Source organism: Oryx dammah, unplaced genomic scaffold (assembly GCF_014754425.2).
Source record: "Oryx dammah isolate SB20612 unplaced genomic scaffold, SCBI_Odam_1.1 HiC_scaffold_11229, whole genome shotgun sequence".
NCBI classification, from domain to species: domain Eukaryota; kingdom Metazoa; phylum Chordata; class Mammalia; order Artiodactyla; family Bovidae; genus Oryx; species Oryx dammah.
Genome location: NW_024080622.1, coordinates 5,481,540 through 5,552,941, shown reverse-complemented (window position 1 = coordinate 5,552,941; position 71,402 = coordinate 5,481,540). Strand labels below are relative to the sequence as shown.

Sequence of the window (71,402 nt, the reverse complement as noted above, 5' to 3'; positions counted from 1 at the left end):
CTCTCTGATCTTCTTTCTCTTTTTCTAAGGGAAGTAGGGGTGGAGTGGGACTAGAAAGACCAGGCTGCTAGGGCAGAAAATGGCCCGTCCCAAGCACAGAAAAAGTCCCCGTTCGGAACTCAAAACCTCAGACCCCTCGGGCTGGCAGTGGGGCCTCTGGGGACTGGGGTGATTCAGCAGATGCTGTTTTCCCACCCTGGGGAGGGGACTGTGGAGGCAAGTCTGCAAACCAAAGCTCAAAGCCCACTGCCTCCCAGAAGCCAGCTGAGATCAGCCAAGATAGTATCCCCATTTTATGGACAAGTAAGCTGAGACACAAGTGATTAATTTGCCTAAGGCCACACAGCTAGCGGGCACTTGAACTGATCTCTTTTGACGATTCTGGCTGCTATCTTTTCCTTCTGGCAGGAGCCTTCCCTACTTAAAGGTCTTTCTGTGATTCTGCCTCTGTGTTTGGAGTAAAGTCTAAACTCTATACCCTAAAAAATGCAAAGCGCCCCACAGCAAAGAGGTGTGGTATAGCAGGAAAAGGACTTGGCCCGGAATCAGCCCAATCTGGGGTCAAGTGCCAGGTCTGCCACCTACTTCCGGTTGTGTGTCCATGGGCAACTACCAACCTTCCCTAGAGCCACTTTCCTCGTGTGTAAAATGGGGAAGATGAGATGACCCTCCAGGGTAACTGGCAGGTTACCCATCCATGCTGTCATCATGTATTTACTGAACATCTACTATATGCCAGGCTCCATTCAAGGCCCTAAGGGCAGAGCAGGGAACAAGACAGAAAAAGCTCCTACCTTCATGGAGCTGATACTCTATGACAGTAGGAGGGTAGAAAATAAGAGCTCAGTAGCTCAGTCACATCAGACTCTGCTACCCTTTGGACTGTAGCCTACCAGGCTCCTCTATCCATGGGATTTTCCAAGCAAGAATACTGGAGTGGGTTGCCATGCTTTCCTTCAAGCGGTCTTCCAAACCCAGCGTTGAACTCACATCTCCTGTGTCTCCTGCACTGCAGGAGGATTCTTTACTGCTGAGCCACTGGGGAAGCCCCAAGGATAATAAACAAGCAAATAACAAAATAGCATAGGCTGCATTAGGGGTTACAAGGAAACAGAGAGAAAGAACCAGAACAATGAACAGGGGGTAGGGGGTGGGGGGAGCTCCCTGAAGAGTTGACAATGAGCCAGACCAGGAGACGGCCATACCACAAGCCTGAGGAGCAGCAATGGGCACAGAAGGAACAGTCACTCCTGTAGAAGGAACAGCAAGTGCAAAGGCTGGGGAACTCAATGAGACCTGGAGCGTGTGGGAAAATGCCTGGCACATGGCAGAAAGTCGGTAGAGAGCAGATGTCAGTATTACTGCTATGAACCCTTTAAGCTTCTTGAACCTTGCTTTCTTTCTGCTTCTGGAAAATGAGATGCCGTGAGGATTCAAGGGACTCCTAGATCTCTTCCACGTATCTGAACTCATTTAACAGAATCCTTGTTCCATTATTATTTCTCCCATCTTGCAGGTGGGGAAACTGAGGCTCCCGAGATCCTACAGCCCATATAGGGCAACATTAGGACATGGACCTGGGTCTTGTAATCCTCAGCTCTTGCCCCTGCCAATCTTCTGTGGTTCCACTGCACTTAGAGCACTCGGTTCCTCCTCCACCCCATCCGAAGACAGCTCTGATTGTCACAAAGCCTCTTGTGACTAATAGAGGTCTGTACCTGGTTGGACCCACTTCTGTCATTTGGGGCCAGCCAGGACCACTCCCTCCCCTCTTACCCAACTCAGCCTGAAAGGTAAAGAAGGCTGACAGGTTCTAGAAAGAGCAGCTGCCATTCCAGGAAACACCTCCCTGTATGTTTTAACTTCATTCCCCTGCCTCACATCGTCAAGGTGATCTAACGATTCTCACTATGCCCATTACACAGATGAAGAAACTGAGGTCCAGAAAGGCAGAGAAAAGTTGCCAGGCCCACCCACCTAGACAGTGGCAGAGGCAGGATCTGAACTCAGATCTCTGTCACTGGAGAGACATCCTGCTGGTCACTTCCCAGACCCCTCAGATGTCCCTCTTTGTATATCTTTTTCAGGTCTTGCCTGGCTTGTCCTCTGGTGGTGCCAAGAAGGTTAACAGGACAGCTTTCCCCCGATACTTCCAGGGTACCACCAGCCAGGGGTGGCTGAGCTGGCTTAGAAGCCCGGGCCCTGGGGAGGAAGCCAAGGGGCTGCGGTAACCCGGCACAGCTAGGCGTACAAGGCCCACATGATTAAAGTGCACGCCCAGGCCCCTGGAGTGAGCAGGCAGGGAGTACCTGACAGGGAGCCCCAGACAGGGAGTCAGCCTCCATCCTGACTTGACAACCAGGCCCCACCTCCTGCTTCCTTGATGTCAGGTCAGCACCTCTGCTGCTCAAGGAGCACAGACAAGGACAAAATGAAGCAGATCTCTGGTGAGAAGTCACCCTGTCCACCCCAGGCAAGTAAGAAAACCATTTAAAAGTCATTCTTTAAAGGAATTATGATAATGGTGGTAGCTACTACTTTCTGAGAGTCTACTGCATGCCAGGAACCAGGGCATCCCAGAAGTTATCTCAAGTGACAGCAACCCTGAGAGGCAGATGCATCATCTCCATCTTGCAGAAGGGGAAACTGAGGCACAGACTCAAGCAGCTGTAAGCCACAGAGTCAGGATTTAAACTCTGTGCTCTTTTGTGTTGCCTCTTAGTGACATTTAAATGGAATGTGTGCTTCTGGAGAATATCTGGGGACTGAGGGAAGAGAGACAGCTTTGAATGGGGTAGGGAGGCTCTAGAGGAAGGAGTTAGGCCTGAAAAGTTGGACTTCTGGGGAAGCAGGCATCCAGGATCAAACCCCAGTTCCAAGGCATCTGTGCTGTGTGACCTTGGGCGAGTCTCTTCCCCTCTCTGATATCTCAAAGGCAAGCATCAGTGCTGGGCTTCCCAGAGCTCAGCAAACACGAAGGATAGGGACAAAGTCTTCTGTGGACAAGCAGGGAGGACGTGTCCAGATGAGGGATGAGTGAGGCCCTGAAGAGGGAGAGGGCTCAAGGAGCAGAGGCAGGAGCACTGGGCCACGAGGTGGGCAGGAGGCCTGGCAAGAGGCCATGGGAGAAGGGAGGCCAGGGGTGGAGCAGGGGCCGCAGTCTGGTCTGGACAGGACAGGACGAGCAATGGGAGCAGGGAGCACAGCTCAGACCCACCCAGGGTGCCTCACTCCCGCCCCCAAAGAACCCTCCTTCAGCCTGTGCCAGCAACACCAAGACCGGAGCAGCAGCTCCTCCTGCATCGTCCCCTCCTCTGGTCCTCCAGGGAGCACCCACCACCCCCACTCCCTCCCTGCACAAGCCCCCTCCAGAGCACCCGACCCCAGTCCTCCCCTGGGGAACCCCAACTCCTTGCCCAGCCACAGCCCCTCCACATGGGGACCACCGCATCTTAGAGACACCTCCCTCTCCTTAGCAACCACCAACACCAAGCCCAGACAGCCAGCCTCCTCCCTCTGTCTCCTCCTCTCTCCATGGAGACCACAATGCCACAGAGGCAGCTCCCTTGCCACGGCAACCACCATCACTCAGCACCCTGCCTGGACAACAACTCCCTCCACGTGGCCACCACCAGCACAGCCACGGTGACAGTGACAGGCTTGGCCTCTCCTCTCCAGGGCTGCCACCAGCCCCAGCTGGGACAGCTCCTGCCGGCTGCCCTGCCTGTGGCCTCCTAGTGTCAGACTGCTCCCCTGCCTCCTTCCAAGTTCAATGACACTGGATCTGGCCTGGTTTTGATGCCGCCGGCACTTCCCTGCTCCCAGCTCACTCCCAGCCCCTCAGTTTGCCCTTCTCTACATGGAAAGGCCCCCACCCAAGGCAGAAGAGGCCATGATCTTCCAGGCCATCTCCTGGAAGCCAGTCCTTCCACCCTCAGCTGGGGTACAGATGCCCCCGGCCCTGCTGGGGCTCAGGCAGGCCCAGCTCAGGCTCTCAGCTGTCCTACAGGGCAGGAGTGGGATCTCTGAGCCAGCAGGGGCTTCCTCCCCACCCTCCCCAGTGGACTGGCCCAGTCCCTCAAAGACCCACCGTTCTGCCAGCTGCCTCACAGGCCCTGTGGAAGGGAAGCTGGGGAGGAGCAGAGTGGGGGTGCCTGCAGCTGGGGGCAGGGGAGAGGGAACAGGAGGTAGAGGCCGGGCCACATCACGGGTTTTCAAGGCCAGGTCATGTGAGCCGTGATCACACACAGCCACACACTCACACACCGTGAGAAGGACCCTGTTCTTACCAGATCTCTGCAGGTGGAAGGAGCCCCTCTGGCCAGCGAAGCTCTGTCCCTGGCCTGGTCTCAGGCAGGTCCCCACGGTAACAGCAGCGGCGGTGGCAGCAGTGGGGTCTCAGGTGCAGCGGCAGCTCTTCACCAAGTCCTCTCCTTCTGTGAGGAGGAGGAGGAGGAGGCAAGGGGAGAAAGGGGAGGGAGGGAGAGGAGGGAGGGGGGGACAGCAGGAGGGAGGGAGGAGGGAAAAATGCTGAAGTCTTGAAGGGTACACTCACTTCTTTCTTAGGTTTCCCATGGCAACCGAATATACCACAAATGAATATCAGTGTGAGAAGAGGGAGGGAAGGAGTGGAAGGAGATGGAGGCAGAGATGGAGAGAGATGGAGGCAGAGAGATGGGGCGATGAGAGCAGAGAGATGGAGACAGAAAGATGATGGGGCAAGAGACAGGGAGGGGAAGGGGCTCGAGACTCAGACGGAGGAAGGGGACTCCCCACCCTACCCCACAAGGTGCAGGGGTGAGAAGAGCGGAGGGGCGGGGGCCACAAGGCTTCTTCCCATCTCTCCATGGCCCCTGGGCAGGAGGTGCAAACAACAGATGGAGAGATTTTCTGGGAGCTGAAGGGCCCCCACTCCCACCCACCTCATCCCTTCCCATGTCCTTCACTCCTAGCTGGGCCCACAGCCTGGAGGGTCCTCCCAAGTCATAGTCCCAGCCCCACACATCACTCCCCATCACAGACACACATCCAAGTGGGGATGGCCACACACACCCCACACTGACCTGATGCCTGGTACCCACGCACACCCCTCCAACCACACCACCCTCTTCTTAGTCACCCCAACACCGACTGGGCCCACCCCCTTCTACAGCTGGGCCTCTTCCTCTCTGCTGCAGGGAACAAGCACTCCTCCCCTACCCCAGCACATCTCTTGTTCAGAACTTTGAGAGGACCAGCACCCGCCCCTGTGGCCCCCACCTGTGCTCTGCCAGGCGTAGTGTCTCTGCCCCACTGCTCACACACCCTTAGAGCAACGTACCTGCCTGACCTCCACCTGCAGAGACTCACAAACCCCTGACAGACATGCCGAATCTGCCCTCCATCTGTGCACACACGTGCACATGCATACACTCATCCCGTCCCGCGGAGGCCCCTCTCTGCCTGGCCCCACACCTCATCAGCCCAGATGGTACTCCTGGCCCTCCCCCGCAGGCAGGGGCTCACACCTCGGCCCCCTCGACACGGCCATTCACAAACATATTGTAGACCCACCGCGTGCTGACAGCCAGCAGCAGCAATGAAACAGAAACACACACTCGGCCACCCCCCCCTCCCATCCGCCCTCCCAGCGATGCCTCAAATCCACCACCCCCAGCCCAGGCGGATAAGGAAGCAGCCAGCTAGCTCAAGCTCCAGGTCCGGAGGGACACTCTTCCCTCAGCTACCGGGCTCACACGACCCTGCACCCAGTGGCCAGCAGGGATGGGACACACCCTGCAGGGATGGGCTACACACTATAACCTCACACACACACCGGCACCCACGGGGCACACCCAGACAGCAACCAACCCCCCAGAATTTCACTCTCCCTCAGACACATGTGTACACACAGACCCTGAGGTACTGGACCCAGCTGCCCACAGAACCAGACACTGGGGCTTCTGCCCTATTGGCGGCTGGCACATGTTTCAACACACCTGAGACCCTGCACAGACACAGATCAACACACTCACAGAAACACACCGGCCCCTGCTCACTGCGGACCATAGCCCATACACACCCAAACAAACAAGCCCACAGGGGCCCCTGTAGGCACACACAGGCCAACACATACGTGCATCCCAAAGCTGGCTCACGCTGGGGGGCCACTCTGCACACGCATAGCCACACCTGCATCCCCGCCCATCTCTCCCAGGGCAGTTCAGAGGCGCACCCCATCCGGCCCACACCCACCTGACCCACACACCCCATCGAAAACACGGGGCCTCGGCGGGTCCTCGTTTCAGTCGCCCACCTTGGCCCGGTTTCCGTGGGCGCGGGCCGGTTTACGATCGCGCGCACCGCGCGGAGCCCAGAGGCCGTGAAATTGGCTTCGAGCGCCGGGAGATGCGGCTGCAAATTCTAAGCACAGGGAAGTAAGGTGGAAACTCGGCCAACGAGGCCGGGCCGGCGGCGCGGGGCTGGGGCTCGGCTGAGAGGCGGGCGGCCGGGATGGGACCCCGCGGCGGCGGGGCGGCGGAGGCCGTGTGGGTTCTCCTGCCCCCTCCGTCCTCCTCCCCCGCCCCTCCGGCTTTGGCTCCGGCCCCGCCGCCGCGCACGTGCCCAGTAGGGGGCTCGGGTACACCGCGTGGGCCAGCCTGGGACTCGTCCCCTGGGCGGAGACACCCCGCCGCCCGCCGGGCCCCGGACCTGCCTCGGCCAGAGTGCCCACCGGATGAACAGCCTCGGGCCGCCGCTACGCGACTCTGCGTCGCCGCCTCCTCCTGGACGCCTTCCGGGCTCTCCACCCTCCTCCTCCCGGCTGCTCCGCTCCGCACTCCACCCCCGCCTCTGGCCTCTGCTCACAAGCACAGCCGCAGGCTCAGCTCCACCCGCGTCCTCGCACCAAAGGCAGGAGACGGGAAGGCATCGCTCCTTCCAATATGCTGGGGCAGGCCCTCTCCAGCCTCACTTCCTCCCCTCCCCACCCCACCGCACTTCAGTTCTTTACCAGCAGTGAGGCCTTGAACCGTGACCCACACTCTGCCTCCATCTCTCCTCTGTGCAACAGCGAGGATGCGGAGGGTCGTTCTGAGGGTTTGACGAAGGACTCCTTGAGCAGGCTTAGAAGAGCAGTCAGTGAACACGAAGGTTATTAGAACAGCAGTCAGTGAACACGAAGGTTATTAGTCAGTGTTAGTCAGTATCGGCCTGGGTCTTAATGTTGTGTCACCCAAGGGAGGGCGCCTAGCTTCTCTGTGTTCAGGCCCCCTTTGGAAATCGGATATGGCTTTGATGCCTACCAGGTTGCCGTGGGAGGAGTCCGGAAGATCCCCCAGAATAGGCAGCAGCCCCCTCAGCTGCCATCCACCCCACAAACAGGGTGAATTCATCTTCTGGAAATGCATTAAAAAATGCAGGTTCCTGGGCTCCCCATCAACCCTACTGAGCCCAAATCTCTGCCAGCAGGGCCTGAGGATCTGCATCTGATAAGTACCCACAGGCTCTGATCTCCTCTGGCAGAAAGGATAACGCTGGGTTTCTTAGCTCTGATTTTAGGGTTATTGAGATTGTTGTGTGGTTGATCTCCAAACTTCATGTCCAGACTCATTGTCCCAAATTCCACTCTGGGCTTTCCTACCTCCAGACCTCAGCTCACATGGTCTCCACCTGGCATGCCCCACCCTAGAGGCCAGCTGGACCTCTTCCACAATCCTCCAGCCAAAATTAAACAAGATAATAGACAGTGTTTTGCCCTGAGCCTGGCTCGTAGTGGGCGTGCAATCCTGGGGACTCTGCAGTGCCCAAAGCGGAAGCCATCACCACCTCTCCAGCTCTGCTTCCAAGGCCGGCTCAGCACCAGTCCCTGGCCTGCCGGGCACAGACTAACAGGGACAGCCTGTCAAGCAAGCCCTACTGTGTGCAGGGCCTCATGCCAGGCGCCTGGCAGACAAACCGGGTGTCTCGTGTCTCCTCAGGACAGGAACTCATCTCTGGACGTTTCTGTCTGAGTCCCAGGCACAGCAGTTATACCTGGTGAGACATCCTTGTAATAGTGTGTATATGTGTGTGTGTGTGAACTGAATACAAAATACATTAGCCCATTCTCAGTAGCTGGTAGATGAAAGAAAGTTGTTCAACAAGTACCTTTTGAGGGCTTGCTAGTCTCTGCCTGTTTGGAGCTGACACACTATGGGAACAGGAGACCTCCCCCCGCACCCGCTCCAGGTAATGACAAGGGCAGGGAAGGGAGGGTGGCAGGCAGGCTGACCCCACAGCCTGTGTCTCCCCCCAGACCCAAGGAGAACTGTAGGGGAAGAGAGGCGATAGAGAGAGGCCAAGGAGGGAAACTAAGTCAGCCTTGAGGCTGGGCCCTTGGGAATGGCTCCCTGCTTGCCCAAGAGAGGTCCTGACCAGTGTGCGCACACACACACACACACACACAAACATGCCCTGCTCCCCTCCCCTCTATACACTCCACTGAGAGGTAGGCTGCCCCCAGGTTCTTCTCATGCTTCCTCGGGCTACCCCAGCCTGGCTCTAGAAAACAATTTCTATGCATTTCAGGGAATGAAACTACAGGCTGAAAGAGAGAAGGATGGACACACACACACACACACACACACATAGCCCAAGCCCCATTCCAGGGAACCAGGAGTGAATAAAGGAGACAGATGGGAAGGGGGAGGGAGATCATCTAATTGACACCTACTATGTGCCAGACACAATGCTACATGCTTGTCATTCCCTTATGTAACCAACCCGAGTTAAGAATTCAGTACCACTACCCCCACTTTACATTGAGAGACAGAACCTTGTGGAAGTGAATTCTCTTTCCCGGGACACACATCAAGGACACAAAGAGGCAGAATGGGGACCCTGAGTTCCTGCTCTTCCACAAGTCAGACAGGGAGAGGGAGGAGGAGTGGTCCAGGAGGCCCCAGCTGAGGCTTCGACAGCCTCAGGCCTGAGGAAGATGATAATCCTAGAGCAGCATCCCCTCCACTACTCAGGGGAGCCCCTAAGGAGCACCCACTGTGCAGCCAGCACTGTCCTAGGCACTGTGGGAGAATCTGGGGGCAAGGACCTGCCTTCCAGAATGTCACAGATCAATACAGAGGGAGGGGGAGCAGGAGCTGAGACCTAGGGGCCTTATTGTGCCTCTGTCCCTGCAGCCACACCGACTGCTTCCCTACAGCAGGATCACTGCCCCCATTTCCAGACAAGCAAAGTGAGGCCCTGAGAGGTCCCTCAGAGAGAGGGGAACCCCGAGATGCCCCGGGTCCCCTAGCAAAAGGCTTCATCAGTTAATGGTTAACAATGCAAAGAGTACACCCATGGGTCTTCCAGTCCTGGTTCTGCTGCTGTGTGGTCCAGAGCTGGTCAGTAACCTCTCTGTTTCTTGCCCGGGAAATGAGAAATAATAACAATTGTAGTGCAGAAGGCTTAGCGGGATTAAACGAGTATGCCTATAAAGAGCTTCCCACCAGGGCTGGCTCTCAGTACAGGCTCGATGAATATCAGCTAATATCATTATTATTATCACTATAATTATTGCTGTCAGCAGCACCGTGCAGCCAGAGCCCTTCCTCTGGTACCCCGGGTGTAAACTTTCCCAGGTGTCTCCCCAGTCCTCAGGGGCTCTCTAGGGCCTCCCTGGGGGCTGTCTGCAGAGCTGGGGGCGGTGGGGAGGTGGGGATTCTATTATTCCATCCTTCCCAGACACCATCCCCAGTACTAGTGATAGCGCCTCTGCCCCAGGTGCTCATTGAGCCAGGAGAAGGTAAATTTAATAGGGGATTGGGCTGAGACAGCAGGAGGCAGAGGATTGAGTTAACCTGGACTATTAAAGCTTTCCCCAAAGAGGCCTGACTTGTTAAGGAGACTTGGGGTTCAAGGCAATCTGCTTCCTGGCTGTCGGGTCTGCACAGCATGCTGTCACAGCAGTTTTGGAGCGGGGGACATGGTGGGGGGTGGCAGGATGGAGGACCGGCCTGGGGGCACTGGAGCTGAAGTGGTGAGAGTAGCTATGATGGGTACTATCCCGACTGCCCGGGGAGGTGCCATTCTCTCCCGCTCAGCAGTAAGCCTGGGAGGCAAGCAGCCGCCACCTCGGAGACAGACGGGGAGGCTGATCCCTGCGTCACACACGGCGAGGACACAGCAGAGGTGTCACTGGAACGAGGACTGCGTCCACAGCAGGCACCCTGCCAGACCTCAGGGGATAGGGAACCAGCCTGGAGAGCAGGCTCAGAGCCCTCGATGAGCACCCCAGGCCGACCCCGCTACAAGAGGCTTGGTGCTGGATGCAGCTGTTCCTATCGGTCGGGCCACCTCGGAATCTCCTGGGGCGCCAGAACAAGCGGGTGCTGGACTGGAGTCAGGAGGCCTCCACTTCCTCCACTGAGCTCCTAGGCTTGGGCTCCCCACCCTGCCACTTCCTACTCCTCACCCCACTGCAGAGAGCTCTGTCCCTCTGTTAAATGCAGGTGCCCTGCCCATCCAATGGGGGTCTCCCCACACCCACCAGCAGGGGAGTTCTTACTAAGGAGTGAAACAATAGCTTACTCTACTCTCTGGACCTCAGTTTGCTCATCTGGCAAATGGCCACATAATAGCCGGCCTGCCAGCCTCAAAGGACTGCCATAGCATCCAAGGAGAGAAAAGAAAGCTCTTGACAAAGTTCGACTTAAAGCAAAACAGGGGAACAGTTGCTCTAGGTGGGGCGGGGCGGGGGACAGAAGGCCAAGGGATGGGGCTCACTTCTACCATGTGCTGGACATCTGGCCCCCCAGAAGCCCACTGCCTCCTGTAATTCCCCCCTCAAGTCCCTAACCACCTCCCAGGTGACAGATGAGAACTGGAGGCCCAGAGAGATGACAGGAATGTCTATATCACAAAACACAGAGCGGCAACATGGAGTGAGAGCCAAAGGCCTCTGGTTCCCTCACTATGGCTGTTTTCTGTTGTCATCTGCACTGACACACACACACACACACACACACGTTCACCCACCAGAACACACTTACCTGAGGGTCTGTGCGGCCTGACTAGGATGGAGTGGAGAAAAGGGATTGGTGGGGTCCCAGGCAGAGGGGAGAGAGGGGACATGGGTAGGGGGAGGTAGCAGAGATGTGCCATTGGTGGGGGCAGGCCTTATGGAAATGGGTTCCACATCCACTCAGGAAATGGGGCTTCTTGGGAAGGATTGCTCACTCCAAAGCTCCATCCCTCTCCCCTTCTCATCTCTCAAAACACAGGGACGTGACCCCGATGAGCCACACAGCCTCACAGTGACACCGCCCTCACCTGCCCATTGATATCATCCCGGTCCTTGGGGGTGACCTCTCACACCGCTGTCCCAGTGACGTCACTGGCAACCTGGAGCTGACGTCACACCCAGAGATCCTCACTGACGTCATACAAACACACTTCTCCCTGAGACCCCCTTCAGTTACTCTGCTTCCTTCCTGCCCCAGGTTTGATGGCCCAGAGTTCCCGCTGGTATACACAGCTCACTCAGGACAGGCATTTACAGACAGCACCTGTGTGTGCATGTGTGCAGGCACAGAGTTTACTCTCCCCGGACACATGTCTACACGTATATGTGGACCCACATGCCCTGCTGATGGCCTAGACATGACACGTCCCACAGGTGCCCACAGGCTCTGAGAACAGATGTGTGAGCCAGGCACACACACGTAGGCACATGCAAATACTCTCCCGCCAGGCCGCTCCCCAGATGAAAATGTCCCTCCTCCGTAACTAAATCTGGTAGCCTGGGGCCTGCAGCTTCCACCACATCCCTCCAGGTGCTGCCAGCACCCCCTCCTCCCCCCTTCTCTCCTCCGACAGCCTGGCCTGCTGACAGCAACAGCCGCAGCCCAGACACACATACACATACACACGCACACACACACACACTCCAGTCCAACACCTGTGTCTCGGCAAGGGGATCCAAGCGCCCTCCAAAGGCAGGCACTGGGGTGGGAGGGGTCCAGGTGGAAGGGACACAGCAGGGAGCCCAGAGCTGCAGAAAGTGCCTTCAAGTACCACGTACCACGTTCCTCTGGAGCTGAACCCAGCGAGGGTCAGCACCACCATCCCAGTCATCTCCCTTCTTGGGCACGCCTGACACAACGCAATCTGGCCACCTCTGTTCTGGACACAAGCTCCCCCAGTGCACACAGAGAAAAACACACAGCCTTCTCCCCTCCAAATATTCTGCTGGACCACAGACAGAGAGAGAGAGAGAGTGTGTGTGTGTGTGTGTGCGCGTGCGTGTGCGCGTGTGTGTGTGCAGACAGAGAGGAGTCCATCTCTGCACACAGCCTTGTGTGCGCACACAGAACACACATCCTTCCCCACGTGTACACATCATCTTACCAACCAACACACCCACCCCTTGCCCCCCTCTTCTGCCAGTTGTTGGAAGACACACACACACACACACACACACACACACCAGCATTGGCCCTGGCCCTGCCAGAGCTGCAGTCTGCCGATTTCTGCTTGCTCCACACCAGCGCCATCAGAGGAAGGGGCAAAGCCTTCGCAAAGGTCCCCACCCCCTGGAAGCCCCCACTCCCCAATTCTGGTCCTCTTACCAAACCATCGCCCTCCTTCGGGGAAGGGGAGTAAAGCCCCACCCTAGCTCCCACCCCTCCACCTCAGCTGTCATCCCGCACCAATCAACTCCCCCTTACCAGCTAGAAGATGAATTCCTTGACCCCCGCACCACTCCCTGAAAGAGGGGTGTGAGGGCCCCCGAATCTCAAAGATGGGGGCAGAGAGGCGCGCTGTTGTACTGGCTGGCACGACCGTCCACCATCAAACCTCTGCACCACCCCCCGAAACTGCTCACCTCACCGACCGTCCTCCTTGTCCTCCCACCCCGCCTCCGTCCACCACCCCAAGCCCTGCACAGGGTGGTCCTCCCGGAGGAGGGGGGGCGTCTCACGGGGATCCCCCGACCCAGGAGGCGCCGGGGGTGGCTTTCCCCGTCTCAACCTTCCCCGGCTGAGTTCTCCTCCAAGCCCCACCCCCATGGCGGAGCGGGTGTCCTCCGGTCCCAGCGCCCACTCCCACCGTCTGGGCCGGCCGCGGGCTCTCAGATCCGAAGGAATTCACTCACCTCCGGCCCCTGCCGGGCTCCAGGCCGAGCACCGCCTCCGATCGCGGCGGCTGCGGGGCCTGCGCACGAGTGCGAGTGTGAGTGCGAGTGCGGGCGCGGGGCGATGCGCTCGGCGCCCGGCGGGCTCGGTGCGTGGCGTGTGTCTGTGGCGCGGCCGGTATGTCTGCGAGCCGCCGCCGGGTGCGCGCAGACCCCGCCGCCCGCCTCGCGCCTCTGCCCCGCCGGGGCCCGCGCCCGGGAGGGGGCTGGAGCGCAGCGTGCGTCAGGGGCCGCGGCCGCGGGCTGTCCGCCGCCTTCGCCACCCGCGCCCGCGCCCGCGCCCTCCGCAGGCCTCGCCGCAGCGAGACCCCTCCCGCCCCCTCTCCAGGCTCGATGCCGCCGCGGACACACGCACGCTCACAGACACACGCCCGCCGGGCCGGGGCCGCGCCAGGCTCCGCCGCTGCCAGCCGAGGCCCCGCAGACGACTAAGTCCCGAGCACGCCCTGGCCCGCGGCCCCGCTGACCCTGCGGGGACCCGGTCCCACCGCCGCCCCGGGCGCATTCAACAGCTGGAGGCAAACTTACGGAGGGGCGAGCCGCCCTAGGTGCGCGGCGCCCCCCAGCGCCCGCCCGAAGACGCCTGCAGCCCCTGGACTGCCCCCTCCCCAGCAATGGACCTCCCCCTCCCCACACCCCATCCCCAGCAGCCCACTCCCCAATCGCCAGTCCTGTGTTCAACCCCTGGCAACTGGAGGAGTGTGGCCGGTGCGTTCCCATTTTACAGGCAAGACAACTGAGGCTTGAGGAGCGCAGGGAATCCCCCAAGGTCAGAAGCCAGCTTGGTAGCAGAGACAGTACTACTAGACTCCAGGTCTCGCTGTCCTTGGACCAGGACTCTGGGCGGTGCTCACTACCTTTCCCCAGCCCTCGCGAAGTATGGCCAGGGGCGCACTGGGCTCTGCTGCAGCCCAGAGATACTTCCTGAGGCCTTCGAGCCCTAGCCTCTCCCTAGCCAGCGTCCCCCACATAAACACAGAGGGAGGAGATGCAGGAAGAAGCTCTGGCATGCGGGCCCTATAACCCCCCACCCTACACACACACACAGACACAGACACAGACACACACAGACACACACACGCACACACTTGGCAAACAAGCACCCAGTGAGAAGATTTGGCTTATGTCCCTCCCGTGCAGAAAGAAACAGGCCCCTCCTTGGCCCCTGGGCCCGCAAACCTACTGGCTGAAGCCCCGCTCGGGACAGGCCTTAGGCGTCTCAATCACTTTTATGGGGCCGCACGCGCCCATGCCAGTCCTCAAGTCGTGCACAGCAAAATGGGCTGCAGGAACTCCCAGAAGAAGCATCTCATCCGGGCCAGGAATGGAAGAGACTCTCTGGAAACAGCCATTGCCTGAGCTAAATCAACAGATGAGTAGGAGCTGGTCAACTGAAGAAGGTGGAGGAGGGTGTCCCAGACTGCGGGAACGTCATGTGCAGGGCACAGAGGCATGAGACCACCTGGTGTGTGCCAGGAACTCCTCGGAGTTTAGGTGTTACTAGAGCATAAAGAATCTGTTCAGAAATCCCTCTATTCTGTCAACTGAGAACTGAAAAGCAGGTCCAGGATGAGGCAAGGAGGGCAGACAAGCTCTGAAAATTAGGTCACTGAGGTCACGGTTTCTCTGAGTAGGAGCAAAAGTGTTGAGTGTCCAACTTCTGCCCTCCGCAACTGCACTCCAAGCTGTCTGGCACACTCCTATCCACCCTTCAAGGCCCCTTGCTGCAGACCCAAACAAGCCATTATGTTGTCTCTGCCCTCTAAACTGAGCTCTCCTAGAGGTCAGGGACCATATGGACCATATGGCCCTGCACAGGGCCGGGCGAGAAGCAGGGTCCCAGCCCAGAGTCCTTGCTAGAAGGAAGGACTCGCGCACCGCACCGCCCACCTCAGGCGGACGCACAACAGCCTCTGCGCCCTCTGGTGGATCTAGGGAGCAACAGCCGAAAGCTCCCCAATCTACCCCTACGGCTGAGGCTCTGCGGCGCAGAGGCCTGCCAGAGGCGGGCACTGGAGGAGGTCCACCAATTCTGCTCCAGCCCCAAAACCTCAGCAATGATTCCAAGGAATACAAGACAGCAAAACAGTCTGTTCTGGTTCAGTTTGCGTGACTTTCCTATTCCTCTGCCAAAGAACACGTCACACTTGTCTCTCAGCCTCGTGCCCCCAGGTGTGCTAAGTGGCTTTGGTCGTTGTCTGACTGTGAGAGCCTATGGCTGTAGCCCACCAGGCCCCTCTGTCCATGGGATTCTCCAGGCAAGAATACTGAAACGGGCTGCCATGTCTCCCTCCGGAGGATCTTCCCCACCGAGGGATCGCATCCACATCTCTTAGGTCTCCTGCATTGGCAGGCAGGTTCTTTACCACTAGCGCCACCTGGGAAGCCCCCCTGAGCCTCAGTTTGCTCCTTTGTGATATGAGAATAACAGAAGCAGCCCTGTCTCCAGCACAGTGCTGGGAGTCACCACGAGGGCACTCCCTTCCCCTTGGAACCTCCAAGTCTGGTAGATTAGCTCTGAGATTACTTTAAGCTCTGAATCCATTCTAAGATTCTCCCTTCAGAGGCTTTGTCCTTAGCAGGCAGACATAAATTGGCAAGACTTTCAGACTCTTAACTTAGTCACTGCCACCAGGTAGAAGATGGAATTGACCTAGGCTAACTAGGGTCATGGTGGTTCACATGATCTGGACACCCAACTAAGCTTTCTCTAGACCAGCGCCATCCAATAGAACTTTCTGTGGCGGTGGAAAGATTACATATCTGCATCATCCAATACAGTAACCACTAACCACATGTGGCTATTGAGTGCTTGAAGTTGTGGCTAGTGGGACTCAGGAACTGCATTTTTAATTTTTATTTTATTAATTTAGATTTAAATGGCCATATGTGGCTAGTGGCAACCCTGTGGATTAGCGCAGGTCCAGAAGCACAGCACCTTTCTCCCTACAATGGAGCCCAGACAGAGCTAATAAATACACACACACACACACACACACACACACACAGGACCCTGAGCTCCCGGACCGGGCCTGGGGGTAGAGATGAATCCACTGCTGGCAATCTCTAGCTGGACAGGTAAGGCTGAAACAAATGCAGGCAGCAACAAATCCATCGCCATGGTCCTTGTCCTGGGTTAGGACTTACCACCTCTCACTTGAACACCTGCAACAACCTCCCTCATCACCCACGTATTTCAACCCTCCAGTAGCTCATGCAGAGATGAAGTGTGTTCCTTTTTTCATGATGAGGCCGAGTGATTGACAGCAGCTACCTGGGTGCTTTCTTTGCAGTGTCATGATCGATTGGTGATGTCTGCCTGGGGTGCAGACACAGAGATGAATGGTACACCCTCCCTGCTAAGGAACAAAACCCAAACTTCCTGCCTTGCCCAAACAAGACCCTCAGCAGTCAAGCCCTTAATTACCTTTCCAGCGTCATCTCGTATCATCCTACACATGCTCTGGATCCCAGATACCAGTGCCTGCCCTTTCCAGAACATACCATGGATCTCTCACCTCTCCACACTTTTGTGCTTTTGAGCATGTTGTTCCCTCAACTTGGAAGATTTTCCTCCTTTCCTGTTCCTTCCCCACCAGTCTACTTCTAGTCTGTCATCAGGGACTGCTCAAAGTCTGCCTCCTCAGTGAAGTCTTCCCTGACCACCCCTGAGCTGAGCTGACCAAGGTACTCCTTCCTCCACTGGCTCCCAGAACAGTCTGTGCAGGCCTTAATGACAGCACACATCACGTCCTATTATTATTCATTCTCGCGTGTGTCCTCCCCCAAATTATTTCTCACGCCGACACCTCTCTCATAGTAGCTAGCTTGTATGGGGCTCACTCAGAGCCAGGCACTGTGCAAGGCCCATAACATAAATGATTCTCATTAAAAAGTCACAAAGTTTTTTAAAAAAAGGTCATAAGATGAACATTAGGGATTTTTCGTTCTGGGAACCCAGCACCTCTCCCCCTTCCCACGAGACTTTCAAGTTTCTCTCCCCACTGCCATGTACAGTCTTGGTGGAATTTGGGTCCAGGTGCCTCCCCCAGCTCCAGGCTGGGCTAACTGAGTTGTGACTAGAGAGATGTATGGACGGGAAAAGCAGCCACAGCAGAACCATCCCAGAAGCCTCAGTGCCGGATGAGGTGCAGGCGTTTCCAGCTGCCTGGCCCCAGACCCTGGGATCTTCCCATACTGCCTGGGAGTTGCCCCTCTCAGCCCACCTGCAAGAGCCCTAAATTGACCAGATGTGGTCAATGACCACACTGCCCTGGCCATATCACCACAAGAACCTGTTTCTGGAAGATCTTACTTTCTGCAGGCTTAGAGAAAAGAGGAGTGAGAGTATGAAGAGCCCATAAACTGCTAAAAAAGCTTCATGGGCTGTTTAAGGTGAATAACAAGATCTACCCTTTATACTTAGGTGATTTTTTTTTTCATTCAGTCTACATGGCATTTCAAGTTGATGCTAAGACAATTAGGTTAAGTGATTGTTTTAGAGAAACACACACACACTGACCGTGTATGGGGTGTCATATTCTTATTTTGGATCCAGACCAAAAATCAGATTTTATGCTGTGCTTCCAATGCTAGAACCAAGGGCTATGATCACTCAGAACAGGAACCAGGGATGAGACTCAGAATCCAGAGGACAAATCATGAAAATTCCCCTACTAAAACCCCCGCCTCTTGTCCACCATGGAACTGTCCCAGACTGAATATAAAGAGATAGATGTGGGCTGTCTTCTTGGGAAAGTGGGGCCACTTAGCTGAGGGCATTTTGTTTTGCTGGGCACTGTGACAGGTAAGGGTGTGCCAGGTTAAAAGTAGAGGTTAGGGAGCAAATACTGCTGGGCATAAAAAGGATGAGAGGATTTGGAGCTGGGAATTGAGGGAAGGTTGGCAATATAAGGACTTCTCGGTGGGGTTCAGCGGTTAAGAATCCACCTGCCAATACAGGAGACATGGGTTCAATCCCTGGGTCAGGAAGATCCCCTGGAGGAGTCAACCCATTCCAGTATTCTTGCCTGGGAAAACCCATGCATGACAGAGGAGCCTGGCAGGCTACAGTCCATAAGGTTGCAAAGAGTCAGCCATGACTAAGGGACTGAGCACACAAACTTCAGCAATATAAGCTCCGCCCCCATCTTCATCCCCCCCCCCCACCTCTCCCCACCACTTCCTCAGGAACGTCTACATGCTCATCATATAAGTCATCTATTGCTGTGGGACAGATGACCTCGAAGCTCAGTGGCTTCAACTAGCAAAAGAATAGTTATTATTCCACAATTCCTCTGGTCAGGAATTTGGGAGCGAATGATTTCAGCTTCAGCTTCCTGGTGGCTCGGTGGTAAAGAACCCGCCTGCAATGCAGGAGCCACAGGAGTTCAATCCCTGGCCTGGGAAGATCCCCTGGGGAAGGGCATGGCAACCCACTGCAGTATTCTTGCCTAGAGAATCCCATGGACAGAGGAGCCTGGTGGTCTACAGTCCATACGGTCGCAGAGAGTTGGACACGACTGAAGCAACTTAGCATGCATGTATTATTCTGGCCTGAGATCTCTCATGAGATTGCAGTCAAGGTGCCTGGCCGGGGCTGCACTCATCCGAAGACTGCCCTGGAGGGCCTGTTTCCCAGATGGTTCATTCATTTGGCTGGCAAGTTTGTGCCAACTGTTGGCCAGAGGCCTCAGTTCCTAGTCACATGGCCGTCTCAATAGGACGCTCGAGTGTCCTCACAGCATGGCAGCTGCTTCCCGCAGAGTGAGAACAGGGAGGAAGCCGTCATTCTCACATGACCTATCCCCAGAAGGTATACACTGTCATTTAGACCATTTCCTATTGGGTACACAGGTCTGCCCTGTTCACTGTGGGAGGGGACGACCCAGGTGTGAATTTTAGGAGGAAGGTAGCATCAGGAGCCATCTTGGCAGGACAGTGGGCTTGAGGTAGATCAGTTGTATTTAGGAAAATTGAGGAGGTTCCATGTTCTGCATTCAGACTAGCAAGAGTGAAAACAGAACTGGGGGTGTGGATAAAGGAGCTGGAGAATCTAATTTCATAAGATTAGGTCTGGGTCTATCATCCTCCAAGAATCAAGGGCAACTCAAGGTCAATGGAGCTTGAAGAATGTTCATAAAATTCCTGATGAAGCCAGGCAAGAATGAAGGGTGGCTTGGTGTGTGGCCCCCATGAGAGGGTGTCTGTGAGGGCCAGAGGCCAAGACCGGACCCTGGGGGATATTTTGTAATGTCCAGGTGGATACCTTTTGATCCAGAAATCCAGTTATGGGAGGGGCCCCCGGGAACCTCATTAGGGCTGCTGATAGCATGCATGGCTTGGAGCTGGGGGGTGAGGTTGGCCAGCCTGCCTCCCTGCCAGTCTTGGTAGAGCAGGCCTGGAGCATACCCTGGGGCAGGGAAGGAATGTGAGTGCCCCTGTTTAGACACCAGATGCCTCCACCAGAATGTGAACAACTCCCAGACCCCGCAATATCTGACTTGTTCTGTGCCCTGGGTGCCCAGGCCCTCGCAAGATACAACATGTGCTGGGGAGGGTCCTTATAAGTGGCCCCATCCACTGGTGAAGGGTCAGACTCAGAAGACTGCTCCAACACAGGCATAGGCCACAGGCACTGCAGCCCTGTGACAGACCACCTCCTCCAGTCTTCTGAGCCAGAGGTCTCCTCTGAGACCTACCAGGGAGAGTTGGAAAGGGTGGTGGGAATGCTTGGGGCTCTGTATACCTTTCTGCTATCTGCTGCCCACTAGCCAAAGGCCTCTGAGCCCTGCACCGTGGGAGTGTCTGCCATTTGGGGCTAAGCATCCTTATGTGGGGCTTCCCTGGTGGCTCAGAGGTTAAAGCATCTTCCTGGAATGCTGGAGACCTGGGTTCGATCCCTGGGTCAAGAAGACCCCTTGGAGAAGGAAATGGCAACCCACTCCAGTACTCTTGCCTGGAGAATCCCATGGAGGGAGGAACCTGGTAGGCTACAGTCCATGGGGTCACAAAGAGTCGGACACGACTGAGCGACTTCACTCACTCATCCTTATGTGGGGGCTTCCTGGGTGGCTCAGTGGTAAAGAATCACCTGCAATGCAGGAACCACAGGAGATACAGGTTCGATCCCTGTGTTAGGAAGATTCCCCTGGAGGTGGGCATGGCAGCGCACTCCAATATTCTTGCCTGGAGAATCCCAAAGACAGAGGAACCTGGCAGGCTACAGTCCACAGGGTCACAAATAGTCAGACATGACTGAAACAACTTAGCACACATGCATCCTTATGAGGTGGGATGCAGGCATGAATCTCAGCTGGCTCAGCGGCCACGAGGTCAGCCAGGCAGCTGCATTATTAAACCATCTATCTGGCTCTGCCCAGAGGGATGCTGGGGGTTGGGGTCAAACTGGCTTCTACTGCCTGGGTCCAGAACTGGGGCAGCTGGAGGGCTCTGGGAGCTGGAGGTCACTGGCCTTGTGGCTGGGCTGTCACTGCTGGCTCGAGGCCGACTCCAAGGCTTTGGATGCTGCAGGGACTGGAGAGGCACTGACTGGGTGCTTTCCTTGTGTTCTTCCTCTGCTCAAAAATGTCCAGGCTCTGACTCCACGGGGTAAAGTGCTGGCATCTGGAGTTTTCTGCAACCTGGCCACACTCTACCTAGAATCATAAGAATAGCTTGAAACAGAGGCATTTACTATCTCTTTCAGGTCAGATGCCAAGTGTTCCCCATGAATTAAAGTCTCAGTGAAAAATGACAGCAATCTTACAAGGTATTTATGTTGTTATTCCTGTTTTACTGATGTGGCTCAGAGATGCTGAGTGATTTGACCAAGATCACACAGCAAGCAAGAGGCAACACTGCAGCTCATCCAGTTTTTCCTGCTGATGGAACAGTGCTGTGACTAAGGGTTTCTTAGGATAGTCTAGGCTAGTAGCTCCACTCTTAGCCCCCATGTAGCTCATCCTTCCTAGCACCTTGCCTTTATACCCAGAGTTCTATCAGTCTAGAACCCAGGTATGAGGGTGGGTCAGGATTAGGGTAACTGTGTGTTCCCCAAGCTCTGTGCAGAATGGCTGATGTATGTTACTCAGGCCCCAAACCCAGATGCCACCTTGATACCTTCTGAGCTCCCTGCAGAACTGATACATCGACAACTCCTATCAGCTCTGCCTCCAAAATATACCTAAATCCAGCCCCTTCTCTCCCCGTCGCTACCACAGACGTAAGGGCAGGGTCCTCGCTATTCACCTCGGTTTGCTCAGAATCTGGCATGCAGCCGGCACTCCAAAAGTATTTATTCAATAAAATGATCAAGCTTATGCCTGAGTGAACAGATGAAGGAAGGAAGAGTAAGCATATAGGGAAAGAAAATGCATGGGAACAGAAAGGCAAGTGAAGTCAGTACTGCCCTGGACACAGGGCAGGAGGTGGTGGGGAGGTGGGCAAAAAGAAAACTTCACAAAAGAAAAGATGCTCTGACCTTAAAAACACAACAAACTAGTGACTATAACAAAAGAAGCAGACTCACAGATATAGACTACAACCTAGTGGTTACCAGTGGAGGGTGGGGGTAGTGATAGAGACGTGTGAGAATGGGAAGTACAACCACTGTGAATAAGAGAGGCTCGAGGATGTGTTGTTCAACATAGGGAATAAAGCCAATATTTTGTAATAACTGTTAATTGAAAGTAACCATTTAAACTGCATAAAAAATTTTTTAATTACTGCAAAACACAAAAAGAGAGAGAGAGAGAGAGATGCTCTAGCTGTCAGCCCTGACAGGTGGGGAGGTACATGCAGGCAGAGCCCCTGGAAGGAACAAGCCAGAGAGGCATGAAATGGCCAGAACAGGACTTGGTGGCAACTGAGGCTCAGGACGGCAAGCCAGGACCTGCCTCCTCCCTCCTCGGGCTGAGCAAGGTCCTTCCCAGCCCAGCTCCAGGGCAAGGTGGCTGCATGCCCTCAGTCACTCTGCCCTGGATTTCCCTGGTGGTGTCTCTGCCTTCCTGGCCCACAGCCCAGACCTGAGATAAAAGAGCGACTTCTGCCCTTTCTCACTCAAATCCTTCTGATTGCTCTGCCTGCGGTTTCTCTGAAACCTCCCCTCACATCTCCTGCTCCCCCGCCCACCTGTCACTTGGGGCCCGTGGAACTCCAGTCTCCACAGTTCCTCCAGTTCATTCTCAGAACAAGTACTAGACAAACTGTGGCTTTCAAACACCCCGCTTCACCTTGCTTTCACTCAGTCTGGCCAGGCCAGTGTTAGGATTTCCCCTCGTCCAGTTCTGAGGAGGAAATTTGCTACCAGAGGTTAAGTTCCATTTCCTTCTTCCTGATACCCTTCGCAGAGCAGAGCCTAAACTCAGCTTCAAACTCAGCTCCCAGGAACTTCTCTGATGATCCAGTGGTTGAGAATCCGCTTGCCAGTGCAGGGGATATGGGTTCAATTCCTGGTTGGGGAACTAAGATCTCATAGGTAGCGGGGCAACTAAACTTGCATGCCACAACCAGAGAGGCCACACGTTGCGATGAAGACCCAGCACAGCCAAAAGTTAAAAAAAGGAAAGAAAAGAAAAAAACAGCTCATAGCACCAAGAGGTGGAGGCTAGGAGCAGGGCCAGAGGTGAGAAGTCGTGTGGTATTAGCTGGGCTGGTATTAAGCAGTACGCCCAAGGCGGGAGGGGAGCAAGGCAAGTGTCAGGGCCGTAACCAAACAGGCTGAAGTTCACAGCAGGCCCCAGACTCCCTGGAGGAGAAAAAATATCCCTCACCATTTACAGGATGACTGCCATGAGCCAGATTATATACAAATCCCATCAAATCTCCACAATGACTGGATGGGATGTTATATTAGGACTTGCTGGATGCAAGTGACAAACCCAACCCGAGCCCAGTTTGAACTGACATACTCAGAGGAGGATATATTGGCTCTCATAAGAGGATAGGGCAGGAAAGGCCTCCCTGAGGGACAGTGAGGAAGAGGGGCCATCTTGAATGCCATCTACATTCTCTGCCTCTCTCTCTCTCGGCAACTAATTCTTCTGAGCCACAGTCTCCATTCAGTGCAACCAGGAGACCCCGGACTAACAGCCTGACAGATTCATGGCAAGAATGGAAGGTCCTTCAATTCCAAGCAGCACAGTTCTAGGGGAGGACTCTCATTGGTCCACTGTAGGTCACATGTTTACTTCTTGAACCAACCATGGTGGCCGGGGTGATGAGGGCAGATTAATGGCCCAGGCTGGGTCAGGTGCCCCCACCCCTGTAGCCAGAGGAGGACCTGTCAGCAGGAGAAATGGGGAGGGACTCAGAGCAGACAAAGGAAGAGCAGCAGTACAGGTTCCTTGAGGTTGTTTGTTTGTTTGTTTTTCTTCTTATGTATATAAACATCTTATTTTGGAACAATTTTAGATTTCTAAAAAAGCTCCAAATATAGCACAGAGAATAGCTGTATACCGCTCACACAAATTCCCCTGATGGTAACATTTCGCATCACCACAATACGTTTGTCGAAATTAGCACAGATATATTGCTGTTGTTGTTTAGTCGCTCAGTTGTGTTCAACTCTTTGCGACCCCGTGGAATGCAGCACACCAGGCTTCCTTCCCTGTGCTTCACCATCTCCCAGAGCTTGCTCAAACTCACGTCCATTGAGTCGGTGATTCCATCCAACCATCTTGTCCTCTGTCGTCCCCTTCTCCTCCCGCCTTCAATCTTTCCCAGCACTAAACTCCAGATTCGGTTTCCCCCATTTCCTACTGATGTTCCAGGATCCTATCCAGGATCCCACATTGCATTCATTCATGTTTCTCCTTAGTCCCCTCTAGCCTATGACAGCATCTCATTCTTTCCTTCCTTTTCTAAACCTTGAAAGTTTTAATTAAAGGATATTTCCCAGGTATTTGGGGTTCAAATGGTAAAGAATTTGCATGCAATGTGGGAGACTCAGGTTCAATCCCTGGATCAAGGAAATCCCCTGGAGAAGGGAAATGGCAAACTAATCCAATATTCTTGCCTGGTGAATCCCATGGACAGAGGAACCTGGTGGGTACAGTCCTTGGTGTCACAAAGAGTCAGACACAGCTGAGCGACTGACACTTTCACCTTCACTCAAGTATTTTGGAGGATGTCCCTCAATTCAGGTGTGCCTGAAGTTTTCTCATGATTGATCTGGGCCATGAGCAGGGAAGAAGAGCACAGAGATTTGATGTTCTTGATATGGCTGTGTGTGAGGAGGTACATGACCAGTGGTTAATGTGAGGTCTACACCCACTTAACAAACTGGTAAACTGAGGCTGGAAGAAACTAAGCTGCTTGTGCCAGAGTCAGTGGTGGGAGGAATGTGAACCAGACTGACTCGCATTATCAGTTCTTTGGAGTTTTAGCCCAGCTCTAGGAATGGGAAAGTAAGAAAGGTTGCACCATGAAATCTACATGAAGTCTGCAGCAAGAGCACTGGGCCCAGGGCTTCTTGGAAGACAAAGCCCTGTTGGGATTGGCACAGACTCAGCCAGGTAAGAAGGATGAAGGAAAGGGGGAATCCCAAGGATGGTGGGCCAGACAATCCAGGAAGGCTCCCTGGAAGAGAAGACTACCACTGTAGGAACAGTCAGGAGGGTAGCTCAGGTGCCCAAGGAAGCAGAAGAGCGAAGTGTTTATGACCGTGAGCCTTGGACTCTGACGAGACCAGGTCCACTTCCTTGTCTGCCTCTTCCTGACTATGGTCATGAGCAAGTGACTGCTTCCCAAGCTGATTCTGGGCTTTTTAGCCCCCAGGCTTTTCCTGTCCCACTCTCCCTGCTGAAATGCTCATTCCTGAGCCAGCTCTCAGACCTCCACAGCCTCTATAATGTGTGAGACCTGGTAAAAAATGAAAAGGCAGAACCCCCTTTTCAAAAAGTATTAAGAATTTCAAGACAGCAATGCAGAGCATTCAGTGAAATATGGGGTCCTTTATGGCACAGGGCGCAGGGTGACTGCACAAGTTACCTGCCCATGAAGCTGACCCAGTCCCCAGACCTCAGTGACCATCCTAACCCCCTGATCTGACCCTGCCATATTTCCTCTGCGGTTCCTTGAACATTAATCATAAGTCTCCTATGGATGCTACTCAGGCCATTGTACTGAGCTTTGCTCTCCCGTGGTTTTTCCTTGCTTTGCTCTGGGTGGAAGATTGAATGAGATGAACTCCAAGGTGCTTCCAACAGTTCAATTTGATTTCCTTTAATTTTATGGCTCTAATATTTTTTTTTGCCAGGAAGCTCCAGCACTCCCGTGCCTGATACTAAGAATCGAGGGGTCTGGACCTCCCTTGTGTGGTCTCAAAACCCTGACCTCCCTGGGCAGTTGTGAGTTTTCGGATGAAAGAGGAAAAGTTGGAGGAATGTCATTCCCTTCCATTTTGCAATTCTGAAGTGGAATATTGTGACTTTTTGCAGGTGCTGTAGCCTGCCTGGCACACTTTAACGTTTTGTGTATTCCTGCTTATTGGTTAATTTTGCTTCCTTTCCTCTCTTATTGTCAAGAGGCAGAATGTTAGAATCAGGCTGCCTGCACTCATCTCTTATCTTTGCCATGAAAACAGATGCAAGTTGCTTAATCTCTCTGGGGCTCAATTGCTTTATCTGAAAAATCAAGATGAAATGAATTCTATGTCTTCTGGTTACTATTGCTGCTGAAAATCTCTAGCGGTGAAAAAAAAAAAACACACACACACCCAACCATTTTATTCTGTTCACACTTTTGTGGGTCAGGAATTCTGGAAGGGCTCAGCTGGGCAGTTCTCACTGGGGGTTCTCGCGCAGGTGCAGTCAGATGCTAGCTGCGGCTGCCATCATCTGATGCATCATCTGGGCTGCCTTGGACGTCCAAGATCGCTCACTCACATGGCTGGCATCTGGTGCCCACTGGAGTCTGGCAGCTCTGCTGGAGCTGGTGCCCACATCTAGCATGGCAGAATCAGGGGAATTGGTGCCTGGATTCCTCTAGAACTAGTGTCCCAGGAGAACCAGGCAAAATCGCATGGCATTTTTGCACCTGAATTTGGAAATCAGAAAGCATTACTTTCACTGCCTAGTACTGGTGATAAACGAATCAGTAAGTCCAGCTCATATTAAAAGGAAGGGGATGTAAATTCCAGCTCTTCACAGGAGGAGTGTCAAAAAAAAAAAAAAAAAAGGAAGCATGTATTAAAACTGCCACAATCTATATAAAGCACTCAGTATAGTGGCTGGCATGTAATAAGCTCTCAAACATGTTTGTGTCATATTACAGCTTCAAAGAACAAAATGGATTGATCATGGAAAATGGTTTGTTGAAACATGAAACTAGGGATGAAAATATTTTTAAAATTCTATAATTTACAATAAGGCCTAACCATAATCAGTGACTAGGATTTTTTATTTGAATGCTCTGGTTTGAAGAGGTATGATTTTTGCACCAGCAAAGACAAAGAGTAAAAATAGAAAGTACAGTCCCATGTACCTGCCAGTGGGTCTGTGTCATAGCTACAACCAGTGCGGGGTCTCTTCTGTCACGCTGTCTAGTGGTCGGTAGGAGCCTTTGAAGTTTTCACATGTTTCCCTAGAAAACAATCATAGCATCACTCTGGGAAACCACTGGAGTGTTTCTAGAACAAGCACGAAATAAAGCTTTCCAGTACAAAATTGATGGCTCCCATCACTAACGGCAGAGTAGAGACCAGAAGCACAGAGGCATTATTCAAAGTGGCTGGCCCCACAGAAAAGCCAGGTACAAACCACTCTATCACCAGGACCCTTATAAAGGCAGCCACACAGTGAGTGACAAGTCAGAGCAAACAGATTAAGCTATTGGCAAGATTATTTTATCTTTTGTCAAATAACACTATTGGAGTTGGGAGCCGTGGTCCATGGAATTAATGGCCAGTGATGTAGAAGACTTGTAATGATCACACAGGCACAGTGGCTGCCTGTGCATTCTTTAGAGAGGCACAACCCCCTGGGGGGCAGGGCACAGCAGACCTTGGCACAGGCATGGAAGGGCATGGCAGGCAAGCCCCCTTCCTTCTCTTAGCTAAACTCTGGCTGCATTCGATGAGGCAGTGTGACCTCCTGTCAACTGGTCTTGAGAATCCTGGTCCTGATTTCCCAGCCTCCCTTGCAGCTAGGGGTGGCCATGTGATTCAGTTCTGACCAATAAGATCTAAGCAGAAAGCAGCAGGTGAGTTTCTAGGAAAGATGTCTCTTTTCTTTCACTTTTCTTCCCCTTTCCTCCCGCCTGGAATGCTGGCATGATGCTGGAGACAACAGTGGCAGCCATCTCGTCCCTCCTGGAGGCTTCTTGTCACATGTTGACTTTGTTTCCTTTTTTTCACTGAGGATTCAGGAGTAATCAGAAGAGACTCCACCAACACCCATGTCCCTCTTTCTAAGACCAGAGTTCCAATGTGCCCTCATCCCAATCCCTCTCATCTCCTCCAGGATCTTCCTCCAGCATTTCCCACATCTTTCTCTTTCATCTTCATTTTTCATTTTCCCCTGAGATCATTCCCACTACTACACACATACTGTATTTCTCCATCTTTAAAAAACCTGTCTTGACTTCACACTCCCACTTCTTTTTTTTTTTTTTTTTTTTTTTAAAAAAAAAAAAAATACTCAAAGAACTGTCTGTTTTTACTCACCCCAATTCAGTTCCTCTCCAGGAGGCCCCTTCAGTCAGTCTCTGCCCCTCCTCTCCACTCCTTGTCTAGGTCACTAGGCCCTGACCTCACCTCTGATTTGTCCCATCAGCCACCTTAGGCACAGTTGACCACGCCCTCCTTGAGACCCTCTCTTGTTCTTCTCACACATTAGTGTGAGCTCCAGAAGAAATAGAATATTTTCTGTTTTGTTCACTGTCCCATCTTCACCCCCATGGGCAGTCAATGCTGAATTAATGAAGAGACTGCCTGGACTTCCCTGGTGGTCTGGCTGTAAATCTCCATGCTTCCACTATGGAGGGTGTGGGTTTGATCCCTGGTTGGGGAACTAACATCTTGTATGCTGTGCAGTACAACCAAAAAAATAAAGTAAGTAGACTAAAGTGTATAGCTAAGATGCTTGCTCCTTGGAAGAAAAGCTATGACCAACCCAGATGGCATATTAAAAAGCAAAGACATTACTTTACCAACAAAGATCTGTCTAGTCAAAGGTATGGTTTTTCCAGTAATCATGTATGGATGTGAGAGCTGGACTATAAAGAAAGCTGAGCACCAAAGAATTGATGCTTTTGAACTGTGGTGTTGGAGAAGACTCTGAACTTAACTGAAACTGGGAAATGTAGTCTTTATCTGTGCAGCTATGTACATCATATTCAGCAAAACTTCTATTAGTACTATAGAAGAGGAGAGGGGATAGTGAGGGACAACTAGTGGTCTCTTCATTTTTTAAATAAACCACTTCAGTTCATTTACTCAGTCATGTCTGACTCCTTGAGACCTCATGGACTGCAACACACCAGGCTTCCCTGTCCATCACCAACTCCAGGAGCCTACTCAAACTCATGTCCATCGTGTCAGTGATGCCATCCAACCATCTCATCCTCTGCCATCCCCTTCTCCTCCTGCCTTCAATCTTACCCAGCATCAGGGTCTTTTCCAATGAGTCAGTTCTTCCCATCGGTGGCCAAAGTATTGCAGTTTCAGTTTCAGTATCAGTCCTTCTGATAAATATTCAGGACTGATTTCCTTTAGGATGGACTGGTTGGATCTCTTTGCTGTCCAAGGGACTCTCAAGAGTCTTTTCCAACACCACAGTTCAAAAGCATCAATTCTTCAGCGCTCAGCTTTCTTTATGGTCCAACTCTCACATCCATACATGACTACTGGAAAAACCATAGCTTTGACTAGATGGACCTTTGTTGGCAAAGTAATGTCTTTGCTTTTTAATATGCCGTCATAACTTTTAATAATAATAGGTTCGTCATAACTTTTCTTCCATGAAGCAAGTGTCTTAATTTCATGGCTGCAGTCACCATCTGCAGTGATTTTGGAGACCCCCCCCAAAATAAAATCTGTCACTGTTTTCACTGTCTCCCTATCTATTTGCCATGAAGTTTTGGGACCAGATGCCCTGATCTTAGTTTTCTGAATGTTGAGTTTTAAGCCAACTTTTTCACTCTCCTCTTTCACTTTCCCAAGAGGCTCTTTAGTTCTTTTTCACTTTCTGCCATGAGGGTGGTGTCATTGCATATCTGAGGTTATTGATACTTCTCCTGACAATCTTGATTCCAGCTTGTGTTTCATCCAGTCCAGCGTTTCTCATGATGTACTCTGCATACAAGTTAAATAAGCAGGGTGACAATGGCCCTGTGACTAGATTCTGGCCAATGAAATGAGAACAGAGAGGAACTGTGCAATTTCCCACTCATGCCCTCAAAAGGAAAGATGTATACCTCTCTTGTTTTTCTATACTTCTCGTAGGCTGGAATGCAGATGCAGTAGCAGGAGCTGGAGCAGCCATCTTAAACCAGATAGTGAAGCTACCTGTGGGATGAGGAAGGCAGGTAATAAAATAAAAAGCTGTGGTTTTTCCCTATATTTCCAGGAATGCACCTTATTTATTAAAGTACTTACAGTTGGATTTTCTTCTATCACCTGAAGTCTGATTATTGTACATATATGAGGGAAATGTGCTCTGTGATTTATTTGGGTCCTGTTCATTACTCAGCATTGATCCTGCAAGAGAGAACTTTGGGGGTTAAGTTGATGGTAACTTTGTGAGTCACGATGTGGACTGGAAAGGGACACAGGGATCAGAACTGACATTCAGCTACCCTATGGGCGGCAGGGAAGGGCACAGCTCCATGGATGGAGGCACTAGCTCAGGAATGCTAGCCCTTACACTTGTTCGCCAAGCAGCTGGCAGGCAACAATGTACCCCCTGATCTTCATTCAGCGTTGAGAGAAATGGAGAAAATAGCAAGCACAATCAAACCAAGGCCACTGAGCAGATGTCTTTTCAGCAGCAGTTAAAAGGGATGGGCTGAGAAAAACTCTGCTTTTGCAACCTGAGCAACACTCACTGTTGAATAAAGGTGCTCATCAAGTTTTTTAAAATGAGAGGCAAGATTGAACGTCTTTCTCTACAACATGATGATGCCAGTAAAAACTACTCCTTTGATTTTAGAAACATGACCTGGCTAAACAGTCAGCATTGAATAATCTGACTCTGTCACCTGGGGGCTATGTGATAATGTTCATATTTGATGAAAGATACCAGGGTTTTGTAAGACCTGATGTGGGGCACATTTCTTGATCCCCAAGAGCCTGACTCTGCCCCAGCTCTTGACGATTTTCTCCACTTGCTCATGGGGAGAAATCGATGACACAGCAACAAACATATTAAAAGCCACATCCAGGAGCTCATGCTGAACAAGAAGGAATCCTCTCCAGTGTGAAATGCAACCAAAGCCTAGGCCAAGCTGTTTGATCCCATGGTTGCCGGCTCTCGAGGGTGGTGCCTTCTCTTCTGATGGGTGCTAAAAGAGGCCGCCATGAGAACTCGCTTCTTGGTCACCTCGGGGCCGTGTCTAACCCTCAAAGCCCAGAACCACCTAATCACTACCAGGCACTGGTCCGCAGCCCAAACAACCTGTGGCTGGTTCATGCGCTGTCAGGTTTGGTGAAACAGAGAAAAGAGAACCAGCTGCCTGGCCAAGTAGCGGGTCAAGCAGGCTCCTTGTGGGGACAGATGGGAGGCCCGCTCCATCCATCCAGCAAAAGATGAGTAGGGTCCTGTTATGTGCTGGGGACAAGGAGAGGAGCCTGGAGGATCAATGGTGGCCATTAAAAAATAAAAATAAAAAAGAAGGATTACAAACAAAATCATCTCCCTCAGTTGCAAAGAAACCTTTTATTGTGGTAAAATATACAATAAAAAGTTGACCATTTAAAAAAGTATGCTTGATCGTATTAAGTACATTCATCACCGCTATCCACTCCCTGAATATTTTTATCTTCCCAAACTGAAACTCTATACCCATTAAACACTAACTTCTCATTTCTCCCTCTGCCAGCCCCTGACAACCTCTTCTCCTGTCTCTACAAATTTGACTCTTCTATGTACCTCATATAAGTAGAATCATACATGTCCATGAGTGTATAATATGGAAAATTGAATTTGACTGGAATCAAATTTGCAAGTTTGATTGAAAAAAGAATGTAAATCAAATCTGTCATTTTGCATCTGGTTTTCTTCACTTAGCATAATGTCTTCAAGGTTCATCCATGTGGTGGCATGTATCAGAATTTTATTCTTTTGTTAACGCTAACTAATATTCCATTCTATGTACTTGTATTTTTCATACCTTTATGTATGTTTTGTGGGCTTCCCCAGTGACCTAGTGGTAAGGAATAGGAGGAGACACAGAAGCTGAATGTTCAATTCTTGGGTCCAGAAGACCCTCTGGAGGAGGGCATGGCAACCCACTCCAGTATTCTTGCTGGGAAAATCCCATGGACAGATGAACCTGGCAGGCTACAGTCCATTGGGTTACAAAGAGTTAGACATGACTGAAGCAACTAAGCGCAAAGGTTTTGTACTTTATTTATCCATTCATCTGCAGATAAGCATTTGGGTTGTTTCTATCTTTTGACTATTGTGAATAATGTTACCATGAACACTGGGGTACAAGCTGTTTGAGCTTTTGCTTTTTCAGAGGATGTACTTTAAAATTCCTCTGGGTGTATACCTAGGAGTGGAATTGCTAGATCATATGGTAATTCTGTTTAACTTTTTGAAGACCCGCCAAACTGTGTTCCACAGTGGCTGCACCATCTTACATTCTGTTGTTAATTTTAAACATACTTTATTTCAATTTTTAAAATTATGACCAATCTTGGAGGTGGTTTGGGGAGGGGCAGACCTTACTGCTGAGGATCAGAGCTGGGCTGTGTGAATGGAGCCGAAGAGGCAGAGATGGGACAGATGGAGGAGGAGAGTGCAAGTCCTGGGGACCTGCCTGAGAGAAGCCATGAACCGAGATACCCTGCCTAAGTTGGCTGAGGGCTGGCTGGGGCTGGCATTGTGTTTGGGAAGAGCTGAGAGAAGAATCACTCATTCATTCAACCAACATCCTCCAAGCACCAGCCCCAGTGGGAGCTGGCCTGCAAAAATGGGAAAACCCAACCCCTCTGTGTCTGGACTTTCACCATATCTGACCAGCCTCCTACTCATCTCCCCCAAGGACCCACACAATTATAGCCACCAGTTATTAGGGGTTCAGCAGGTATCAATTGCATTCCAAGCACTTTAGAGAAGTTAATTATTTGTTACTTATTTTATTTATCTATTTGGCTACGCCAGGTCTTTTAGTTGAGGCATGCAAGATCTTTAGTTGCGACGTGTGAACTCTTAGCTAAGGCATGTGGGATCTAGTTCCCCAACCAAGAATCGCACCAGGGCTGCCTGCATTGAGACCACAGAGTCTTAGCAACTGGATCACCAGGTAAGTCTCCAGAAGTTAATACTTAATCCTTACAACAAACCCCATGTCACAGGTGAGAAGGTAGCTGAAGCTCAGAAAAGCTGAGTAGCTTCCTCAGGATTACACAGCTGGGAAATAGAATAATCCACACTCCTCCCCACAGACTGTCTCTCTTGATGCCAGAGTCTTCTCTGAAGACACCGAAGGTGACACCAGCAAAGGGACCGATGTCACACACTCCACAGGATCCTGTATATTCCAAATCCCTCTTGGCGCCTAGGACATCAGCAAGGATTCCTCCCTCTAGCCCTCCTCGGGTATCCCTGGGTCCTCCTTCCTTCTGACAGATTCCTGCGGTGCCCAGCCCCCACCCCACCCCAGCCCTCTGCCATGATGCTCTTCTCCTGGAAAGCAGGGCCTGACCCGCCCCATCCACTATGGCATCCTCCACAGAAAGCCAGGCCCTCCAGAGAGCAGCCCCACCTCCCCGAGCGCAGGCAGAGCTGCTGAGAGCAAATATCGTTTCCCCATTGTCACATAGAGTAATAGACTCTTGAAAAATCACAACTCCGAGGATCAGAGCTGAATCTTATAATCTGAGGCTTTCCATCGAAGAACCTTAGAACCATCCACTAATAGCATCTCGGAGTCAGTGACTGGAGAATCCAGAACACTACGAGCTCTCCATCACTGACCGAGCGGCGGCTGACGTCATGGAGGGGCCCAGGCCAGCATACTGACACAGAGCAGGCCAGGAGGGTGAGGGAGTCTGGAAGGAGAGGGAGCCAGGAGGATGCAGAGGACAGGGGCGGGGGGAGGAGAGAGGCTTGGCCTGTCATGCTAGAGGAAACAGTTGGCGGGTGAGGCCCCACTCTGTTACTGATGGTTTTTAATTATGTAAATCAGCCCAGGGCCTGCGTCTGGCACAGGCTTGGCATCTATCAGCTGGCAGCAGAATTAATCAATAAATAACCAGCTGGATGGGGCCCATGAATAAGCACCCAGCCACAACCCCACCACCTCTCCAGAGCAGTCCTCCCAAGCTGGTGGGGGTAGAGAGATTACATGAGAGCTGGAGTTCACAGGTGTCGGTGCAGCTGCACACACGTACACATGCATGTCTGCACACGCACATGCATCCTCGCGCATGCTCCATACACTCGGCTGTGGCTTTGGACACATTATGTTTATGTACAGGTGGACGCACCTGCACAGACAGAACCTCAGCTGCAGCAGCCCTGTGTGCCTGGCACACACCTCCACATGAAGAACCCAGGACCACAGCAGTAGGAGGCAAGGTCCTCACTCCCACCTCACATTTGTCATCTCTTGGGTGGGACAGGGCTTTACAACTCATGGCCATCGCCTTTTTCCTCCACAACCTCCCTGTGAGGCTGACCAGCTAGGCTGAGGCTCTGGTTTTACAAATGGGGAAACTGAAGCTCAGAGAAGGGACTTGCCTGGGGCTGTATTCTTTGTTCCTCCCCATCCCACCCCCAACTCAAATGTTCAAAGAGGCTACAGACCCAGGAGAACTGGGGAAGAGAAGTGAGAGGGTACTGGGAGCCCCAAAGATAAGTTCTGTCCTCCTGAGAGCAGAGCAGGCCAGGGAGCCCAGTGGGGGCTAGACCTGTGAAGGCCCTCCGCTCTCCCCAGGAGCTGTGATGAATTGCTTTCTCCTGCAGCTGGTGCCCTCACTCTCGCTCCCCAGCGCTGGCCCCATAAATCAGCCTCCTCATCTCGGCCTTGACTGTTCCTTGATCACTTTCCAGCTTCTGGGGTTGGGCTTTTTCAGCATCCCTAGTGACAGGAGGGGACTAGCAGGGAGAATCGTAAAATTAACGGACAGGTTTCCTCTTCCCTCTTCCTTCTCTCTGCCCTGGCTTTCTGCTGGCCTCTACTTTGCTCTGATCACTAAACACTGAAATGAGGGAATGAACTGAGACATAAATGAATTTCTGAGACGTGGAGCGGTGGGTCTCTGTCTGTGGTTCTGGATTACTGTGTAGCTGAGGTCAGCTCTCAGCATCTGCTTCCCTCAGCCTTGGCCAAGGGGGCTCCCATCCGCCCCAGGAGGCAGGGAAAGAAGCAGGAAAACGTGTGGTCAGCAAGCCCTGAGGAAGCTGGGAAAGGACCTTGCAAGCCAGGGGCCCCTGAAGCAGTCAGCCTCTTGGAGTCACCACTCCCTGGAGCCACTGACAAAAGCTGTGGGCTTCTGAGAAGGCGAGGATGCACAGCACTGGGAATTCAAAACGGTTTCGAGCAGTGGTTAGTGATTCAGCCTCTGGAGCCAGCCCCCTGGAGTCCAAGTCTGGGCTCAGTCATCTAGTAGCTGTGTGACCCTGAGCAAACGCTTCACCTCTCTGCATCTCAGTTCCTCATGTGTAAAGTAAGGTGAGTAATAGTGCCATAAGTGAGTGGGTGCATACTCTTTAGAAGAGTCACTGGTGAGCACAGTTAAATGCTTTAAAAATTAGCAGTTGTTACCATAATTAAAGGCACTGGTGCTCAGATATTCGTATCAGAATCCCCTGGAAGGCTTTTAAAACATAGATTGCTCTCCCCACTCCATCCCCCAAGTTTCTGCCTCAGTAGGTCTGGGAAGTGGCCTGAAGGTTGTATTTCTAATACGGGGACCCCTGGTCTGGGGGTCATACTTTGAGGACCCACTAAAGCCTATGTTGGTGCTCAGTATCCAGCTCAGCCCCCCATGCCCTTTATACCTTGGGATCAGAGGTTCAGAGAGATGAGCTGGTGGCCCAGGCTTCAGCCTTCCAGGAGGCAGAGTTCTCAGCAGGAAGGGGAGGGCCCGGGTAGTGGAGATGGCTCCATCAGTACCACCCTGCCGCCTGCACCCCAGTAACACTCTCACCCCTCCCCCTCATGGCTCTAGGAGCAAAGAGGCAGAATTTGCCTTCCCTGTCAGAGGTAATCTTTTAATCTCTTTGGCTTTAATCTTGCAGCCCAGCATAAACCCAAATCCGCACAGGGAAGGAAGGGGGTGGGGGACACAGATCTCGTATTCTAGGGAGGTTTTAACCCTGCTCTTCCCCACAGACCTGCCATACCATCTCTGCCTTCCTCACCTCTTGTTCCTGGGAGGCACTTCTAATAGAGGATGGGGAGGCAGAGAGAGCAGCCAGGAGGGGTGAGGCCAGATGGAGTCATGTGTTAAAAGACTCCTTGGGGAGGAAAAGCTGAATAGCCAAAGCATTCTAGAGAAAGGAGAATGGAGCTGGAGGAATCAACCCTCCTGACTTCAGATTATACTACAAAGCTATAGTCATCAAGACAGTATGGTTCTGGCACAAAAACAGAAATATAGACCAATGGAACAAGATAGAAAGTCCAGAAATAAACCCTTGCACCTATGAGTACCTTATTTTTGACAAAGGAGGCAAGAATATACAATGGGGCAAAGATGCTTCTTCCATAATGGTGTGGAAAAACTGGACAGCTACATGTAAAAGAATGAAATTAGAACACTTCCTAACACCATACACAAAGATAAACTCAAAATGGATTAAAGACCTAAATGTAAGACCAGAAACTATAAAACTTAGAAGTAAACATAGGCAGAACACTCGATGACGTAAATCAAAGCAAGATCCTCCATGACCCACCTCCTAGAGCAATGGAAATAAAAATAAAAGTAAAAAAGTGGGACCTGATTAAACTCAAAAGCTTTTGCACAGCAAAGGAAACTATAAGCAAGGTGAAAAAACAACCCTCAGAATGGGAGAAAATAATAGCAAATAAAACTACTGACAAAGGATTAATTTCCAAAATATACAAGCAGCTCATACAACTCAATGCCAGGAAAACAAACAACCCAATCAAAGAATGGGAAAAAGACCTAAACAGACATTTCTCCAAAGAAGACATACAGATGGCTAACAAACACATGAAAAAAATGCTCAACATCACTCATTATTAGAGAAACGCAAATCAAAACTACAATGAGCTATCACCTCACACCATTCAGAATGGCCATCATCAAAAAGTCTATAAACAATAAATGCTGGAGAGGGTGTGGAGAAAAGGGAACACTCTTGCACTGTTGGTGAGATTGTAAATTGATACAGCCACTATGGAAGACAGTATGGAGATTCCTTAAAAAAGTAGGAATAAAACCACCATATGACCCAGCAAGCCTACTCCTAGGCATATACCCTGAGGAAACCAAAGTTGAAAAAGACACATGTATCCCACTGTTTATTGCAGCACTATTTACAATAGCTAGAACATGGAAGCAACCTAGATATTCATCAACAGACTAATGGATAAAGAAGTTGTGGTACATATACACAATGGAATATTACTCAACCATAAAAAAGAACACATTCTGATGAGGCGGTTGAGCCTAGAACCTATTACACAGAGTGAAATGTGTCAGAAAGAGAAAGAGAAATATCGTATTCTAACACATATATATGGAATCTAGAAGAATGATACTGAAGAACTTATTTACAGGGCATCACTGGAGAAGCAGACATAGAGAATAGACTTATGGACATGGGGAGAGGGGAGGAGAGGGTGAGATGTATGGAAAGAGTAATATGGAAAGTTACATTACCATATGTAAAAGAGATAACCAATGAGAATTTGCTGTATGGCTCAGGAAACTCAAACAGGGGCTCTGTATCAACCTAGAGGGGTGGGATGGGGAGGGAGATGGGAGGGAGGTTCCAAAGGGAGGGGATATATGTATACCTATGGCTGATTCATGTTTAGGTTCGACAGAAAACAATAAAAATTTTTAAAGCAATTATCCTTCAATTAAAAAAAATAAATTAAGAAGAAAGACTCCTTGGGGAGGAAAAGTGTTTTTAAACATAACACAAAAACATTAACCATAAAGGAAAAATTTGTAAATTGGGCTTTGTAATAATTAAGAACTTATATTCAGCCAAAGACACCATTAAGAGAAAGAAAAGCCAATACACAGATGCAGAGAAGATAATTCAATGCCTATATCTGACAAAGGACTAGTATCCAGCACATATAAAGAACTTCTACAAATCAATAAGAAAAAAAATCACAATTTTTTAGTAGGCAAAGATGTGAAGAGGCAGTTCACAAAAAGACCAACATGCACAAAAAGATACTCTACATTAGCAGCTATCAGAGATATATGCAAAAGGAAACCACAGTAAACTTCCACTCACACCCAAAGGAATGGCCAAAATGTGAAAGACTGATAGTATCAAGTATTGCACAGAAGGATGAGGATCAACTCTCTCACATAGCCATTGGGACTGTCAGTGGTTCACCCTGTTTGAAAAACTGTTCGGCAACTTCTCACAAGGCTACACTCATTCTGCCATTCCATTCCAAAGGATTTACCCAAGAGAAGTGAAAGCACATATCCACACAGAAACTTGACATAAATTCTCATTGCAGCTTTATTCATTATACTATGAACAGAAAACAGCACAAATGTCCATCAACAAGTGAAAGAATAGGCAAATGGTGGTGTGTTTCCCCACCATAGAACATTACTTAGCAATAAAAAAGAATCGGCTGCTGATATATGTGCCACAACTTGGATGAATCTCACAGGCATTACACTAAGTCCAAGAGGCCAAAAGCAAGAAAACATGCTCTATGACCTTGTTCAAATGAAGGGTAAAAACAGGCAAAACCAGTCTCTAGTGACAGAAGGGTAGTGATTGCCTTGGGGGAGAAAGGGTTGGTGACTGGGAGAGAACACACGAGGGAGCCTTCTGGGATGCTGGGCATGTTTGATACACATATCCGTCAAACTATACATTTAGAATCCATGCATTTAATTTCCTTTCCTGTATGTAAATCATACCTCAATTTTCTCTTAAGTTAAAAGAAATGAGGAAATTAGTACTTGGTGCTTTCAAGACACAGTTGAGCCTCCCTTCCCACAATCCTGGATGCCTATCTCCTGATATCCTTTATATAAGAGAGAGATAAGCCTCAATCTGGTATAAGCCACCGTCATTTCCAGTCTCTGTGATTGGCAATACGAAGCAATCCCTAACTAAAACACAAAAGCCTTATGAGGTAGACTTTACGGTGCAACCTCCACCTCTTGCACCCCCATTTTGCAGGGGCACCCCCAGCCTCCTGTCAGATTTTCTAAGACACCAGCACTCAGACCCCAGCTCCCAGACACTGTGAATCAGCCTTGGCTTGAACTGGAGGGGCCTCACCAACCAGTGTCAGTGGCGCTCCATGCTGATCACGGCGGCTGGAGCTGTTGACCCAGGCACAGGTGAGACAGCAAGGTGCTGGGCTGAGCATCATCCCTGTTGCAGAAGTAAAGGAAAAGCTTTGGTATTTGGTATGCAAATATGCAAAAGAATATTTGCATACCACAAAGAGCAAATACACGAAACGAATACTAGCCACATGGGGTAAGTCTCTTTCAGACTTGTCTTCCCCTGTCTTTGCCATGTGAAAACTGAGGTTTGTGGGTCTCCCACAAGAGGAAAGAAAGTGTTAGTAGCTCAGTCTTGTCTGACTCCTTGCGACCCCATGGACTGTAGCCCATCGGGTTCTTCTGTCCACAGAATTCTCCAGGCAAGAATATTGGAGTGGGTTGCCATTTCCTACTCCAGTGGATCTTCCTGACCCAGGGATCAAACCCGGGTCTCCCGCATTGCGTTCAGATTCTTTACCATCTGAGCCACCATGCAAGAAGGAACAGCATTAAACCCACACTGAGCCCACCCTATAGGGCTGTCCTACAACTCATGACCTAGTGGCTGGGTAGTAGGCAAGGGTACCAGCCAGCCTGGGTTCAAATTCCCACTCCATGAACTGTGTGATCTCAAGGCAAATTTTTTACCCTCTTTGTACCTTAGTTTCTTCATCTCTAAAGTGGACACCCTGGAAGTCCAGTGGTTAAGACTCCATGCTTCCAATGCAGGGAGTGAGGGTTCAATCCCTAGTCGGGGAACTAAGATTCCACATGCCATGCAGCACAACCAAAAAATAAAATAAAATGGGCATCATACGGTGGCTTTGAGGGTTTCAAGAGCTGACCTGGGAAGAGCTTGGTGCCTGATATATAGGAGGAGATATTAAGTATTAGCCACTGCTGACATGTTTCTGCTGAGAACTCTCTTTCTTTATCACGTGTTTGTTATAGGAAACTGAATTTACTCACCAGTTTTGGAACATTTCATCTGTGGACTTCACACTTGCTGCTTCTGATTGTAATTAATCTTGTGTAGAGTCTCTTGGCACCAGGAGGAGCAACCCAAAGCTTTTCCTCTTGCTTAGGCTTACACAGGTAAAACTAACTGGTGATTATACGCAATTCATTTGTCAAACACAAGGTCAAGAATCTCAATTTGTCCCATGTCACCAAGGCAGCACCAGGAAGCGCCCTACATCCCAAGCCATCTCCCCTCTGACACTGACTGAAATGCCACCATTAGCACCAGAGAACCCCTAGGAGGAGAAGCAATTTAGGAGCAGAGCATTTTGTCTTTGTGTAAATGCACATATCCAGGTCAGCCAGGGGGAGCGAATCCTGGCAAGGGAAGGGAGGGAAGGAAACAACATGGGCAAATTTTTGGACCTTTTTGGTGGGTAGTTGAGGATTCTGCAACCCCTAAAGGCTGTGAGCTCAGTCTCACCCACCTATACAAGTACACACAAACACACAGATAATCGCTTTACCCCAGCAGGAGGGGCTTAAGCGGCTATCTGGGCTAGCACCATCCTGCCCCCAGCTGCACCAGCACCTCTGCCCAAGGTGGGGTTCCCAGAGGCTCAGCAAGAAAGCCCTGCGACTGGAAGCCAAGTCCCACAGAGCCAGCTGCTAGCGGGGGTAACATGCAACCCGCTCTCCCTGTCACACACACTCACATGCAGACACACAGTCGGAGACAAAACACCAGACACAGATGCATACTGAGCTGTCCTCCCAAAGGCAAGACAAATCAGGTGAGACCACACGGAGTCGTCCTGTCTCAGAGAAAGCCACAGCTGCACACTCCCAGAAACAAGGGGGACTCGCACACGGAGAAAACACTCACCCACAGACTGCTCCCTGGGGTCTCTCTGCCCTGTGCCCAGCGGGTGTTCCGCCCTCAGTCTTCCTCTCCTTGGGAGACAGACTTAATCGGGGTTCCCTGTCCTCCCGCCTCCCCTTTCCCAGGTACGCGGGCTCCCCAGGAATTGTCACCCTCGCACACACCTCTGCTGCCAGGGGCTGCAGACAGGAGGTGCTCGGCTTCACGCCTCCTCCTCCCCCTTGTCTGGGGTTCACGCCTCAGCTCCCCTCCTCCGTGGAGCTGGCGGCTCTTCTTTTTCCAGTGAGTGCGTGAAAAAACAGATTAAAGCAATTAGAGAAAACTCATTGCAGGGCAAGGAAGAAGCCACCACCGCACCTGATTGCCAGCTCCAGCAAGGCGTGGTGAAGCACTGACTTACTCACACAGATTACAAATCGGAGCAAATTCCAAAGCATGAAGGAGCAGAGAGGAGGGGCTCCAAGTTCCATTTTTGATCTTCCTGTTTCTCTTCAAATCTATTATTTGCTGTTTGCAGCAGTTTTCACAGCCACACTCCCAAGAGAGGCAGGTAGGGCAGAAATTATTTCAGCTCCATTTGATAGAAGGGAAAACTGAGGCCCAGGGGAAGAACAGTTGTAGAAGGCCCCATCCACTTGGACTGGTCTTCCTGGCTGTAGGTGGGGATCAGGGTGGCCCCAGTCCCCAGGAGCGGCCCCCTTGGCCCCCATCAGCCCTCTCCTCGCCCTGGAAAGAATCACAGAGGGTTGAGGTAGAGCACAGGTTCCCGATCAGCTGTAGGTACACGGTCTGGTGCTTATGGTGGCTCAGTATCTGCGCACGGGGTGGCCTTGGCTTTCACCAAATGACAGGATGGTTTCATCGAGGGCTGCTGTCGCCAGCTGCTCCAGTAAATAGATGTACTGTGTGCTCTTTTCCCCTGTCAGGGAAGAGGGAAAGTTTCCTAGAATCTGAGTGCCGGGGCCCCATTTCCATGCCTCCTTATCCCATGCTGCTGCTGCTGCTAAGTCACTTCAGTCGTGTCCGACTCTGTGCGACCCCATAGACAGCAGGCCACCAGGCTCCCTCGTCCCTGGGATTCTCTAGGCAAGAACACTGGAGTGGGTTGCCATTTCCTTCTCCAATGCATGAAAGTGAAAGGTGAAAGTGAAGTCGCTCAGCCCCCTGAGGCTCTTCAAAAGCCTAGCCTGGTGCCCCTCAGCAGCATGCCAGCCATCCTCCCCTTCCAGCTAGGCCCACGTTGCCCTGGCCCTGGCCTGGGTGAGAAGCCAGCAGTGAGGCAGGAGTGCCCCCTGGTGGTGACAGCCTACACTAAGGTCAGCAGTCAGGGCCTGACTGATTTGGGTGAGGACGGCTCCATTCTGGTTCCAGCAGCAGGGAGCGTGGGAGGCTCCTGGGTGACTGATGGACACTAGGCATAGTCAAGCAAGAAGGCAGAGGAGGATGCCCAGTATCAAGCATGGCCCATCAGAGGAGCTCAGGAAATATGGGATGGATGGATGAAAGAATGAGTGAACAGATACAGAAGTGAATTGTTTCCTAAAAGGTGGTATGAATATCACAAGTAATATACAACGGACCTTTTAGTCTGTAGTTTACTTCTTAGATAGTAGTGTACCTTTTAGGTAATTCTTATTTATTTTAAGAATTATGTGCCTATGTTGAAGTATGATAGATTTACTAGATCTGGCCGGTCAAATCCATTATATAAACATTCTGTTTAAAACAAATGTCTTGGGACTTCCCTGGCAGGCCAGTGGTCTGGGATTTCCCCTTCCAATGCAGGGGTGAGGGTTCAATCCCTGGTCTGCGAGCTGAGATCTCACATCCCTTGTGACCAAAAAACCAAAACATAAAACGGAAGCAATATTGTAACACATTCAAGAAAGACTTTTAAAATGGTCCACATTAAAAAATTTTTTTTTAATTCACCCCAAAAGGTGCAAAAAAAATTAGGCAAGTAACATATGGGTATCCTCAGGACCTAGCATACAAGGTTCAATAAAAGTTCAAAAAAGATTCAATAAAAATTCGTGTGACAAATGAATGAGGAGATGACCAGCAGGTGACGATGGTCTTTGTAAAGTAGAAACAGATGATCCCAAACTTTGCTGTAAACTGAAATTTCCTGGGAAGGTTTTTTTTTTTTTTTTTTTAAATCTCTGGGCAGTTATGTGTCTGAATCTCAGGTGGCTGAGGAAGAAGCCAGTGTGTTCTAGACAGCTCCCAGAGGAGGGAAAGGCCCAAAGCACCCAATTTAGGTGACTTCTAAGATGCATCATGGCTTTGCTGCCATTTGAGATAATGCAACTGTCATCATTGGAGGAATCAGCAGTGCTTGGGTGATCCGGGGTTCCTTTGTTGGGTAAGAGGTTGGACTGGATGAACTTGAAGGCATCATGCAAGGAAAGAGAAGTGAGTTATTGTTTATGTAACCTAGTTTCTACATTAACACACAGTACAAAGTGAATTGTGTATTTACTATGGTTTTAACATACTATTTCTCATTTACTCACCCTGCACATCAAGTCTTATTTGACATATATCTTTATTATCAGTTAATATAAATATTACACTAGTTGCCATGAAGAGCATATAGAATTTGTGTCCTGAGTTGATTTATTAATACATGTTAGTTCTTCATTTACAGGCGTTTTCACCTCTGAAAAAAGTCCCCTTCTTCTTGAAAACTGTGTCTAGTTAATTACGAATATATATTAATATATTATTAATATATTAATATATATAATTAATATATGTTAATGTGGCCACAGTCTGTTTATCTGTTTTAATTGGATCCTGGCTTGATCACAACAACTTTCAGTTACTTTCTTAATTAGAAGCCAGAGGAGTGAGGGGTTTGGCATTGGCTATGGAAAGTGTGCTGTTTGCTTCTAAATCCACATGTCACCTAAAAAGTGCAGGTTGAGTTAATATTTGATGTGCGAGTTGTTCCATGATCTTGTTAGATACCACTGATAACAGAAAAGAGTTTCCAGGAATGAATTTTCATGGCTGTACCTCTGGGGGGAAAATGGATAAAAATAAATTGTATCCTATTTGGAAAGATTGGCATACATATTGAGATTGAGTCTGATTTTTTAAATATTATTTTAATAGTATTAAGAAGCAGTTTTTTAACTTTGAATAGATTTTAAAAACATAAAACATGAATAGATTTGTCATAGCACAGGGTCAAAAATCACTGTTGATGGCAAGTTATTTGATATTAATTCCATTTTATGAACAAATGCAATTAAGTTGCAAATCCCTTAACAGAGGGCAGTGTTAGGCAAACATTTTAATCGGTATTAGGAAATGTCAGATTAGCATCCCCAAGGAAGAAGAAATCTTTGGCATAATGCTGAAAACTTAGTGTTAGTTTTAAAGCGGCACCTTGCTCTCTTACATAGCTACAGGGAGTATAAACTGGTGCATACTCTCTCAAGAGCAATTGGACAGCATCCACCAAACTGACACATGCAACTTTTCTTTAATTCACCAATCCTACTGCAAGGATTTCTCTTCCAATATACTCACACCTGAGCATGATAACATGTGTAGGAGAAAATTCTGTATTGCATTGCTTGAACAACATATGATTGGAAACAACCTGAATAGCCATCAATAGAGGACTGGTTAGTAAAAGAACTGTATAACTCTTCTTTGAAATACTACATGACTGCAAAAAAGAATGAGATCTCATCAACAAGAACAACAACAAAAAACAACCCAATTAAAAAGTGGGCAAAGGACTTGAAAAGACATTTCCCCAAAGAAGATATACAAATGGCAATAGGCATATTAAAAGATGCTTAAAATCACTAGCCATTCAGTTCAGTTCAGTTCATTTCAGTCGCTCAGTTGTGTCCGACTCTTTGCAACCCCATGAATCGCAGCACGCCACGCCTCCCTGTCCATCACCATCTCCCGGAGTTCACTCAGACTCACGTCCATTGAGTCCGTGATGCCATCCAGTCATCTCATCCTCGGTCATCCCCTTCTTCTCCTGCCCACAATCCCTCCCAGCATCAGAGTCTTTTCCAATGAGTCAACTCTTCGCATGAGGTGGCCAAAGTACTGGAGCTTCAGCTTTAGCATCATTCCTTCCAAAGAAATCCCAGGGTTGATCTCCTGCAGAATGGACTGGTTGGATCTCCTTGCAGTCCAAGGGACTCTCAAGAGTCTTCTCCAACACCACAGTTCAAAAGCATCAATTCTTCGGCGCTCAGCCTTCTTCACAGTCCAACTCTCACAACCATACATGACCACAGGAAAAACCATAGCCTTGACTAGACAGACCTTAACCACAGGGAGATGGTTCATACCCATTGACGAGACTTCATACTCATTAGGGTGACTGTTACTTAAACACACATACACACACACACACACACACACACAGAGAAAACATGCTGGTGAGGATATGGAGAAATTTGAACCCTGTACTTTGCTGGTGGGAATGTAAAATGGGGTGGCTGCTGTGGAAAACAGTATGTCAGTTCTTCAGAAAAAAAGGTACACAGAATGACCATATGATTCAGGAATTGCCCTCCTGGCTACATTCCCAAAAGAATTCAAAGCAGACATGCAAACAGATATTTGTACACCATCATTCACAGCTGCATTGTTCACAATAGTCAAAAGATGGAAGCAACCCAAGTGTCCATGGATGGATGAAGGGATAAACAAAATGTGACATATATAGGCAATGGAATATTATGCAGCTGTGAAAAGGAATGGAGTTCTGGTACATGCTACAACATGGACGACCGTTACAAAAAAGCTTTGGTGATGTTTGTACAACATTGTAAATGTAATTAATATCACTGAAGTACACTTACATGGTTACAATGGAAATTTCATGTTATATATTTTACACATTTTTTAAAATTAATAATGTAATTTCTTAAAGGCAAGGGTAGGGTCAGCCCTCTCGTTGAATATGAGCTGGCCATGGTTGATGTTGCTAGACTTCCTAAGCCAGATCATAAGAGGCAACCCAGCTTACTCTCTTGGCTGGAAGCCCTGAGCCAGCATGTAAGAAGTCCAGCTACCCTGCAACATCATAACAGAGAGACCTCATAGAGAAAATAACAATAGCAGTTGGAGTCTTTCCCACCCAGGCATCAGATGTCAGAGCCTTCAGATGATCCAGCCCCAGCCGGAGCCATCCCAGTGGACACCAAGCAGAGCAGAGATGAACTTTCCTACCAAACCCGCCCAAATCACAGATGCATGAGCAAAATAAGTGGTGTCACTGATTTAAGCCACTACATTTTGGGGTAGTTTGTTATGCAGCAATTGGTAAATAGCACAGTAAACCTACTAATGCATTAGAATTTATTTTGATTTAATTTAAAAATAATCAGATATAAATAAAACAGATTTGAACTACATAAATATCTCTTGCAAACCAACTGGTAAATTGGATGTTTTCAGTCTCACGGTCTGTATCCTGCTTCTATAAAATCATTAAAGATGCAGATCTACTCACACTCAAATACTGAACAAAGCTGAGGTGGGGGAGGGTCAATGGGCTGGAGAGAGGGGAACACAGATCCATCTGGAGACTTTTCCAAGAAGACCAGGATATGGGTGGGAGAGAGAAAGGTCACTGGAGCTATGTAGCATGAAGGGACAGGTTTCTGACCCAGCAGGGCCAAATTAAAGATAAAAATTAAAGACAAACAAACAGCAGGTCCTTGAAATAAAATCCAGAAGGCAGAGTTAAGAGTGACATAGATTACGCAAGATGGGGTTTCAGAAGGCTTGAGAAGGAGGTTATCCAGACAAAGCTAGAGAATTTTAGACCAGGACCATTGAGAGGCTAAAAGTTTACTTGTTAAGCTTAGAAGAATTTAAAAATAAATCCATAATGTGTCCTCCAAAGATGCCCCACTGACTCCTTCCTGCATGTGGCCCTCATCACTCCATCAGTTTCTAGAACTCCTGTTTATTCATTTACCTGCTTGCTGTATCTCCCTGTATTAGTATTAGTCAGGGTAGGCTGGGGCTTCCTGGATGGCTTCACCTGTAATGCAGGAGATGTGAGAGACGTGGTTTCGATCCCTGGGTCGGGAAGATCCTCTGGAGGAGGATCCAGTATTCTTGCCTGAAAAAAATCCCATGGACAAAGGAGCCTGGCAGGCCACAAAGAGTCAGACATTACCGAGCACAGACAGAGAGTACAGACAGGCTAAGTGTGGTGACAAACACCCCAAGACCCCAACTCAACACCAGTTTGTTTCTGGTTCTTCTAACAATTCAGTGCAGCTGTTTGGTGGACGGACTTCCACAAAGAGATTCTGGGACCTGGGCTCCTCCCATCTCCAGGCTCCTATAACCCAAAGTCCTCTCCATCCAGCCAGCGATGAGGACAGAGAGAGATCATCTCGTAGGGGAGAATTTTATGGGCCAGGCCTGCAAGTGGGACACATCCATCAGCCAGAACTCAGTCATATGGCCAGCCTCTCACTATAAGGGAGGCTGGAAATGTCATCTCACTGGAGGCCAGGAGTATTACCCTCCACCTCAGTTTACACCCCTTGCATGCCATCTCTCAAGCACCTTGACTCTCAATAACCTTCACAGTGATTGTCAGCTCACCTGGCATAAATGTAATGTGAATGAATGGTGCTGGGGCTGTGCCCCTGGAACCGGGCTGATAGAAGGATATAATCACTCCCACTTCTCAGATTAGGAAACTAAGGCTCTGAAAGCTAAACAGCAGGCACAAGGCCACACATCTAGTTAGTGCTAGAACAAGGTCCCAAATCTCAAAAGCCTTTTCTGCCACATGTCTATTCTCTCCACTCCCCAGGCTGCCTCTCCAGTAAGCACACTCGCTGACTCTGGGTCTGGTTATCTTCAAGGCTGCTATCCTTTCTAACAGTCAATGAACCATATTTGACAAGCTGTGGGTTCCTTGGGGAGGCAGCTGTATCTTGCTCATCCTTAGGTGCCCCCTGGCTACCAGCACAGCCCTTGAACACAGTAGGTGCTCAAACCACCTTTGGGGGATTAATTTGTTCACACTGGCTCAGGCTTCATGCTTTGCTGCTTGCACAGTATGAGGGTCGCTTATAACTTGTAAGAGAAATAGAGGGGATATTCATTATCCTGTCTCTCCCTGTGCAGTCAGAGCTGTCTCCCACAGCAGGACCAGTGCCCACCCCGAAACTCGCTCCTGAAGCACAGAAGAGGGCCGTGTCACATGAGGGCCAAGGCCACAGATGTCTCATGGCCCCCATCAGGGTTACATCATTAACTCCTGTCACATAACATAGAATGTCCTTGCCCCAGCTGGTCCCAGGAAAGAGAGGAGATAGGGGCAGCTGTGTGAGGTTCTGTCCATGGTGCTGAACTCACCTCAACTCCCACCTTGTTTGCTAAGCCAGGAACTACTTGGGAACCAGGTAAAAACACAGATTCCTTGGCCCCTTCTTTGGAGATGTGAGTTCTGAGGATCTAAGATGTGTCCTTGGAATCTGTTTTTACCAAGAACCTGTGATTCTAATTCAACCAGTTTGTTACTAGCCTGAGGTTGACTCACTCAACTAGTCTTTGGTCTGCGTGAAGTGCCTGCTATGTGCCCAGCACTGTGCCAGATAATATGAGGCACAGAGATGCATTGTGCCAGGTCTCTGCCCTGGGAGAATTTACACAGTCACTCAGGAGGAGATATAGGGAGGGAACGAGGGTGAGAACTCCCTGTGTTTCATGTGGACACAGTGCTAGGTACATACATACTTCATTCACCTTTACCCTGCAAGGTGAGATAAGTAGGCACATGAAGACAGTAGTACTCACAACCACAACTAACATTTCCACTTTCCTTCGGGTCTCCCTAGACTTAAATGCAAGGCAGGATGTGACACATTTCATTCAGTCTGACGTCTTCCTGGCTCCAGACGGAGACCTTCCTGATTCCTGCTGCCCCTAGAATTGAGTCCTTCTTCTGCCCTATGGTCACATTTCATCATCAATTACATGATAAGCCATGTTTTTAATACTGCTCCAACTGGGATTTGAGCTCCCTTTTGAGAGTAGGGCTTACACCTGACTCTCCTGTGTAATCTCTAACACAGGCATCCTAGACACCCCCACCAGAGGAGCTGAGCAGTAAACTCTTATTGGATGGATGACTAGGGGGAGTGGTAAGTGATAGCTGTGACTGTCACTGTGACTGCCCAAGGAAAGTGCTGCTGGGTTATGAAGCAGCTGGGACCAGTGCTCAGAACCAAAAGAAATCAGGATGGGCCTCAGAGAAACCAGGAAACATGCAAAATGCAAATCAGGAAGGGACCAGCTTCCAGTCAAGGTCTGCCTCTCCTTTCTCTGGTGTTTGGGGAGAACAGGAAGTAGAGTCAGGACAGCAGTGTCTGATGAGAACAGATGTTCTCTGGGCCTGAATGTGGGGCATGGAAGAAGGGGGAGGGGAGGGAGAAAGTTAAAAAAGGGAACGGGGAGGGCCATAGCCAGCAAAATAGAATATCCACGGCACTCTTATTTATTTAATTTTACTTTTTATGATGGAAAATTTCAAACATACACCCAAGTAAAGGAAATAGCAAGAGTGAACCCCCACGTGCCCACCATCCTACTTCAACAACTATCCCCACTTTAACATCCTTATTTCATTCCTTGCCCCCAAGCATCTCTTTAAAAAAAATTATGGACAATATATCATTTCACCCAAATATATTTCAGAATACATCTCTCACATATTAGAATATGTCTGAAAAAGTGACCTCATTATCACAGCTAATAAAACTAACAATTTCTTAAGACAATCTAATACGAAGTCCATTTTCAAATTTCCTTATTTTTCTCAAAAAATGTCTTTTTAGGATCCATTTATTTGAACCAGGATCTTAACAAGATCCAGGCACTGTATTTTGCTGCTATGACTCCTAAATCTCTTTTAATGTCTAACATTCCTTCCTCCTTCCTTTTTTATGGTATTTTAGTTGTTGAAGAAACCAGGTCTTTGTCTGTAGAATTGTCCCCATTGTTGATTTGCTTGGTTGAACCCTCATGGTGTCATTTAACATGTTCTACTGTGGCCTCCAGCCATTTCCTGGAGACTGATATTTAGATTGAGAGGGTTGATATGCGGGGTCAGTTACTTTGGCAAGCACACTTCCTGGGTGAACTGTGTCCTTCCTAGTGCACCATATCAGGAGCACTTAAGGTCAAATTTTTTCCTTTGTGCATGATACTAAAAAAAATGGTCAATGTTACCAATTTGATCTTTCCATTATAAAGCTTCCCCATCATCTTGTCCCCAAGGGATTTTAGCACCTTTCATAGAATCTTAAAACTGACAAGCTGGAAGAGCTCTGAGAAGCTCACTCACCCATTTTTCAACTCATCCCACAAATATTCGTTGAGTGTGTGCCAGGTAGCAAGTAGCAGTGAGCAAAACCAACACGATCCCTGGGATCGCAGAGATAACAGTCAGACAGGGGTGAGCAACAAATACACGAGCAAGCAGATGCACCAACAAGAGACGTGCCTGCAAGGTTCAGAGCCACCTGGGGAGCTACCCCAGGGCGAAATGATGGCAGTCAGGCAGCCACTTTGTGGTGGGTGATCAAGGAAAGCCTCCTTAGGAGAGGATGTTGGGGCTTGGCAAGAGCTATCCAGCAATGCAGAGTTGGGGGACCATTCCAGGGAGAGCTGGGGCAGACAGAGAAACTGTGGACCCACGAGGAGTAATGAGGAGCAAGGCGGAGGGGGGCTCTCAGGTGAGGCCAGCGAGGAGGCTGCTCTGGTAACACTCTTCTCACTCCCTTTTACAGCTGAGAACACTGAGTTGGGGAGAGCTGGGAGACAGTGGTTACTGAGGAACCACCTGCCCTAGGAGCTTTTTGTGCAGCATCTCAAAACCACACCTGCAGGCTACGTAGTCACTCTATTTCACAGGTGAGGCCAGTGAATGGCGAAGTCAGGTGCCCAAGGGCTAAGGCAGAAGAAGAAAGGAGGGTCGAGCCCAGCCTGAGGCTCTCCCACCCTCCACAGTTGTCCCGCACTGATGACCACTGTGGAGTCTCAAACCTTGGCCCTGGCTCCTAAAAGCCCCATGATCTGGACCAAGGGCCTTCTCCCTCTCAGTGCCTCAGTTTCCTAACCTGTAAAATGGGAGTAATACTTGCCTGAGGGGTACAGCAAGGCTAAGACAAGGTGGTTCAACCTTGCCTCCCCACCGTACTCCCAGCCCCTGCCTGTGGGGCCCGTGCAGGTCACCCTAGCACAGCCTACAGGCAGCTTCCCCCTTCCCACACAGACTCACAAGGGGTTAATCCCAGGCTCCCTCCTTCCTCCATCCCAGTTCTGATCCTTGCTGACTCTGCTCCCCGCCCTACGTAGCTATTCTGAGACAATGGGGGCAGCAGATGGCCCGAGTCCTGTTCCCTCCACCCGACCCTCAGGATCTGGGAACAACCCGCAAATCTGCTGTTGCTTCTAAAAGCGGGCCAGCCGGCAGCCCTCCATGCACGGGGTGGAGAGGATGGCGGCTGTAGAGTACACCATCCCATCCCTACAGGCTGTGAGCCCAGAGGCCGCCCCACTCGGCTCGCAGCCCACACACCCAGCATTAGGTCAACTCAGAAAGAAAGGAAGCCCCACACCTGACAAGCACAGGGCGGCTCCTCTTGGGGTCAGACTCCTCCTTGGAAAAGAAGGGGTCAAGGCTTCAGTGTTCAGCGGTTCCGTCTGCCCAGAGTTGCGGCAGGGACAAGGTCGTTTGAGGGCTGGAGGACATGCCTCAAAGAAGCCCCCAGCCCTGGCTGCCTGGATCAAAGCCCCTCTGTCCCTCTGGACCTCTGCTCCCTCCTCCCCTCTGCCCTGAGCTCCTCTGTGACCCCCAACCCCCAGCATCTCTGAGCATGATGTGGGCTGCAAGCAGACACATCCTCTTCCTAGCCCTCCCCACAGACACCACCAGGCCTGAAATTTCACCATGATCACTTTCATTCAGTCATGCAAATTCTTTGGGATGTAAAATTTTAAGGGCACTTACCTTTACCTAGCTCCTACCTGGGCTGTCAAAGTGCCCCTTTATCTGATAGCAGAGGCTGAATCCCTCAGCTCCATTCTGCCTTCCCTGATTCTCTAGCCACCTCAACCCAGGCCCTGAAGGCAGACAAAAGGAAGTATTGTCCTCAGTAAACCAGCACCTCATGACACACACATATTCACCCACATGCGTATCACTCACACAGAGGCGTGACAGAGGTACACACACATCTATACATCCCACACACATCGTTAGGCACAGACAAGCATAGAAAGGTACACGGGCACATCCTTACACATCCTAGCGCGCCATGACACAGCACACACTACTAGCCATCACTGCTCACAGGCAGTTCCTTTCTCCATACCAGACTCTGTGCTATGCCCTACAAACCCTGCATCATTTCACCTACAACCCGTGAAGTACTGCTTTTCTCATCTATAAAATGAGCAAACAAGCCAGAGAGGCCAAGCAGATTCCCCCAGGTCACACAGCCAGCAAGAGCAGGGCAGGGCTGTCTAGGTCGGGGACCCAAAATCAACATCTCTGAGACAGACAGATGAAAGATCCTCTCATCCTGCTCAGGAATGACTTTGACTGCATGTAACAGAAAACTGAACCAAGCAAGGCTTAAACAAATAAAGGTTTAATCTTCTTACAGAATCAGATGTTGGAAGAAGCAGCTGTGGAAATGATTGTCTTGGCATTCCCTTCATGGCAGCAAGGTGGCTGCCCTAGACCCAGACATCACACCCACATTTGCAGTAGGAAGATGGGGTATAGGGCTACAAAACTTTACCCAGAAGCCTCTCTATTGGCTTTGCTTAAGTTGCACTAACAGAGATCTGGCTCTGGCCATAGCTGGGCCATGTAGTAGCTCCTAATAGCAAGGGAAGCTGGGAAAGTGAGCAACAGGAACATCATGATGGGCTGGGACCCATTCTGATTCATCATCTGGGTCTGGACATGCTGATGCTCCAAACAACATCAGGTGGGGAGCAGGGGCTGGAGACTGGTCAGCAACAACATTATCTGTCACAGACTCTGTGGATTCTGCCCTTCTTCCACTTGGGTCCCTTCAGTGCTTGAGGATCCAGCTAAGGAAGCCAGGAGTAAGTGGCCCAGTGCTTGATCCCAGGAGAGGAATTGAGAGACCAGAGCTGCTGGCTCTGTACACCCAGGGGCCCAGGTAATTCTCTTGAGGGTTAGGATTCCTGAGCCCAAGTAGCTTAAGGACCTTCCATCCTCATTCAGTTCAGCCACCCAGGGCCCATGGAGGCCCAGCCATTGAGGCCTCTCTGGCCCTTACTTGGTGCCCCCAGTCCTGGGCTGTGCAACACACCTCCCCCCGGGGGCTTGAGATGCATTCAGCACCAGTCATCATCCAATCCTGGTCTTGCTCATCTCTCAGAGGCCCTGCCAGGGACTGCCCCCTTACACACACACAAGACCTGCCACAGGCCCTTAGGCTGCCTGGGAGGCAAAGGACAACCAGAGAGCCTCAGCCCAGTCTTTGCCCAGAGGTTCAGGGTTCATCAGGCCACCAGCTGCGGGCACCAGGGAGTATCCGGGTAGAGGAGACAATGGAGGGAGTGAAACCTGTGGAGAGACCAGAAATGGACAAGACAGTCACCCCCACAGGCTCCTGGGGGAGCATGTCACAGAGATGGTTTAGAGCAAGGTTTTTCCACCTTGGCACGTGATGAATATTAGGAGCCAGATATAATTCTGTTGTGGGGACTGTCCTGGGCCTTCTGGGTGCTTAGCAGTAGCCCTGTACTTTGCTCGCCAGATGCCAGCAGCATCCTCTGAGCTTTTTTTTTTTTTTAATTTATTTATCTAATTTATTTATTTGGCTGTGCTGGGTCTCAGCTGTGGCACTCAGGACCTTCTATCTTCATTGCAACATGCAGGATCTTTAGTAGCAGCATGTGAGATCTAGATCCCTGACCAGGGATCAAACCCGGGCCCCCTGCACTGGGAGCGCAGAGTCTTAGCCACTGGATCCACAGGGAAGTCCCCGCTGAGTCTTAACAATCAAAAATGTCCCCACACACTACCAAGTGTCCCTTGGCAGGGGTGCAAAATGGTCCCTGGTTGAGAATCACTGATGGGTAAAGACTTCAAAAGCCAGAGAAACCATGAACAGCTGAGGCCATAGCCTCTTGAGTGACCTGAATCCCCATCAAGCAGGAACCTGTGGATTCTAGAATCTTTAGGCTTTGAGAGAATTTAACACCAATTTTAAATCTCTTGACATACAGCCATAGCTTGCACACCTCTACTGATGAAAAGCTCACTCCATTAGAAAGCAGCTCTTTTCGTTTTGAAACTTGAATTCCCGCCACACCCCCACCCCTGTATTGAGCCAGATTCTGTCTCCTTGTAACATCCAACTTGTTCAACACAGTCCTGGGCCTGGCAGCCTTGGGATAGTGGTGAGACCTCTGCCTCCAAACAGATGGCTCTGCAGGATTTCAGGGGCAGGAGTGTGTGCTCCCTTATGGGTTATGCACTTCAGGCAGGTCCAGAGTCTGGACAGAGCCTAGAAGGCCCAGGGGATGGGATGCCATCTCCCCAAATGAATCTGATGCCACTTTCCTCTTTTCTCCCATATTCCAGTCACACTGGCTTCTTCTACTGCCTTGAGTAGGTCTTATTCCCCTGCCACAATATGTCACAGGCCAGGCTCTAAACGTCTCCACAGCAATCGGGGCTAGGAGTGGGATGGAGGGGGCCGAGGTGAGCAGCCCTAATTTCCCTGTAGTGTGCTTGGGGGGAAAACTGGAGGTGCCTAGGTGGCTTTTTAGCCCTCATTCCAACCCTTTGTCCATGGAAAAGTATCATCCAAGAAATGAAGAGTCTAAGAAAAAAATTTTTTAATTTCCTTGGGTGTGGAGTTTCTCCAATGGGTGCCTGGAGTTTCTCCATGAGAGCATCTCCTTTGCTCAGTGAACACAGTTAAGTCTTCTAGAGGTTCCTGAAGAATCCCAGAGGATCAGGCCTGGGAGATCCCCTTCAGATCCTTGAGGCCCAGCCTCCTTGTGCTACAAATGGGGCAACTAAGGTACAGAGAGGCAAGGCAGGCACCTGCCTAAGGTCACACAGTAAGCCAATGGCAGAGCAGGGACTGGAATCCACTCCCAGCTCTGCTATCAGCTACTAGCCTCTCTCACTTCCCTCACTCCTGGTTCCCTTCTTTCTATCCCTGGCCTCAGGCCCCAGTCCTCCCATCCTACAGTATCAGCCCACAGACCCACCTGGAGGGGTCCTCCTCAGGCGAGAAGGGGCCATGGAGCTTAATGACGTTGAGTTTCCCCTCAAAGACGCCATAGCTAAGGGTGACCTGCGCAGAGAGAAGCAGAGAAGGCAATGAAGCAGGGTGGGGCAGCGGGGAGGAGTGTCTCACCAGGGACCCCACAAGGGGGCAGCATTTTAGTAGAAACAGAGAAGGTGTCTAAGACATTTTGAGTGGCACAGAAAGCCTGTCTCTGCACCTGAAATTCCACCAATGGGTGTTTCACTGGGGTGCCCATCCCCTCCCATTCTCCCATAATCCCATTGGTGCCCCCAACAGTCTCATTTACTAAAGAAGCTGGAATGATCCCCTCATCTACAGATTGGGAAACTGAGGCTCAAGAGGGGAAGGTGCCTTTCCAGGAAGTTGTGCACCTGGATGGAGGTTTCCTCAGACCTACTCTAGGGCCTTAGCAATTCCTCAGGTCATTCCACAAGCAATGAGGCTGCGGATAATGACTCCAGTCAAAACACAGTCAAGCACAGTGATTAAAGACTGTGGATTTGGGGGCCACCCACCAGGGTTCAAGTCCCTCTCTGTCCTGAACTGGCCACAGTTAGTTCCACTCTCTGGGACTCAGTTTCTCCATCTGTAGAATGGAAATAATGTTAAGATCCATCCCCTATGAATGTTATGAGGAACCAGAGAGTTAAAAAAGATAAGGCCCCCAGTGTGGTATCTGGCACAGCAGGGGCTCAAACCCCAAACTTTAGGGAACACCCTGGTTTTGGCAGTCCAAAATCTGCCCCTCTTTCCTGGCTGTGGTTCTAACGGGACCAACCTGCACCCCAGTTGTAGGTCTGGTCAATCAACACTAGCTCTAGGCTCTGGTAGGAAACAGGTCATGTGACCCAAATGAGCCATGTGACCAGTGAGCACGAGCGGTCTGACAGAAGGAGGAGCTCTCTTCTCACTGGTGGGGTGGGGCTGCCATCTTGCCAGCGCAAGTAGCGAGCTTGTCTAAGAAAGAGGCCAGCATAGGGGAGGACACACGAGAGAGGGGATGGGATCTGAGCACCCAGATCTCACCAGATCTAGCAAGTCATCCACACCCACACCTTCTCAGGTACACGGACCCATAAATGTCCTTTTCTGTTTAATTAGTCTATTGCCTTTCTGTCTCTTGCAGCTAAAAGGGCTCTGACTCACACCATGAGACAGAACCTCCCTGGGAGTCTTCCCAGCCAGGACCCCCTATGGGACTGGACACCCATGAGTTGGAGGGCAGTATCTGGAAGGCAGAGCCAGCTGGACCTCAGCAGAGTCACTACCTGCCAGGTGATGGGAGGGGCACCTACCCCTCCCCCAGCCTGACATTACACATGGGTCATCCCTACTGAAGACCTGGTCTTTCCCAGTAACATCTGTGTGGGAAGGAAAAGCAGTAAGCAGTGGCCAGGTAGGCTCTGATGAAGGAGGAGGCCATTGAAAAGTGCAGGACTGGCCCCTTCAGAGGGTGTGGTAAGGATGGGAGGTTGAAGAGAGGTGAGAAGGAAGAATGCAGCGTTCAGGGACCTGAGTGGTCTGAATCTCAAGATGAGCTTCCTCTCATCTGTGCAGGTCCCTCCAGCTGGCATTTGGGAACCAGATCAAAGAACATTAGCACCACAAATGCCAACCCGTAAGGGTCAGAGGTGGAGAGCACTGAGTCACTGCGTGCCGTTAAGGGGGTCCTTTGCCATGCTGGGACTCAGTTTTCCCATTAAAGGAGAGAGCCCCCCTCGCCCCCCACACACCTCCCCCGTTGCCACCTGCCCCATGGCTGGCTCACCTGCTCTGGGAGCTGGGCAGCCTCCAGCAGCTGCAGGGTCTCCAGGTGGGAGTGGAAGAGGGGGCAGGACTGCAGGTGGCCGCCCAGCTTGCACTCAATGATGTAGCCCACAGTGCAGTCATCAGGCAGCCGGATGAGGGCAGATGTGTCCATGAAGTGGGAGCCACTGAGGAACAGAGCCATGCTGCAGCCGGTGGCCTAAGGCCCTTGATACCTAGAGCCCTTCCTGTCTCCCAGAAGACCCTCCCTCCACCACAGCCAGCTGGAAGAGAAGAGTGCAGCTCTAGCATCTGTCCTCTGCATACTGTGTAGCCTCATGCAAGTTATGAACCTCGGAGAGCCTCAGTTTTCTCTTCTGTAAAATGGGCATGATAATAGCCAGAGCTGTTGTGAGGATTAAGTGGTGAAATGGTGAAATGAAGCCTTTTATAAATGTATCCTTTCCTTTTTTCTCTTTCTATTCATTCATTCATCCACTCATTCATTCATTTTTCAGTTTGAGCATCTACCTGGTGCCAGCCACTGATGACACAGAAGCTGAGGACACAGAGATGGGAAAGAAATGCTTCCTGCCCTCAACAGCAGCCTCTGTGCTAGAGGGAGACAGACAGATGAGCAGGTCATTTCAGAGGACTGGTGCTAAGTCAGAGGAAAGCACGAGGCCTGGGGACACAGGGAGGGCAAAGCAGATTCCCAGAGGAGGTGGGAGCCTTTTGTTTTGCTCTTTATTTAATCATGGCAGTAGCAGATTCTAAACAGAGCCTTACAGGATGATCTGCAGTCAGCCAGGTGCCAAGCAGAGGAGGAGCAGTGTTCCTGGCAAGGGCATCACCTGACTGTGCACCCCACGAACGCCCTAGAGACCAGGCTGGGCAGCTTGCCCCGCTGCACAAGATGCCTGAGAGAGAGATGGGTACAGAATCCCATCCTTTGTCACCTTCCCCAGGCTGTGCCTGGGGGCTGCACTGCCCAGAGGGGGTACTTTTTTCTAATTCACACAAATGTACCATAGAGAGGGACAGAAGCCTAGATGGGGTATCCGGGTCACAAGGAGACCCCTGGTCATGTGTATACACCTGCTATCAACAGACCTTGGGACAGCATTCCTGCTTCCTCCTGAGGGCACCCCCATCCAGGGCAGGGCAGGGCAGGTTGCTGCAGAGGCAAATCACGCAGGCCCTAGAGCCAAACCCAGCAGCTGGGAGACCTTGGGCCTGGGTGACCTTGAACCAATCACTTACTTAACCTCTCAGCAACTTAGTTTTCTCAGCCAAGTAGAAATAAGGCCAACGCCCCTTCCTCCCTGGGGGCTGTGATAATCTTAGCAAAGTACAGGCCTGGCTCAGTCAACCCTCAGCCCAAGGTGGTGACACTGATGTAGCTGTTAACAACAGTAACACCTGCCCAGCAGACCTCAAGAGGCCTTTGTCATGCCCTCTCTAGAACACCAGTACTCCTACCCAGTACTGAGGGCTCCCACTACCCTCACAATCCCCCTCAGTCTGGCACAACTCTTCTAGGACCATTCCAGCTCAAATGCCACCTCTTCCAGGAAGCCTTCCCTCCTCTCCCCAGGTAGAAGGCCCTACTCCCTCCTCTGAGTGTTCCTCCACTTGGCCTTCACCTCCCTTATGACAGTGATTGGTCAGAAGAGGGCTGAAAACAGAACCTAATATTGACTGGGCTCCTACCAGGTGCCAGCCCAGGCACTTTCTCATTTAACCCTTACAGTGACCACTGGCCACTGTATTATCAGGTCCATTTTACAGACGGGGCCCTGAGGCTCCTAGAGGTTACACAGCTTGCCTGTGTGTAGCAGGGTGCACTAGGCAGTGTACCCCCAAGGGCAAGGTAACAGGTGACTTGCTCACCACTAGCTGTGTGACTCTGATGCAGTGGGATTGAGAGGTAGTGTCTCCTGAGCTCACGCTCAAGCCCCTTCAGCTACAAATTCCCCACCCACACACCAGCCGATTCCTCCTCTCTGCACACCTCTACCTCCCCCATCTGCCTGTAGGTCTCTGCTTACCTGGCCCAGGGGGCCATCTTCAAAGCCAGTTTGCGGTTGATGCAGAAGCCAGCACCCCCGGTGGCAAACCAGAACTGTACCAGCCTCTGTGGGGGAAGATGGGGAAAGCCAAAGTGTAGGGTGAGCCTAGGGGTGGGGGCAACAGCCAGGCCTCCCCTTACTCACAACCAACATGGCTCAAAAGCTTTATATTTCACATCTCTAGTAGTCTTGCTATGAGGCTTCTCAGATTGCGCTCGTGGTAAAGAATCCGCCTGCCAATGCAGGACACGTAAGAGACGAAGATTTGATTCCTGGGATGGGAAAATCCCCGAGGAGAACATGGCAAACCACTCCAGTATTCTTGCCTGGAGAACCCCATGAACCAAGGAGACTGGCGGGCTAAAGTCCATAGGGTCACAAAGAGTCGGACATGACTGAAGCGATTTAGTACGCATGCAGAGTCTTGTTATAACCTTAAATTATGCCCATGAAGGAAAAAGAGAAGGGAAGGCAAACATTCAAGGGCTTGGAATGGGATCCGGCACATGGTAAACACTAGTGGGTTTATCAATCAGCTTGTAAAGCCCTTGACATCCGAACCAATACCACCCTTTTAGGGTGTAAACCGTTTTCTGCCCTTGCCTAGTACCACCATGGCCCAAGATCTTTTCTACCTCCTCTATGAGGACCTGTGAATTCACCCAGGAATTTCTTCAAGGCTTTTGAGAAACACTGTACCTTTTCAACTGTACCATCTCTTAGTCAAAGTGCCCTAAGGTTACCTTCTCCCAAGTCCACAGTTGGTGCTTCACTGATGTATGTTGCCTTGGGCTGGGCTATCTCCCATGATTCAGCAGTGAGACGAGCACTGGACAGGAAGTTGGAAAGTCTGACACTGGGCTCCCCGCTCCACTGTACAGCTGTGTAACCTTGAAAGAGTCCCTGCCCCTCTCTGGACCTCAGATACGTCACCTGTGAGCACAACATTGGCTCCAGTTCTGAAATCCAATGGTTCCCCAGGCCCAGAGGTGTCCCCCTCCTCCGAGATCTCTATGAGATTACTTCTGGAAACTCTGCCCTCTGAGAGAGAAGTCAGGCCTCAACTAGGCAGAATGAATGGGTTCTTTGGGACCTAACAGGAAGCACCCAATAAATGCTTGCTTAATGAATTAATGAGAGCGGGGCTTCCACTCCAGAGTAACCGCAGTAACATCAGCAGTGACTATGCGAGCGCCTCGCCCCAAGCACTGATCAGGTGACTGAGGTACACAGAACTAAGGTCACCTGCCGAGGTCCCAGAGCTGGGACTGACCCCAAGCCAAACCTCCTGCCCCCTTTGCCATCCTACTCTGGGGGGACACCCACATTCTGAACTGGCCAGGACACTCTGGAGCAGTCCTGAGATCCTGCTGGTGGGGTGTCTGACAAGGAGGGCATTGGTGCACATTGTGGGCTTGAGGAGTGGGTGTGCCAGCAGGGTCCTGTGCCTAGCACAGGAAAAACACTGCTCAGAGGTGAGGCTGGGCTGAGTCAGGTGCTCGTGCTCAGGCGCCAAGTCATGTCTGACTCTTCAGAATCCCATGGCGCTGAATCGGGTACTGGTGGAAAACACTCACTAGTATCTACCATGTGCCAGATCCCATTCCAAGTCCTTGAATGTTTGTGTGTGTGCTTAGTTGCTCAGTCATGTCTGACTCTTTGCAACCCCATGGACTGTAGCCCACCAAGCTCCTCTGTCCATGGGACTCTCCAGGCAAGAATACTGGAGTGGGCTGCCATTTCCTTCTTCAGGAGATCCTGGCCCTTGAATAGGTGGCCTCATTTAATTCTTTTGCTCACATCCGCTCTATGAGGTAGTGACTGTTTTCACTGATTCTACAGATGAGGAAACTGAGGCACAGAGAGGCGAGGTGACTTCAGTCAGTGTCACAAAGCCAGGAGGGAGCGGGGCTAGGGAATGAGCTCTGGGAGTCAGGTTTCAGAGCAAAGCTCTCAAATCTTTAGGTGAGGGAGAGGTGGTATGGGAACCTAGGGGACCCCTCGGCTCACCTGACATCAGCTTGCTCATGCACACCACCCCTCAGGGCCCAGAAGGATTTAATTAGGGCTCAGAGGCTGATGAGCTGCAGATAATTAAGGTTTTGTGTTTCCTGCTCTTGGTTTCTCTCGAGAAGCAGATGGTGACCCTGAGAGGGAGAAAGCCCCATAGTGGGCCCAGCTCCCACTACAGACCTCTAGAGAGGGGGACCCATGGCTTTCCTGTTCATGGAGGCGAAGGGTGCCCTAGGGGCCTGGGTCACCCTGAAACTGGAATCCAGGTGGGTTCTGGGGACCGGGGGAAAAACATGCGATATACGTATACTAAAAAATTCTTATTTCTCCAAAAGTCAAATTTAATGAATATCCTGGGCTTTTATTTGCTTCCTAAATCTGGCAGCCTAAATCTGTCCATTCAGGTCTGGAGCTGAAGCGGGTGCTGGGGACCCTCTTGTGCCAGGTGCCAATACCTTTGTGGGTGATTAGTGAAATCTGAAGAGAGGAACGCTGTCTAGGGGAAGGGAGGGTTCAGGGGCTCCCGGCAGCTGCAATTTGCCACCTGGCCCAACAGATTCAGCATTTTAACAATCCATCCAACTACATGGTGATACGAGGTGGCTTAGAAGCCTGATTGTGGAGCCTGGAGACCTCAGCTCACCCCACTATGCTCACGGTATGACCAGGAGAAGCCACTGCTCCTCAGTAACTGAGGCCATACTCAGTGCCAGTCTTTGCTTTCCTTGCATTATGTCAATCTCCTCTCTCTCCTCTCTCAGTCTCATAAAGGAGGAGACAGGATTCAGAGGAGAAGCCACCAGCCCAGATACACAGTGATGCAGTCAATTCTGAAACCCAGAAAATCCACCCGCCCCCTGCAAAACCCCGCCCCTTCAGGGCTCCGCCCCCTGACCCCGCCCCGCGAAGGGCCCTGCCCCGCCACCCAGCGGCCAGTTCACAAAGGAGGCAGCGAGGGACCCACTGTGCGGTTGTGAGGTTGCGGCTCCGAAGCATGAATTGGCCTATTCAGGCTAGGGCGGCCTACATAGACGTCGCGGGTCTGGGGGAAGGTTTTCAGCAACTTCAGCAGCGCCCTCGGGTTCAGATAGTTGTCGTCATCCACATGGCAGAACCATCTGTGGGGATGGAATGGGGGACCTTGAACTTGGAAGGGGTTCCCATGAGCTGCCTGTCAGCCAGACTCCCCCTGCACCCTCACAGTCAGTCAACAAACAGATATGGGCTGGAGTGGGCTTAACACTTAAGGCCTAGTTCTGTGCCAGGCAGCATCTCCTGTAAGCTCATGAGGAAGTTGTGCCCATTTCTCAGGTGGGAACCAAGACTCAGGAAGGTTAAGACACTTGCCCTAGGTCACACAGCCAGAACGGCAGGATTTGAACCCAGATGGCCTGACCAGAGGCAGATCCCAGAAGGCCCTATCTACATGTGATTCAGTTCACAGGATCCAGAACTTTACTTTTTTGACAAGACATTCCATTTAGATATGGGATGTTTTGAGTGGCCTGAGGCAAAGGTCGCGCCTGCCCCCTAAGACCAAGGTGAAGACCAAGGTAGACTCACCTCAGCCCACTGGCCAAGAAGGCATCAAATTCAGCGGCCATCTTGCAGGACAGGGCAGGGTGGCTGTGCTCCGCAGAGCAGTTGGTGACCACAAGGTGGGACCCTAGAGAAGTAAGGACAAGTCAGCCCAGCTCCTCCCCACAGCCCTGCACAGTGTGAGAAGCAGAGCAAGAGAGGGCCTCAAAGAGCCTGGAGCAGTCCACCCACTCCCATTTTACACAGGGGAACCTGAAGTCAGGGAGGGCTGGCCTGCCCAGAATCCTGAAACTAATGGACAGCACCCTGAGCTGGGACCCAGATGTTCATGGCCTTCCATTTCCAGGGGAGACTCCTGCTCCCCTCCTGGGCAAAGGGGGAATCCCTGTGTACCAAGGGTAGACAGTCGTGTTTCCTGGGAACCCCCAGGCAGCCACCCCAGCTTTCCCTGACAACAACTGAGGGGTCGCCATCCCACCCAGAGTTACCCAGTCTCTCCTGGAGGCCTTCATCCGGGCTGTCAGTGAAGATGAATGTCTAAGAATGAGAAAAGAGTCAGGGCAGGGGTCAGCCCACAGCCAAGTCCAAGTGGATACACACACAGCAGACCTCTGTCTTCCTTCAGTGATGAAAATACACCCCTGTCACAGTCACACACTCCTTTAGGACAACAGGACTTTCTCAGCTACCCACCCCCCTCCCCCATACAACACACATAACCCAGCTTTTGTAGACACACAACTTCAAGTTGTACATCAGCCCATCAGTCTCACATTCAGCCCCCTTACAGACCAACACCCACCAGACCAGAGTCGCACAGCCTTGGTAGAATCACACCTTCTTCAACCACACGCACATCGCAGTCCCACTTGGCCACTCCACAATCACGTATACACGTGTGTGTCAGTAGACGGATGCACACGCTGGGACACCAAACCACTTAGGGAGACAGTCACAACTTTCATAGTCACCCAACTCTGTGTGCAAGTGTTAGGGCCCTCACATACCTCCCAGACTGAAGAGGTGCCCCACCCACAGCTTTTACATGTCTGGTCCCCCATGACTTCACTGACTCTCCAGACAGGTGTTGTGATTTGCAGATGGCAAAATGAAGGCTAAGTGATGAAACAAGGCTGTGTGGTTGGCAAGAGGTAAGGACCTCTCCCCACTCTCAGCTCCCAGCACAGCCAGACTTCCCCCCAGGAGCCCCACCCAGCAGGCACTCAGACCCAGCCTGAGGACACTGAGTACCTGAGCACCCCCAGACCGAGCTCTTCTCACTCTAGCCTATCTTACTGGGACCCAACATCTGGGGGTCACCATGCCTCCTCTCTTTCTCTCACACCCACATCCAGTCTGTCAGCAAATTCTATCCACCCAACTTTCAAACTAAAGAACTAAAGAGCCTCTTGATGAAAGTGAAAGAGGAGAGTGAAAAAGTTGGCTTAAAACTCAACATTCAGAAAACTAAGATCATGGCATCTGGTCCCATCACTTGATGGAAAATAGATGGGGAAACAGTGTCAGACTTTATTTTTTTGGGCTCCAAAATCACTGCAGATGGTGATTGTAGCCATGAAATTAAAAGACGCTTGCTCCTTGGAAGAAAAGTTATGACCAACCTAGACAGCATATTAAAAAGCAGAGACATTACTTTGTAGTCATGTATGGATGTGAGAGTTGGGCCATAAAGAAAGCCAAATACCGAAGAATTGATACTTTTGAACCATGGTGTTGGAGAAGACTCTTGAGATTCCCTTGAACATCAAGGAGATACAACCAGTCCATCCTAAAGGAAATCAGTCCTGAATATTCATTGGAAAGACTGAAGCTGAAGCTGAAACTCCAATACTTTGGCCACCTGATGCAAAGAACTGACTCATTGGAAAAGACCCTGATGGTGGGAAAGATTGAAGGCAGGAGGAGAAGGGGAAGACAGAGGATGAGATGGTTTTATGGCATCACCGACTCAATGGATATGAGCTTGAGTAAACTCTGGGAGTTGGTGATGGACAGGGAAGCCTGGCATGCTGCAGTCCATGGGGTCACAAATAGTCGGACACAACTGAGTGACTGAACTGAACTGACTGAACTTTCAAACTGCTTGGGGTACACCCTCTCCCTGGGGTACAGCCTCCACGGTCAGCCCACGGTCCATTCCCTCCTTGTCACCTCCTGCCTGCTTTGCTGCAGTCACCTTTTCCCTGTTCTCTCTGCTCCGTCCTGCTCCTCTCCAGGCTGTTTTCAACACAGCCCCCGGGGGAGCCTGTAAAGTAAGTCAGACTTTTCTTGCCCTGCTCTCAGGCAAACTTGTGCCACCAAACAGTCACCAGATAGTGGAGCTCTCTCCAGTCTGGAGTGTGGGCCAAATGGGCCAGGGAAGGCCTGGGAATGAATTAGTGGGGAGAGGGGGAAGGAGGGGTTCCCGCAGCACGGTCTGGGGGCTGAGCAGGGCTCCTGAGGCTGGTGTTTCAGTCCCCGGGAATTCTGAGGTTGGCACAGAGCAGTGGGCAGAGTTTTCTCTGAGCAGAGGGTTGCATTTGATTGTTTCTAGGAGGGATCCTGACAATGGTTAAAACCTTGCAGGAAAACAAAAGGACAGACAGCCTGCTGGGGTCGGGGGAGGGGGTGCCCGGGGCCATCTGCTGCAGAGGAGGGGAGATGTGGGGCTCTCGTTGCTACCCCCACCCCTGCCCTCGAGGAATGTGAGGAAGAGAAAGGCTCCTCTGCATCTCAAAACATGCTTCCCCCAAGCCCGCCCCCTGTGCCTGGGACAAAGGCCACACATGAGCCCCAGCCCGCTGCCACAAAGGCCCACCTGCCACCCGGCTGCCCTTAACCAGCTGGAGCGGGTGCCCAGCCCTGGAGTTAACCAGCTCAGGCCTGCTCCTGATGGCAGAGCTGAGAGAGGCTCTAATACTTTCCTGCCCTGTGTGGCTGGGGAAACTGAGGGTTGAAAATGGGACGGCCATGGCCGAGGTCACAGGGAGAGATGAGCCAAAGGGTGGAAATGAAGGGGGCCCAGATGTAGTGATGAGGGTGGGTTTCCCTGTCTCCTCTCTTCTTCCTCAGTTTGAGTGTCTTGCCTTTTTTTTTCAGATCTGCCTTAAAGGACAAGATTTCTAGAGTCTCCCCCTTCTGCTCAGGACCGGGGAGGAGGAAGTGGGAATGTCCAGCTGAGTGAATACATCTCCTACCTCTGCTTACAAATGGGAATTTTTAAGTTTCCCCCTCTGAAAAATGGGAATATCAATACCTACCACTCAGGTTATTGTGAGGGTTCAGTAGAGTGATGCACCGACATGCTGTCCCTTAGATGCGGAGCAATTGCCAGGTACTCACTCTGGCGGCCTGGTTAGCATCTGGGATTGAGCTCAGAGCACAGAGAGGGTGTCTGCATGCCTCTCCGCTGTCAGCCTAGTCCTGCCAGGCCTGAATACTCAGGCTAAAAGCCCAAGTGACCAGGCAGCCCTGTGGTCCCCAGTCTCAGCAGAGAAGGAGGGACCTCAGCCTAGAGGTGGGCCCACTGAGCTCTGCCCTCTTGGGCCTTTGGGGTGATGCTGGCAAGCTCTTCCTCCTCTCTGGCCTCGGTATCCTCATCCGGAGCAAGGGCATCATCGTAGCGATCAAGACGAAACAGGAAAGGGACTCCGACCACGTGAGGCCATGCTCCCGGGTACACACAGACACAGCACCATAAACAGGAAGGTCTGCAGGGAGGGCCAGGTTTGGTGGCTTCCGCAAGCGGAACTAGAATCTCCCTAAGATGAGAAGCTGTGCAGCGTCCCAGGGAAGAGTCTGAGGGGTGTTGGGGGTTCCAGCAAGGAAAAGGTTAATCCAGGGTGCCGGGATATCAGGATGAGGAAATCAGGGTAAAGGTGCCCCCTCCCCAGTGGGCCTTGGCCTCTTCCAGCACCACCTCCCCCCTCCTTGGTCTCCAGGAGCCTCCAACCACCGCCCCCCCAAAGGCTCGTCACTTCCTCCCACTGAGCCAGCCGCCAAAGTAGGGACAGTGTATGAGTGTGTGTGTGTGTGTGTGCGTGCGCGCGCCAATCTGCCCCTCTACCCCACTAGAGATGACTCTCAACACCCCAAATCACTGACTTTGCCTGAGGGCACTGGGTGTGGGGCTGGAAGAGCCAGAGGGGACTCAGAGCTGCCTCCCCAGAAAGCCACACTCCATCACACACACGCCTCTTGTCATGGCACGTCTGACACTCACACTGGCTCCACGCGTGTGAGCACACATGCGTGTGAGCACACATACACATCCCCACCATACATGCCAGGCAGGCTGCTCGCTCATCACTGCTTTCACCACAGCACACACCCACTTCGTCCATCCTTCAGAAACTGCCCCACAGGAAGTGGAGCACAGGAGGTGAGATGCCACTGCCCCGGGGCACACCCTTGGCAGCAGAGGACGGGGGCAGGGGCTGTCAGGAATTCTGAAAGGATGCCCCCCACCCCTCTCCCCAAACAGGCCCCACCCAGACCATCCCATCCTCAGAGGCTCAGCCCTTGTGCTCCACCCTCAGCCAGGGCAAAGGACAGCACCCAGGGCCTGGCCTGGGGGCAGCCTGGCCAGGGCTCTTGTCAAAAGTCAGGACCTCGCAGAGGCCTCTGTCCAGCTGCCCAACACCCACCATTGCCCCCAAGGCCAGGGTGGGCAGGCACTAAGCCTGCTCCAGAACAACCAGGGAATGAAGGGACCCCCAGAAAGGACGTAGGAGCCCAGAGTAGCCTGGCCCCCAAAAGACCAAGCAGTGGGCCTGAGGAGTGCCTGGCTCCTGGGCTAGTGAGGGACTCACAGCTGCAGAAGACCCCCATCCTGGGAGGAAGGAGGAGCGGGAACACAGTCCAGGCAGGGCAGGTGGGAGGGCAGCTTCTCCCGTGGGGCTGCCAGAGAACCCCCAGGTCGGTGGTAGAAAGGCCTCTGTGAGCACTCAGACCAGGGGCCACTCCTGGGACCCGCAATCCCCCGCTTGTCACCTGTTCCCTGGTCCTGGAGACCCACGTGTTGAGCAGCAGCTCTAGGCGGGAGTGGTGGAAGGCCTGGGTCGTCTTGACTGCGATGAAGACATCGTGGAGCTGCAGCTCGGAGGGCCGAGGGCTTGGCGGGCTCAGCTCGGGGGTGTCGGCCACACGCTGCGGGGACGGGCTTGAGCGGTACCGTAGGGAGAGGAGCCCCATACACAGAAGGGTGAGGAGGACTCCGGCCAGGCCCCGGAGGAGCCGGCACTGCATTGGCCCTAGGGACCCAGACGGCTCAGCTCCCAAATCCCAACCAGACGGGGAGGGGAGGCTGGTCAGGAGGGAGCCCCGGCAAAGGCAAAGGGCTGGCAGGCATGGCGGGCAGGCCGGGAGGAGAGAAGTGGGAGTCGGAGCTCCGGACCCGCAGGCCGAGCCACCGTAGCCCCGCCGCCGCCAGCCCTCCACCTGCTTGCTCCCCAGCCCTCCCGCCCGCGGCTCTGGGGCGCCTGGCCCCGCCCCTGCTTCCAGCGCAGCCCAGGGGCGGGGCCGGCCCAGGGGAGCCCAGAGGTGGCTGGAAAAGGCACCCGCAGAAGGCACAGCCCCTGGCTCTGCCAGCTGCTGCGGTGGGGGTGGGGGCAACAACAACCCCTCCGTGCCAGATGGAAGGGAGGGGCCCTCCAGCCTTCCCACTCCCCAGAAACCTTGGGCTTAGCTCATTCAACACCCAGTATCTTCGGTGGCCAGCCTCCCAGGTTTGGCTTCACACAGCTCCTCCTCCTGGGTGCACCCCTCCCTCTGCTAGCCCTGGCCATCCTCACCCACGTTTCGTCTACCGGGCTGAATTTTATTTGCCTTTTAAGGGCTTCCCCAATGGCTCAGTGGGTAAAGAATCTGCCTGCAATGCAGGAGACACAGGAGATGCAGGTTTGATTCCTGGGTTAGGAAGATCTCCTGGAGGAGGAAATGACAACCCACTCCAGTATTCTTACCTGGAAAATCCCGTGGACAGAGGAGCCTGGCGGGATACAGTCCATGGGATCACAAAGAGTCGGGCACGGCTGAGCAACTAAGCACATAGCCCATTAACAAGATCTTATAGACTCATGTGGACAGCGAAGGGACTCAGCCATACATATACATGTGTACCCATTCTCCCCCAAACTCCCCTCCCCTGTGGGCTGGCACATAACAGAGTTCCCTGTGCTCTACAGTAGGTCTTTATCCATTTAAGGCTTAGGCTCAAGTGGCCCTCCTCCAGGAAGTCTCCCAGCCTCTGGGGCCCCTACAGTGGTTAGCTCAGTTTCTTCCATCTTCACAACAGTGCTAAACTTATTTCCAGTTCATAGCCGAACATATGAAGCTCAGAATGATCCAAGCTAAGCCAGCAGCTCAGCCACAGAGCCGGTGAACCCAGGTCTGTGGCCCTTGTCTGGCCCACAGAAGGCCCCTGAGGGTCCCTGTCCTGCTGTGACCCACTGCAGTCCATCTTGCTTGGCAGTCATTACTGCTTCCTGCTTCCCTGGTGGCTCAGAGGTTAAAGCGTCTGCCTCCAATGCGGGAGACCCGGGTTCGATCCCTGGGTCGGGAAGATCCCTTGGAGCAGGAAATGGCAACCCACTCCAGTATTCTTGCCTGGAGAATCCCATGGACTGAGGAGCCTGGTGGGCTGCAGTCCACGGGGTCACAAAGAGTCAGACACGACTGAGTGACTTTACTTACTTACTCTCCCAGCCAGCCCAGTGGACAGAGGGCTTTCTGCAGCTACCACCTCTGTCTTGGGTTTTTTTTAAATTAATTTATTATTTTTGACTGTGCTGGGTGTTCATTGTGGTGCTCAGGCTTTCTCTAGTTGCAGTGAGCAGGGGTTTCTCTCCTTTCGGCTAGTAGGCTCTAGAGCGCAGGCTCCGTGGTTGCGGCTCATGGGCTTAGTTGCTCCTTGGCATGTGGGATCTTCCTAGGTCAGGAATCGAGTCCGTGTCCTCTGTGTTACAAGGTGAATTCTTAACCACTGGACCACCAAAGAAATCCCTCCACCTTGTTTGGTACAAGGTCATTCATGTCTTGTCCTCCCTCTGCTAGAACCCTGATGGCTTCACAAACGCCAAGGATCAACACCTGCAGACCCTGTAAGGGTGGCCCCTGTTACCTCCAGTCCCAGCTCCTACTCTTCTTTTGCTTCCTCACTCCAGACCCAGTGGGCTGACCAGTTCAGGGACACGTCCACCTCAGGACCTTTGCCCATGGTTCCTGCCTGGGCCTCTCTCTGTTTAGTCGCTAAGTTGTGTCCAACCCTGCGGCCCCATGGAATGTAGCCTGCCAGGGTTCTCTGTCCATGGATGATTGCCCAGGCAAGAATACTGGGGTGGGTTGCCATTTTCTTCTCCAGAGGGTCTTCCCAACCCAGGGATCAAACCTGTCTCCTGCGTCTCCTGCACCGCAGGCAGATTCTTTACCACTGAGCCACCTGTGATATTGGTCTGGAGAAACAAATCAACTGGTTCTACCAACATGCTACCAAAAAACCTGAAAGCCTTAGCATTCATATCTCAGACTAGATGGAAGAGACAGTTCTCTTTAAGCTACAGTTTCATGATTATATAGAAAATCACTGACCTTGAGACAATAAATTCATACTATACTACTACTAAGTATTTTAAAGTGATTTTTACCTCTTTGTAAAGAAGGGATCAAAATAATTAGGATTTTTAAAAATGAAAAATGAGATTCACTGGAAGTTAATAAAATCAGTGACCCAACTCTGTGGACTCTCAAAATAATTAGTTCTACCCAGGTTGCCAGGTCTAGAGATCCAGAGATCTAACTCTCCCATCACCCTACCTCCCTCAAGTCTACACAAATATCTTCTACATGAAGCCTTCCCAGACTACTTTTATTTAAATTGCAGCTCCTCCCCCCTCCTTCCCAACTTTCCAGGCTCTTTCCCAGGGCCCCTTTTCTGCACTGTTCTCTCCAAAAGTACTTTTCATCCTCCAACATCCTATATATTTATTGTCTGTCTTCCTCATGAGAATATCAGGGCAGGGATTTCTTTTTATTCACTGAATTCCTAGTACCTAGAACAGGACCTGGCACTCAAACATGGTAGGCACTCAAACTTTTCTTGTTAAACACAGGAAATACCAGATTTGTGGAGAATTGTATTAGCACTATAGAGTGAGAGAAAAGGAAAACTAACCCTTCTGAATCATCCTTCTATGGCCCAGCCCTGTGCCAGGCACCCTCACAGTCCATCTTCTCATGATGGCATCTCCAAGGGATAAACCCATGCTTCATGCCATGCAGACCAGGGTTCAAATCCCTAGCTGTGTGACTCTGCACAAGTCACTTCACCTCTCTGAGCTTCACTTTCATTTGAGACTTGGGGTCGGTGGGCTTCTCCAGCCCCATGCAAAGGGCACCTAACGTGGGACCAGCCGCTGGCCTCCTGCAACTTCACCCAGGCTCGTATGTCCACAGACCAAGCGCTGGGCCAAGAAGGGGGCGGTGTGTTTACCCCAGTGAGCATAATCCAGTCTCCATGGCCAGGGAGCCAACAGCCACCCATAGAGACCCACCATCTGGCCATAAAGCAGAGCATGGCATGGCCCAGAATTCCCAAGGCCTGGGAAACTCAGGAGGCTTTGTGGAAATGATATCTGAGCCAGACTTCAAATGTAAGCAGCCCCCAACCCCTGGACTTGGACCTCTTAGCTTCATTTCCTACCACTCCCCAGTGGCCAATCTCAACCCATTTCCTGCCACTGAGCCGTTGCTCTTGAGGTTCCCTCCACCTAGTCTATCCACTCCCCCCAACTCCCAGGAGCCTGCCCAAGTTCATCACTGTGACTGAGGAGAGTCCTAGGAGGACCAGGAACAACATAGGCATGTGAGTCCCTTACGTGCTTCCTGAAGAAAGGAATCCCACACCCCAAGCTCAAGCAGCACCTTCTCCAGTAAGCCTGCCTAGATTTCTCCCATTGGAAGTTCTCATCCTCTCCACAGTGAAGCAGTCTCATGGGCTTGGTAGTACACTGACTGACGGTTTGCTCTTAGTCTTCTGGATTCAGTGGCCGAGCCCCTTAGCCTAAGAACAGACCATGCTGGCTAGGTA

General features: G+C 51.2%; 1 protein-coding gene across 1 annotated transcript; it reads right to left on the bottom strand.

Moving 5' to 3' along the window:
• Positions 1-52,271: 52,271 nt before the first annotated feature.
• LOC120861176 (beta-1,3-N-acetylglucosaminyltransferase manic fringe) lies at positions 52,272-67,784 on the bottom strand. The gene is made up of 8 exons (XM_040236831.1): positions 67,310-67,784; positions 62,806-62,854; positions 62,342-62,444; positions 61,743-61,896; positions 58,745-58,830; positions 56,716-56,881; positions 54,907-54,992; positions 52,272-53,245 (listed from the first exon to the last, which is right to left on the bottom strand). Exons 1-8 carry the CDS (start codon positions 67,562-67,564, stop codon positions 53,182-53,184), a joined length of 963 nt encoding a protein of 320 aa, XP_040092765.1. The 5' UTR covers positions 67,565-67,784; the 3' UTR covers positions 52,272-53,181.
• Between the last annotated feature and the right edge of the window lie 3,618 nt (positions 67,785-71,402).

Coding starts and splice junctions, on each gene's coding strand:
- LOC120861176 (XM_040236831.1), bottom strand. CDS start 67,564: ATGCAGTGCCGGCTCCTCCGGGGCCTGGCCGGAGTCCTCCTCACCCTT. Junction 56,882..58,744: donor AAGATGGCCCCCTGGGCCAG/GTAAGCAGAGAC, acceptor TCTGTTCCTCAG/TGGCTCCCACTTCATGGACA. Junction 53,246..54,906: donor CCTGAGGAGGACCCCTCCAG/GTGGGTCTGTGG, acceptor GTCTCTCCACAG/GTTTCACTCCCTCCATTGTC.